Below are 60,948 nucleotides of genomic sequence, written 5' to 3' on the forward strand. Positions count from 1 at the left end.
TTAGCTCACCTTCTTTTTTTAGGAGCTGGTATAGTTCCTAGGATGTGTCACTAGATGTCAGACTGAAAAGCGTTAATACAGAAACCCATTAGGACAAAATATAACGCTCTAGGGAAGGCATGCAATGTAGAGCCATACGTTTTGTGCAGTAGTGCACGTAATTAAGGTGATCACCCGACTGGCAATTGACTTTCGTATTCAGAGTCCCGGTACAGAGGCAGACACCTGAAATCTTTGTTCAGGAATATGCCCCTGCAGTACTATTACTATAGTTTGTCTAGTGGGAAATCCTAACCATCTTTAGAGGGTTTTTAAACTGTGAGGGAAAAGTAGGATGCCCGAAGATGGTAGGACTGAAAAATCCACAGGACTTTTTGCCACTAAAAGAAATGAAGTTACAATACAATGTGGTTCTTCATCTTCCTGTTTGTAAATGTTGCCGTTCTGATTATAGCATTAAAAGTATTGCCTAAATCTTTCTTTTAATTTTCAGAGGACTTCACATCTACCAGCAACTCACTGTACATTACAGAATAGTCTGGAAAAATGACAATCTGTCAAAGCTTCTTCTACGAGGACATGATTTAGCAGAAATATTCTATAACAGCATGAGTTATGCTTTCCTCTACCACAGTAATTGGCTTTATGTTTCAAAATATGAACCATTACAAATGATGCTTCTCTCATGTATCCAGAGGTACCTCATATTTATATCCCAGGACGTTTATAATATTGAAGAAATATCTTGGGTTTCGTTTCTTTCATGACAGCTGTAGCTCTTTTAATCATTATTATTAAAGAATATTTGGACAAGTTACTACCTATGTCTTTTTAGAAATCTTTTTTTCTGATTTTGCCAAAAAAAAACCTGCCTCCCTTGATCTCTGTACACATTGTAAAGACTCTGCTTATTGATCTCAGCAAATGTCATTTGTTGAGTGCGTATTTTTTCTCAGTTCAGATACAAATTAGCCTAGAAGTTTCACAAAACAAGTCTGTTTTAAGGTAGTTAATTGTTGCTGTAGTTGATCTCGTACTTGCTTTTATTTCAGACAAACATACGTTATCTCAGTTTGTTGGAATCGATGAGTGAGGGTATATATTGGGAAGTGGTGTGGGTTTGAAGTGGGATTTGCTTTGATATTTCTGTGCAAATCCATGTGATAGCTCTCTGACTCATATAGCTGAAAATAGGTGGTGATATCAACCACAGAATTCTTTATAGTTTTTTTTTTCTTCTCCTTTTCTTGCTTAGCTAGCTGCTCCTCCAAAAATCCAGGTCATTATTCAAATCTGCACTTAGATTAAAACTCCAGATAGCATCATTCTTACTCATTGATGAATCACACTGGAACAAATTTTGGTCCCACAGAACAAACTATATGTTGGCTTAGTCATGTCTGTTCAGCGAATCACATGCCATGCTTAAATTAAGCACTTGCTTAAGGTGATTAATTTTTAATATATTCTAGAAATTTGCATATTAGAAGACTTAAGATGATTTATATATTTAACATTTATATTGAAAACTTCTCAAAGCAAAACCAGAGAACTGAAAATTCCACCCAAGGTGTTATCACAGTTGTTATCTCCAAAATACACCAGTTTAGCTTGTATGATTCAGACAGGAATAATACTTTTAGAATGCAATTAACTGCTGAAAAACACGAGTTGCTAGTAACATGGCCTATTCTGCTGTTTCAAACTTAGCAAATTTAAGTTTTTCTCTTTGCCATTTTTTTGCCATGTCATTCTACACATAACTACATCACCTGCCAGTGCGCCGAGGCGCCGGCTGTCGCGCTGAGCTGCAGCAGCAGAGTGAAGTCATCAGAGCCACAGCGAGACTGCGAAGCCCGGTGCTGGGGGAAGGTGAGAACAACGCTCAGACAAGTCCTCGCACATCCAACGAAAGCAAACTTCAGGAGCAAAACAGAGAGAGGTAATTTAGTGGAGTAAAATATGAGCAGATGTTGTTAGCAACATACCTAAACGGACTGCTGGACATTCCTGAAAGTAAACGTGTTTTGTCAAGTCTATTTCTAAATTACTTTTAAATATTGTTGTTTTGGAAGTGTTTGGTAACAAAAATCTGCACTGGGTGTGGTGATGCCAGCTTGGCTGCCTGCCACCAACCACACCTAAAGGGAGAGGAGCACTCTCAGTATCCCCACATCCTGTGCTTTGTTGCTGCTGATAGCAAATTGACCTTCCTTGAAGATTTTTTTTTAATGTTGCTTGCTCCTGTCTCTGTAAAAATATCTGAATCTTTTAAACTGTCACCAAATGACTCTTTATATTGACAGAGCCAGTCTGTCCAGGATAACAGGAATTTATCTGAAATTACCATTTCAAAAATAAGCACATCAAGTAGATAATGCAAACAAAAACATTTCTAAAAATACCTATCTCGGAAGAGAGCACTTGTGAAATTTTACTGCAAGGAAGTACAAGAACTGAGGTTGTGACGTTCGGATTGTAAATCATGCAGCAGGCAGAAAAAGGGCTTTGTTGCATCCACCCATGGCTGTGGCTCCTCCATGCATAGTGCATAAATGGCGAAGTGGAAATTCATTCTACAAGTTTATTTTCTAATGGATTAAGGGTATGTTTAAAAGAGTTTCAGAGAAAAATATTGGGAGGGCATTAAGTCAGGAAATGCCAGCTGTTTTGTACAACCATGGATCCGATATTTTCACTGGGTAGCTATATAGTAGCTATAAAGAATAGATTCTGTGATGCCCGGATCATGATTTGTGCAGTGTTTTAAAGTCCATGGGGACCACAATGCCTCAAAACACAGCATGATCCACTGGAAACAGTATCATCAAATCTGATGCTGTGGTAGACAACAGCTCCACTCTTCTTCTGAGCTGGAGAAGTACAAAAGCAGTGTCACAGTGCTAGTTAAGCATGACAGAGCCTTTGCCTGCAGTGGAATGAACACCTGAGGAGCTGTTCATCGAAAACTAGTAATCCCAACAATGCACAAAGAGCTAGGGTTTATTTCTGTGGTGTCTTGTCATATGTTGAGTCTACTCCCTTTCAAATTGGTAATCAGAGAAGCACAGAACATCTCATTAAACAGGTGCCATCAGGAAAAGAAAGCCGTGTACAATAGAAACATCACTTCACAGTTTAGGATGTTTTTAGAGCATGCTGCAGGTGACATGAGGGCACTGCTTTGTTAATGACCTTTTGAGTTGGTCATAGAGATAGCGGACGCTGGAGTAAAACTCAGGGATCTGGAACTCATCAGAACACAAAAAAATCAAGGCTAAACAAGTCAACTAATATAAATATGGCTGCGGGACAATGAAAGCCCCCTTCTCTCCAGGGAAAACTGTGTTCACAGAACCCCCTGGTGGCTAGAGCCTGGAGAGCGTAACGCTGCTTACTTAGCGGTGATTCAGCCGGGTTCTCGCCACACGTTAACCACAGATATAATTGAGGCAAAGTGAGACAGAAAACAAAAGGGAAAAGCTTAAAACAACGATAAGAACTCCCTTCATGGCTGTTTCTTCGAGGAGAAGGTGTTTGCTGGTTTTTTTTGTTTCGGCAGTACTGCACTTCTCACAGTAAGCCTACGCAAGTAGCGTGCAACCAGAGCGTAGGGTGATGGCCTGGTTTGGGGCAAACACAGCTGCATTTCTACCACCTTTTACAACAGATAAAATAGACCAGCATTCATGGACAGTGGAGGCTTTCCTGATCATTCCTACATTGTTTGTTTGTTTTAACATTACTTGCTTGTCTGGGTTCTTCTGTATATTTTCCGTTTAAATCTTGTTCTTATGCACAGCTTTTCTAAAACAATTCTGTCTATTAAAATCTAATAAGGCCTAGGGGAGCCTTTTGTTAAAAACAGATCGTAAAATTCTGTTCAAGCTTAGATAAGTTCCATATTATCAGCTCTTTGGGGAGGAAAACTAAGATTTTGTGCATCAGAAATATCAGAAAGTTTGATACCAAATCTGTGTGAAAAGATTTTGACTGTAATTTTCACTTTTGCCAAGTGATAAACCAGAAAACTCAGGGTCTATCTAATCATTAGCTAATTAGTGAATGGTTGGTTCCATGTTAATAGTTTCTGCTTTTAGAGCCTCTGAAAAATAAGTAAGTAAAGTCTTACTGATTGGGCATTAGTTGTGGCCCTGCTAACTGGAAGAACAAAAAGTAGCAAAATCATCACAGAGCCACACTGTACAACAAGCTGTTTTACACCTCGGAGCCTCAGTTCTCAATCCCTGAAGCTCAGCATGGCTGAGAATCCAACCTGAACCACTTTTGAAAAGTTTCTCATTTATTGCTCTAGGAAGATCGTAATTGTGAGGTGGCTGGGTTTGGTTTTGCAGGCAGTAGGGGGCTGGAGGAAAAGGGGAAGCTTCAGCCTTCAGTGTAATGCTAACGTATTGTGTCTCCAAGACAAGGAGTGGATCCCCATTTTTTCAAGTTTCATTTTTAGGCTCTTTTGATAGACATATCCCCTCTGTTCCCATGTGTCAGTGTAAAATACAGGTAATCTCTGAGAGCCTGGCTAGCTAATCTTTCTTGAGCATTGCAACACGGTCCCACGCAGTATTGGTAAGGAGCCCTAGAAACCATGTTCCCACTGCTTGTGCTTCACACGTTTGAGCCATGGAAGGGCGTGGAACTGCAGCGCCAGCATTGCTCAGCCTCCATCAGCCAGCTGACAGGAGAGCCCTTCAGAGTGAAGGATCAGCCTGGTACCTCCTTTTGAGGATCACAGGCTCGTTTGGGTTGGAAGTGATTTCTGGAGGTCATCTGCTGTGAACTCAAAGCAGAGCCACACTGGGAGTTGGGTTAAGTTGCTCAAAACTTAATCCAATGTGTTTTTAAGTATCTCCAGTGACAACGATTTCCCAGCTTCCCTGGGACACTTTGTCAGCTTTATCTAAAGTTCCTTCCATGGCGGACCTCTAACAATGATTTTGAACCAAAAGTGCAATTTTCTATGCCCGGTTTCTGTAAAAGAGAAGACACAGAGCTGGCATGGCTATCAGTGGGACCACGTAGATGCTCAGCAGCGGTTCCTGGCAGGGCACCAGGCGGCTCAGCGTAGCAGAAGGATTATGCCTTAAATACATTGCAGCTATTTGATTTCCTGAAACCTGGGCACCAGCTGCGTTTCATCCTGTCCCACTGTACCAGTGTCGCAGGCAACATCTCCCTCACCTGGAGCATACTTGTGACTTAGCTGACCTTATTTCTATATTTAGCTTTGTGACTAATAGGAAAAGGGGAATTACAGTATGAAGTCGGTGTCTAAGCCTTGCAGATGATTAGTTAACACTGATAGGCTGACTGGGATATTCGTGGAGGCACATTGCTCCTGGTTACACATTAAAAGATTTTTCCTAGGACATAACTTATGGCCCGAAGAGTTGAGCCATTTGGCACATTCATCCAGTCAATATTCTTTCTTATAAGGTTCATAAATACAAAGTTTCCTGCCACAGTCAATTTTGCTAGAAGTGGGACACCAGAAAACCCATTTTAGATCAATGGGAAGGGGCTTGCAGAGCTCCTGTAAAAGTGCTCCAGTGAAGGACAACTTTCCTGAAACATCCCAGAACTGTGGGTTCTTGAGGTCACAGGCACAATGCAGCTTAGATCAAATATGATGACAGATACAGGAATTTCAATAATGCCCCCCCCCCATTCTGAGAATAAATATTCTTACTCCTTCTCCTCAGTGATCCTCAGCGTCAAATTGTTGTTTCTGTATTATTCTTCCACTGACACGGTGCTGTGTCACTACTTCTTCGGCTAATAGCAATTCAGAATAACCATTTTCTTTCATTTTCCAGATTTTTTTTCTTGATTTTGCCACTAAAATGGTACTGTATTTTGCCGCAAAGTGGCAAAACCATATCGGAAAACCTTGCTAACGTCCTCATAACTTTAGAAGGCTACACATTCAATAAGCCCAAAGCTTCAGACAAAGAAATTGCTATTGGACTAAATCTGTGCATTTATTTTTCCTCTTTGACAGCAATACACTTTTTCCTGCTACAGCCACTACACAAAAGTTTTATTGGCTTAGTATTGAATATCACAAGAAATTGATTAGCAAGTTGTTGTTTTTTGTTTGTTTGTTTTTAATGGGCAGCTATGGGTAGACAATACTTTGTGTGCAGTTATTATTATTATTTAAATTTTGAGTACTCCCCGCTGTTCATCAAGCCCCCAAGTGGATAGCATCTCAGAAGAGTGGATACACTAACTAGAAAGAAATCTTTCTTTACATCTCCTATTGCAGTTATTGTAATCGAAAACTGTTCAGTAGTTAAGGCAAGAGGAGAAGGTATCATTATATTTTGCTTTTAGGTCTTAGGTCTGTTATTCTTTTTGATCAATTAAAGCGTAGTCCATGTTGCATTGTTAATTTCACTAAAATGAAGACTCTTGGTAGTTTGAAAGTGTACTTTGAATAATCTGTACAGGTTTGGATTACAACTCCTTGCAATTCCTATAGTTTATGGATTGTTTTCCTCTAACGGTTAACCTGTGACTTCAAGAAAAACTCACAAAAACATGTGTTTAAAATTAAGACACAACTGTGCAAGGAAATTCACAAGCAAACAACCACTGAATACTTGGGAAAAAAACCAGAATGGATTAATTTGGGCTCTTTAAAAATTAAACTACTGCACAGGCATTTTTTTTTCAACTGGAGATTTATACTAAAACTCCAGTATCTTTTTTTTATTATTATTTTTTTAGTGTAATGGCAGTAATTTCCATTTCTGTAATTCTCCTTTGTTTCTATGCATGATTAACTAGTGACAGTATTCATGTACGTACTGAAACAGTAACAGAACCAGTCATTGTTTCATCTTACAAGATTTTTGCTACACCTGGAGTAGCCAGAAACCCTTGGTGTCCTGGTTTTTGATTTCATGGGCATTATTCAGATGTCAGGCTTAGAAATTCCCATCATGCCTGCAACATCCCTTGATTTTCCTACAATCAAGTGTGTGGCGTATTGCACAAGTGTTACTGAAGGCTTTAAAGTTTCAGTAGCACAAAGCAAATCTTGCCAGAAGTTTGTCTTGCATTGCATCACTGTGCTTCACTGTCAGCTAACAGACAGAAAGTGAAACGGTTGCAACTGTTTTTCTAGTACTGTTGAATAATGCCTGTCTCTTCAGAGGTTGTTCCACATGACTTACCTCTTCTGTTCTTTTCTTGTTTTCAGCTATTTTCAGCTGCTCTCAGTCCTCTATATACTGACTTTCCTGGGCGGTTGGTTGCCATGCATGCATCGCTACCATTTCCCTTAAAACAAAAGAATTGTTTTATGAAAACAAATACCACTAGTTCCTACCAAACAATTTTCTACATACACTGAAAAGAGGTAATAAGAATGGTTTACTTAACAGACTAAGAAGAATAACCTGCAGACGGTGATAATCACCCCTGAAAATCCTCCCTCTACACCAGTGACCTGTGTGGGAAGCAAGCTACTTGCGCGCCCTCTTCCCTCTAGAAGCAGCAATTTGGTGGAAGCAGTGTCCTCTCCCACCTGAACTCAGGTAGCACTGACATGTCCAAAGTTACCGCGTGTCAGTCTGCAGTTATCTAACAGGAATAAAGGTACGGCTGCATTTACATCCCTGCCATAGGTCCCTGCTTGCTGTGGCCACTGCCTTACTGCTGCTCAGGCTCATCAGAGCGAATCCAGGCACTGGGCTGTGTCCTGCCCGTGAGCTACCTTAGGAGACCTGGGTAGTCCTGAGCCTCCTCGATGGGGTGAGACCGTCCTACTGCACCTCTCCAGAGAGACAAATTGATATTTAAAGTATTTATGACAAAACGATTTTTCCTCTTTATCTTAGTGAAGCTCAGGTACGTTTGGTGGACGGGTACGGTTTTGTCTGCACAAAGCCTGAGCTCAGGCACAAGAAGGAGGCTCTACCCATCCAGCTTCATGTTCAGTCTTAGAGGAACACGTGATTAGACTCAGCTGTATGAAAATACCCTCTAAAGCTTAATTCAACGTGAAACTAAAGCTCTCAGAGGTGTGACTGGCATTACTCGTACAGTGAGAGTGCTTCTGTAACATGCACCGAGCTTCCCCGTTCTTGATTACTCAGCGCTGTCCCAGCAGAGTTTGTGGATGCTCCAGACTGGCCTTCCTCAGCTTTTGACAAGCAAAACACGGTGTGCACTGCTCTCCCAAAGACAGCTGGACTGCGCTCCAGAAGAACAAATGGAAAGCAGGTGAATGTGCTAGTAGGCAAACTTCTCCCATCTTTTCAGGGAACAATGCCGAATCATTAGTCACTTAAACACAAATAAATTGCTCGGTTGAGTGCGGCTCGCGGCGTTGTTCCTGGGGAAGCGATAGCAGGTATAGATGTGTGACTTCCCTGGAAGCAAGTCTTCTGAAGTGGCTACGTATTTATCTAGATGTTATTGTACAGGTATCAAGATATTTCCAAAGCGGTCACAAACAGCGATCAGCAGTGACTTGGAGGAGGAAATACCGTATCAGGTTTACGATGACTTAGGTCTGCATAATAAAAGTGTGGTTTTTATGTTTAAAAATCTTTTTTGCAAGGACCTACAGAAATTTGGAGCTTGAACACTTTTAAATCTGTTTGTTCACTGCATATATTACAACAGAAGACTAAAACCGTTCAGTCATTATCGTGAATTTATGCGCAGAGTATACTACAAACAGAGCTGCCACTGCACTATTCATTGTCAATGTAACACTTTCATTTTCCTTTTCACTTTTCTTGGAATCAAGCTAATATTTTTGTCGCTTGGTGCATAGCAATGCTGTTGAGAGACGCTTGTTTTTCTCTGCTTGCTTTCAGTCCCATTTTCCAGAAAAGTGGGGGAGGTACAGAACACACAATGACACTACTCTGATACAAGTGATATTAAACTTCCCTCTGATGAGCGCTGCAGACAGATGAAACTGCCAGCTTTCCTCCGAGGGAAACACCTCCACACTACAATTGACAACAGAGATTTGGGACAGGGAAATTGCTGCGGAGCGGGAGACCGGGGTTATTTCTGCACAGTGCCTATCATACACGAAAGTAGAGGAAGAGGAAATCGTTCTCACAAAGTGGCCTTTTGAAAGCACTGGTTAAAGGATGTTGTGCCATCCTTTTATTGCTCAAGCCTGGCAAACCTCAATAGAGAGCACGAGCAGCCTGCACTGCTGGGGACAGCTGATGAGACCCAACTTGGTGCAACCTACAGGGCAACCTCCTTCCACCCCTCTCCTACCCTAGCTGTGGGGAAGCTGTAGAGTTTTCTTTTTGTGGGGTTAGGGAAGGACTCAAGAGTCTGAGAAGGAAAAGAAGACTGAGATCTGACGGCATACACACTCAAAAGCAAGTAGGCAGATAAAGGAAACCAAGCCAGAGTAGAGAAGGTACAGCTTTGCTCGCAGTTACGCGAGGGGCTTTCTGCCAGGGCACCTCAGTACCCACGCCTGCCCAGCCTGAAGGCGCCGTGTCTCCCTTCCACTGGGCTCCCGGTCGGGCTCTGCGGGAGGGCCTGCGTGCCGTGCCAGCAGGGCTGCCAGCCACCCCGTGCCTCCCGTCTTCACTGCGCTCAGCCCTCCAACATGCCTCTCTCTCCCAGAGCGGGCTGAACCAAAGCAGATCAGCCGCACAACTGGGCGGGCAGGAAAAATGCTGCCATTTTTATCAGCACGAAAAATTACGTTATCTAGGCCACTATTCCACAAGACAGCAATTACCGAGATTGTTTTGGGGAAGCACGTGGCTTTTGGAGTATTTATGCTTTGTATATTTCCTGGTTTCTTACTTTTACAGATGCTGGCAAATATATTTTTAGAAAGGAGACCCACTTCTGCCCTTATGCTAAAATTCAGCAGAATGATGAAGCTTCTAGGAGGAAAGGGAGCACCCTGTACCGCTGGGGCAGAGTTTTTCACAGGTTCCCCTTTAGGAAAGTTCCTTCAACTCCGGGTTCTGAAGTCAGAATAAAAATCTGAAGTTTTTAATGTTCCATTATTCTTAGATTTTTTGGCAAGCCTAACAAAATCATTGATGTACCAGGGAAGTGGCAGAATGGGTTTGATTTTTTAAAAAATTTTAACACAAGCTGGGGAACTCCTAGCTCCTCAAAACACGTTAGTTTAAAAAAAAAATCCCCCCAAATTCTTGTATTTGCCTACAAGCTGTGAGACATCGGGATAAATCTGTATATATCTGTAAGCTTGGTTTTCAAGTTTTTTTCTGCTAGATTCTTCTAGTTGACGGTTGAGTAACTGTCTCTCTTTTTAAGGCCTACTGTTATTCTCAAAAACTTAGTGGTGTAAATACGATACTTATTACACGCCAATTATAACAGCAATTTCCTAGTTCTTGTCATAACCATTGGCTTCCTCTTCCCTAGTCACTGCGTTGTAAAGTTGCCTTCTCCAGGTGGTAAAACCAATCGAAGTGCAGGGTGTACCTGAATCACACAACACGTGCCTCGGCAGCAAGGAAAGCTGCGCTGCCGTGCAGTGCCCAGGAAGAGAACAGCCGCGCCGCTCCGTCCATCATCTGGTTCTGTTTAGCGCAGAGGGGCTTCCTCGGTCTTGTTGTGCTGAGGGGGAAGGGGAGAGACTGGGAAAGAGCAGATGTTTGTCTTAAGGGAAGTAATAAAAATCTGTGCCGAGATTTTCTCACGTACGGGAGGGGTTTGGTACTTATGCTGTTTGGCATTGTCTCCTCCCGTTCGCTTTCACATACAGCACTTGGTGACGCAGCCGAAGCTGTCACTGCCAGGCCACGAGCCAGGCTGCCACGCTACCTGGGAGTGAGTGCGCCGGCTGACTTCAGTGATCGCTTTACACTTTCACTGCAATATCTGCACGATTACGCCCTGTGATGTCGGTGACGCTGCGCTGGAATCTCCTGTTCAGTCTTGTGCGTCAAACATTAAAAGAAGCTCGGATTCCCTCATCGTTGATCATTTTTCAACGTCAAATGATGTCAAATAGGTTGAAAATCTTTTGACAGTCTTTTTAGTGCTTACTATTTTCAGTGGGTTTATCTTAAGACCTGGTGATTTCTGTAATACGAATACATGTAGCATATTTGAGCTATGAATTTCCTTATTACATGCTCTTTGGCGATAAGAGTATAAGAGTAGAGCTGTTTCAGAACACCACTTTGTTTTCAATTGCACCAGTTTTGCTTCATATTCTATCCCTGCCTGTTTTAAAAACCAGTCTTAGATTGCTGTGTTTCTGAGCTGTGCTGTTAAAGGCGGCTAATGGCTTTACTGGACACTCTGCACATAGCGTAAATACTAACATGGTGTGACGGAGGTGAAGACAGACGTGTAAGCATGCAGAACAAACTTCAGCCTACGAGGTAAAACTTAACGTCATTATAAGCACCTAGGAAAGACCTTTCTTAAGCGAAAGCTTTTGCAACCTTAGAGATTGATATCTGTTGGGCAAACTAGCTCTTTTGTGTAGTCTGTCAGATATGAAAGCAGTGTGTCATATAAGTGTACAGGTTTATGGAGGATAATTCCAAGACAAATCCATCTGGTTTCATGATTGTGTTGTTGTTAACTTACTTGTCAAGTTGTGCCATAAAAGAGCACAATCAGAGTCAGGAGTAGATTCATCTGTTGACTAAGAATCCAAGACAGAATTACGATAGGAAATAACTGCACCAGGTTCCTTCAAAGAACTGGTGACCTTTCCCAATGCCTTTGTTAATCTTCAGACTTAGAGCATATTTTCCTTTTAAATGTATTTCTTGACATAGATATTTTTGGTATGGGACTCCTAAATCAGAAGCTTCCTGCCGCTTCCTAGCTCAAGAATCTTTCATCGTTTTACCTTCCTGCTATAATTTTGGGAATAAGCTATTTTCATAGCTGCCTTTTTATTTAGTTTTATGCAGTGCCCATTGCTGTTAACCTCAAGATTTTAACTTAATTTTCAACCTTTTAATTTTCATTCAGTGTTTTAAATCTCCCAAGAAGCTATTTCACACTGGATCTCAGGTTTTGGCTGATCGGTTTTGGTGACCTTAAAGAGCAAAATGTGCAGGGAGACAGTCCCTTAAACCCTTTGAATAATTTGAAATAGAAATGGTTTGGAACAGCTGATACATTTAACTCTGAACATTAGCCACTAAGAATGCTTAGTAGCTACTTTGATCAAGCTCTTTTTCCTGACAAAACCCCCTTTGAAATGAATAGGACAGAGGTTCCATTCACTTCAATAGGAGTTCTCAGACACAGGGAGAAAGAAGGACTTCATAACCTTTAAAAAGACTCCCCTAGTCCATTCATATATCTCCTGGAAAGCTCAGCACTTTTTCCTCGTGCTGAAGTTACTAAGCCAGCCTCCTGGCTACTTCACGGTTCCCTTCTAGTGAAGCTTTGCTTAAACATGGGATCAAAACACTCTACAATTAGGCTGCTGCTGCTGCTACCAAGGCAGGAATCCTGAGTGTGCAACAGATAAATCAGTGAGTTCCAAAACATTTGTTAACACAGAACCATCGACTCATCAGCATCACTTTCATAATCACGTCTTCAAATCCTCATACACCGTGTATCTGGAATGTTGCAGAAGACGACAACAATTCCCCTGTACACTTTGTATCTTGAGGGTTATTTTTGTGTATTTACAGCCAAATCTTCAGCACCCTGAAACTCTAGCTATATTTCAGCATTTCAGGCTGACCCATACCATGCCTTTTCATAGGCCATTAACCACTGCTGAAATCCATGTTCCTATACTGTTCATACTTTTTTTTTTATACTTCTTGTACTTATAGGGAAACAACACACAAAATAAATAACCATGACATGCTCACGACATCATATTGCAATAACGTACACTGAGAATTCTTGACGTGATCATCCCTAAATAATGTTTCTGCTCAGCGTAAGACTAATCATGTGAGATGTATATTACTAGCAAAGAAAAGAAACAGCAAAAACTTGCAAAAAGACGACCAGAAACAACCCAATCTTTAGGCAGCGACCCTGTGAACAAGCATTCCTTGTGCTAGGTGTCATTATGAAGAAACAGAAACAAAAGCAAGAGCACGCCGTGTTAGAGCTGATAAAGCTTGTATCTAAGTTACGATACATGCTCTTCCTTCCATCTCCTACCTGCATCCTGGACGTTCTGTGCCATTATAAACTATTGTCTGGTGCAATGTTAGCAGTGTTCTTGTAAGCAAATGGTATCTTCTATCATATAGACCACAAGTCTGGGAAATCTGAAATACAAGTGGTTAGAAAAAACGTTACGATATTTGCTCTGCGCCAGAGCATTCTTTTTCATCCTAACTGATTTATATTGATATATGTGTTCATGTGAAATTTGGGTATTTTTGGTCCATCCAGCATGCAAGTGTGCATACTCAATCACCAGAATTCAACTACTGAACAAATAATTTTGTTTGAAATGTTGTTTTCTTTATTTGTGCATCAAAAGTAAGTTATCTAGAGGTCAAGTACAGCTCACAACAGCTGAAATTCTTCTGAAAACCTGTAATATTTTACAGGATGTATGAACTGAGTATGTACTGAAAAGACGTATGGTTCTGGCTTAAAGCTAAGCTATATAAAGTATTAATATAAGTTGAAACTTTAGTTCTACTCATGTTCAGCTATGTGCAATGGCTTTTTGGACTACATAAAGAAACCCCTCAGCACACTACAGGCATAATTCTAAAAAAATTGCATTGCTTGTGGAAATAAAATAATGGGAAGAGTTTAGGACTAAGAGCCGCCTTGAGGGTAAATGTGCTGCATTTCTGTTCTTTTTTTGGTTTAAGCAGTGGAAAAGAACGAAACATGCACACAAAGAAAAAAGCTTGTTTGTGTCTATTGTTCAGTTGTGCTAACTGAAAAAGAAAAAAAAAATCTTATGGCAGTGTAAAATGCCTCCTTCTTGATAGGTGGGAAGCAGAAAGAGGAAAGCCCTTCTCGTCTTTTAGCTTCTAGAGGAACTACTTCAGGAGGAACTGCCTGTTCCATGCAGCTAACCTAACATTTCAAAATACTTTGTCTGTCCAGCAGGGCTGTAGGAGAATTTATACAATGGTATTTATACAGAAAAATCATGAACCATGAGCTGAAACTGCATTTTATTTCCTTAGTGTGGAATTTATGCCTCTTGTACGCTGTTTGTCAACTTCTGTAGGGGAAGCTCACAGTTGGGCACAATTTTAAATGCCTGAGCTAACTTGCGAAGATGGGTGTTGGCAGGTGAGGTTGAATTCAGTTTAGCACTTTCTCTAGGCACCCAGTTTAGCAGCTGATAATTAAGACAATTTCAGGCAGTTGCCTGGTGGGGGAACAGTCACGGAATTCACATCCTTTCACTAGATCACTCACCAAACTGCTAACCTAGCTCCTGGGCTTCCGAGAGCTGCAGCGCTCCCTTTGCCACCACCTTTGTCTAGATGAGACAGTTAACACGACTATCCTTACTTCAACTTTCAGTTTCTCAGACACAGCTTTTTGGGACCCGATTGCTCTGGAGGGCTGAGAGGATGCACTAGATGCACTGTTTCCAGCTCAGGAAGAGCCCACGGATTAATTTCATTTACAATCTCCAGACTGGCACTGCAGAGTAAGACTGAGAATCTAAAGCTCTTGCAGAAGTGCACTGCAATTACTCTTTGGAAAATGGCAATCATCTGCTGCTACCGATCACTGGCGAATCAGTTTGGGGAAGTCAACTTTGGGCGTCAGAAGTTTGGCCACTTCTAAAATGTTGCTGAGCTATAAATTCTAAGCTACAAACAATACAACTTTTAACTATCTGTGCAAAGAGAAACATTATCTAAAGCATCTCCTACACAGTTTGGGCAACTACGAGCAAGACTGGTACTTAGTTCTCTGAACTGGTTTATGGCATGCCTCTGCGTAAAAGGGTGTTGATTCTAGTCCAAGTCAAGAATTGTCAATCTTTAAGAACAATAAATATTTAAGGGAGTTATAAGTAAGTGCATCTCAGTCTAGTAGTGTCTCACAGCTTTGTTATGTGTTTCTTTTCTCATAATTTTAAAGCTTCATTTGTTCATATTTTCACTATATAACTGAATGTTAAACTGATGCTTTCACTGGAGTAGCTTATATAATTTCCAGATCTCTTTCCCACACTAATTTGGGTACATGGGACATGAACATAAACTTATTGTTGCTTCTTTTTTCCTCTTGTAAATTGTGCTCATCACAAACAGTAGTTGCATTTACTGTATAAAACTACACAAATAACAAATGCGTAAGGTAACTAAAAAATGAACTGCAATGTAGAGCTCTAAGGTGGAGATGAGAAAAAGCAGCTGACCTGAGCTTAAGATGTCAAGATAATCTGGAAGTGATGAGGTACATGAAGTACGAAGGGCTTTGCAGACTAAAGTCAATATACTGGGTAGATGTGGGAAGCTCTGGGATGCTAGAGGACTGTGGCTTTGTCCACACGGGGAGCTCTTCTTTCCAAGTTGAGGACGCTCTTCTGAAAGTTGGACGCCGTGCTTGTTTAGCTTAGTATGCTTTGAAAGTGGTCCAAACCAAACAGGAGAGCAAGGCTCTTTTACAGCAGAGGAGCATCACTGAACACAAAACATGGAGCTGTCCCTGAGTAACTCCAGATGTATAGAAAAGTCAAAGTACAAATGAAGCTCCTTACTTTGCATGAAGTGGAAATTCTGCCCCTCCTCAAGATTAAGTCCATGTAAAGTAATACAGGAAAACACTCTTGAAGAAAACAAAATAGAACGGGACAAGCATGAGTTTGTTTCTGAAATATCAGTTTGTAATATTACGTGGAGTCCATGGCGTTTACACAGCATGTGTCTGTAATTCACAGAGTGCTTTAACAGTGAGCGATGGTGCCTTACACCGCCGTGCTGGTGTTCATGAGGCTAGGCAGGGAGCTCCGAGCACCTCGGCCGCTGCCTCGCTGAGGTACCCCTCGGCTGCCAGCCTGCTAACCTGACAGAATTCCTCTGGCAGCTGCCTCTACTGCTGGAACACGTTTTAATCCCCAAATAACGAGTGAGCGGGAATAATTTCAGATGAAAATTTATAAACGAGCACACACCGCGGGGTCACGGCCAGGCAAACTCCGACAGGTGCCTCAGGGCTGGTGCTGAGGAGCCACACGCAGCCTGAGGCGGCCGATCGCTACTCTCAGGCACGCACTCCTCTTGAAGTTTAAAAAAATTAAAAATAAATAAAAAGCGCTCTACGCTGAGACGTAAAATCCTAGATGTGTGAAGCTCTGTGCGACCGGGGTGCCCCCTTCCCCGAGGAGAAGTGCGGCGGGAGCGGGACTGCCTCCTGAGGCGAGGACGTGAGGCGAGGAGCCGCAGCCCTGCGATACGGGCGGGGAAGGAGGGAAGGAGAGAGGGATGGAGGGAAGGCGCTCCCCGCTCCCGGCTCCCCTCAGGTCCCCTACGCTCCCCTCATGCCCCGTCCCGTCCCGTCCCGTCCCGTCCCGTCCCGTCCCGTCCCGTCCCGTCCCGTCAGCGCCGCCTCCCGCCGCCCCCGGCTGCGCGCGCACCGCGCCGGCCGCCATCTCCCTCCTCCTCCCTCCTCCTCTCTGCCCCCCCCCTCGGCTCTCGCGGTGGCTGCCGGGATCGCTGGCCGCTTTGGTTAATGTCCGCCATGTTTGCCATGGCGCAGGGAGCGGAGCGAGCGAGCCCGGCGCGGATCTAGGGCTGCGGGGCGTGCGCTGTGAGCTACGGGCGGCCCCGCGGAGAGCTGTTCCGGGGCGGCGGGACCCTCCATGGTGGTGCGGGCCGGGTGCGGGAGCGGCTGGGAGGCGGCGGCGAGGCCGCGCTGAGGGCCCCCCCCGCCCGCCCGGCCCCGGGGTGTTATTGTGAGGGGGAGACAATGAGCAAACTCTCCTTCCGAGCCCGGGCGCTAGACGCCGCCAAACCGCTGCCCATCTACCGCGGCAAGGACATGCCCGACCTCAACGACTGCGTCTCCATCAACCGGGCTGTGCCGCAGATGCCCACGGGGATGGAGAAGGAGGAGGAATCGGTAAGGGAGCCGCGCAGGGGGGGCACCATTGTTTATCAGACACCCCCCTCCCCTCACGGGAAATAGGCCATCGGCATTCACCAAGCGCACTACGCACGCTCCCCGCCGCGGCGCTGCACGGTTCCTACGGGGCGCTGCGCAAAGAGCGCAGCGTAAACTGCTGTCCGGCGCCGTAAGCGGGCCCTGCTCCGCCATCTTCTTTGCGTCCCGACTCGCGAGTGTTTTGATTAGCGGGGGGGAGGCCTTTACGCTAGCGTAGGAAGGAGGAAGGCGCAAGACGCGGCTCTGAATGAGCGGGCGGGCGCTGCGGGCGCACTTGGCGTAGCGTGCCGCCGCCGCCGCTGCTTCCCTCAGGGCCGGGCTGAGCCGAGCCGAACCGGGCCGGTGCTGCCCTCCTGCCCCCTGTCAGAGCACGGGCTGCATGTGTGAGAAGTAAAGCAGCGAGCGTGGCGCCTGTTCCGCAGCGTCCCAGCGGAGAACGCGCCCGTCCCGTGAAGGCAAGGCGGTGACAGGCGGCGGGAGGCCCGGCTCTGGTGCTGTGGGACCGCGCTGGGCTTCCACCGGCCCCGGGAGCCCCCGGCCGGGAGTAAGTGTGCCCGCAAGGATTTCTTCAATGAAGCCGTGTCTCCGCCTCAGGCAGAGCTCTGCGCGAGTGGATTGGCTTTTCCGAGGTTACAGCTGTCAAAGGAGGCTTCGTGCCTCCGCGATTGGTTTTCTCAATTGACTGCTGATGCTGAAAGGAATCCCCTGTCCTAGCATCCTGCTTGGTTTCCTGCTGTTCACCCGGTGCTGTTACAATGTGTAATGCATCGTGATCCGAGCTCCCGGTGCCTCCAGGAGTGTCAGCTTCTGCCGGGTTCTGGGAGCGTGTTTAAAAGGAACAACGCTGGTGCTAACGAAACGGTCTTGGAGGGTCATTTGGTTTTCTCAGTCTTTAAAGTACACCTTGCAGCCCCGTGTTTGCATTTAGTGTTAATAAAATAACGCTTTTTTAATAAATCATTGTGTTATTTTGATAGATCATGTTTTAGATAAAACCATTTCCATTAACAAGCTTAAGTGCAAGTAAGCTACTTTGTGGGCTGCTTGAATGATTGTGAAGTTTAGACTTACAGTTCAGTAAAACTGCTTTAGTGTTGTACTGAAATGTCTCTTTTCTGTAATAATGAGTTGTTTTTTTTTTTTTTTTACCACAGTGAAATGTAGCTATATTTGATATATTATGCAATAGTTTCAAAAATGAAATGGTCACTGAAGCAATGTGTAAGCATGGTGCTAGATACATTAGCCAAACAAGATTATAAATTGTGCTATTAACAGAGAGTTTAGATTACTCCAGTGTAGTGACAGCTTCAGTCATGGGGTTTCTATCTAGAGTCTATCTATAGGTTTCTATCCAGTGTCACACAAATAGGTAGGGATTCTTGGTTATTTTTTTTAAGGTAGATTTTTGTGGTAGTGGTATGTAAAGCCCTTCTCGGAAAGGCCATGGGAGATGGCAGTAGGTAAATATTGGAGAAGTTTACTTGCTGTCTACCTTTCACTTGATGTGTCCTGAAAGGGACTTTTGGGAGAGGGAGATGTTCGCATATCCATTTGTGTCATCTCAGTGACTTAGGTGTCCGACTTTTAGCTCAGACTTCTGCCGGGGGTGTCAGTTGTGAAAGGTGTTTGAAGCACTTAGGGTAGCTGCTGATTTACACTTGCTGCAGAAAGGTGCAAAGCTCCCAGCAGGCTGCTGTCCTTGTGTGCCTCTCTGCCAAGCAGTCCTGAAACCAGAAAGCTCGCGTGGTACGTAGGGCTTGACTCTGTGATACAGTGCAGCTTCCAGGACTGATTGTAACTGAGAATAACCAGGTATTTACAAATTCTTTAGGACTTAAAATGGGTTGAGCTTTCTGTCTGACTTGTATTTTTTCTTTTTTTTTTTTTTTTTTTACAACCCGGTTTTGCTAGTAGTGGTGTAGGGTTTGCTTTGTTGATATTTTGCATACCAAAAACACAGACTCTGGTTCATTTGTTTTTAAGGCTTTTTTTTTTTTTATACTGCTACTGTCATCTGGAATATAGAAAGGTTTAAAGCTTGGGAGGGATTAATCATTATCACTTGTTTTTAATACTGCTACTGAAGTTGTTTGGACTCTGTAGTCCAAGACAGCGCAACGATACACACTACTGGTCATCCTTCTGCAAAAAACGATGCTGCCCAGTGTGTGCCCAGACTTCTCTCTTGATTTGATCAAAACAAATACTCTGGAATTATTTCCATGTACGTATCGTAGAGATTTATGTCCACTCCCAGCATTTACAAATCAGCGGCTCATTTTGCTCACGTGGAGGCTCCAGCTGTGAAAGAATTACGCTTCTGGTATGTAGTATGTTTATGTTAGCAAGCGTTTGTAATTTATCCTAAATTAAACCTGCGTAAGAGAGCGTGTTTTGTTTTATCCCCTGTAAGAGGGAGATTGCAGCTAAGCAGAAGTAGGAAGGTGTCCTTTTGTGAGTTTCAGAAACTGAGCGTGAGCGTTCCATAGCGGTTTTCTTCTGATGAATAAGAATTGTGTGTCACGGTGCTAATGAACTGTTTTTACTAGAAGGGGGAGAAGTTGCAGAATAGATAAGCCTTTGTTTTGTTTCTTATCACACAACTATCTTTTAATTTGAATAGGTATTACCGGAGATTGCTGTTACCTCTTTTGGGCGAAGAATCATGCTTAATGAGATAAATTTACTTCTGAAAGACTTCAGGTTGAATTTAACTTCGTGTGAGTTGTTAGGAAGTGGTGGTAATTGCTGATGCTGATACTGGTGGGGGTCGCTTAGGATACCTAAGTCGCTAGTCAGATATATCTGAACGCTCACCTCAAAGTTCTTGCCTGAGCACTTCTGTTGGTCATGGCTGCGCATGAACTGGGTGACAGGGCTGAGGCTGGGGGGAAGGTGCGTGGATGGCAAGTTAAGGGCATGGTTTCGGGTTATCATGATGCTGACGGAGTGGGAACGGGAAGTGGATTTCATTCTCAGTCCCCGAGTGATCACCTCAGGATGATCTTCACTGGTCGTTATGTTTAATGTTCATTTTTGAGTATTTTGAAAGGCTGGAAATAGTTAACTCGAAGAAATTTCGTTTTGCTTTCTATTCTGTTCATACTCTTGCCGTCCCTGGGTAAGTTCAGTTTCCATTGTAACACTGCAAACTTGAGTTCATCATCTGGCTTTCAAGGCATTCTGGAGGTAGTGGTGCTTTCGAGCAGCATATTCCTTCTCTTTTCAAGGCAGGAAGCATTAATTTTCCCCAGGTCACGCTTTCTTGTTTGGCTCTTTTTGTTGATACAGAGTAACATGACGAATATTTTTGCTGATACAATGAACTGGAAGAGTTCAATCAGGAGGATTTGGAAACAGGTGCATGTACATGGAGAAGGTATCACTAATTTTACGGCAGGGCTTACCTGCTTTTTTTTCCTTCCTTTTTAAAAAGTTGTGCTCCTGTCTGGGAGATTCGCATCTCCTTGTGCGTTGACTTATGCCTAAAGAGTTCTGACTTGTTTCATAGATTATAGTCACTTACTAATCTTTCCTCGGTGGGCCTTCATGCTGTATGTGTTCATGTTGTTGAAATCTTACGTGTTTTATGGATTATGCTTTTTTTTCTTCGTAAATTTTCGTTATAAGATGGAGTTGTCGACACGCTGCAGCTAATTGTGTGCCTGGAAGTAAGTGGTCTTGTCTGATACCCGTTCTGCTCCTAGGAATTGTGTTAATAGCTTCCATGCTGCCACTTGCTTTCTGCAGTGAAATCGGAGTTTGGAGGTCCTTGTAACAGTTCTGCTTCTGCTTACGTTTTCCCTTCCACTCCAGGCCTGCTTTCACACCCGCCCTGGGAAGCATGCCTTTTTTACAGCCCATTTGTGTATGGAAGTGTTGCAGGTGGTTGCTTTTATAGTTAAAGCAGTTTATTCATGCTATTACTTCATATAAGTATCTTTTTTTTTTTTTGCTAAATTGTATATGTTAAGCGGTAGGTGCTTTAAAACACCCTTAAAAAGCTTCAGTTTCATGATGTTGATGGTGTTTTTCAGAGGGAGGTCAGGTCCTGTTGCTGGTTGTGATGTCAACATCCCTAAGTTCTAGGGCGGTGCTCAAAGAAGTGCAGCCAAGTCTTGGTTGAGATGCTGATCAGAAGCAGGTACCTCCCGAGGCACTCAGGTTTAGAAAGCACTTGAAGAAATTTAGGTGAATAGTGAACTTCAGGTGAGAAAAGTAGTAAACTTCTGGGAAATTACCAAGCGATACCCGAACTGCACTCTGTTTCTGTCTTCCCATCCCTGGGAGGGAGGAGAGCTTTGCAAAACCTGTTTGCTCTTCCACCTAAATGTTCGTTGTTTTTTTTTTTAATTCACATTTGAGTCAAAATCCTAGCTGCTGTTTTCAAGCTGCAGCTGCTATGCCTTCTACTACATGAAGTTATGGGCTGCTTTTTTTGTCCATTTCTCAGCTAGTGCGTGTGTGTACTCTGAAGCAGGCACCTTGTGTAGTAGCATTACGTAGCTGAAGATTGCAGTTGTCTGGTACCAAGTGCGCATCTCCCCTGGTGATGGATCCGGATGAACAAAAACCAGACCTGTGGCCTTCCCAGACAGGTATGCAACTTCAGGAACGAGAGCATTATAAGATCTTAACAGACAAGTTGGCATGGCTCTTCAGAAAGAACAGTCAGCGCCTCTTGATTTTATGAGCTTATGCAGAAGTTAAAGGATGAGTTACATTTTTGTATATAATGCTGAATTTCAAGCAGTTATGACTAGGCGGACAGAACCTTCTCTAACTTGAGATTTGGATGCTGGACGTGCGTTCACAGCCTGCAGTTGAACCCTGCAAGTTGCTTACAAGTGAGGGGCTGCGTGAAACAAAGATGACACCAGGATGCCGCTGGCTCAAGTAGAAGGTAAATAAAGGAGAGCTGAAGTTCAAACCAGGCAAATACTCTGTAAAACAAAAATCCCTCAAGATTTTACAAGAGTTGAAGTACAAGGAACTCAAGACTGTGTTTCCACACAAAGCAAAGACAGCAGGCTTGAGTTGGGGAAGAAATGGGGTTTGACTTGCATCGAGCACCTTGTGTGCGCGGGAAGTGTTATCCCAGTGGAAGCTTACTTCTCAGGGTGAGCTCAGCACCTTGGTGTATTTATTTACTTGGTTTTGTGTGTGTGTGGAGGCTGCTGGGAGTACCGAAGTATGTTTGGTAGTAGGTATCATAGTGCTGTGTTGCAGTCTTTATTTATGGACTTTATTTTTAAATTCAGTTCTTTGTAAGACTTCTTCCACTGTCTTCAGGTCCTAGGGTTTCCTCCCTCCCTCTGATGCCCCTGGCATCACGCAGTGACGTTCCTCACAAGTCCCTGTCCCAGCTCCATTTCCCAGCCATTATTTCCATTTTTAGCTGTCATCTTCCATCCCTCCTACGCTTTTTCCTGCGAAATACTCTTGTGGCTAGCAAAAACTTCCTTTTAGTCTGCTGCTTGTACTCTTCAACATCCCATTTGATGACGGTGCATCAGCTTTAACACTAAGGTTGGATTTTGTTAACTTTAGTTAACTGCAGTGGTTATTAAAATACTTGCTGACGAGTTTTGTCCCCCACCTGAGCTGCAGTGCAGCTGAGTGTAGGTAACTGGTGAGCTGTTAAACTGAGGAGCTTTTCTTTTAATTTACTCAGGGTGTAATTATGTGGCTGAATGTAAACAATACCAAGATTTTCTCTCAAAACTCAAACTCACGATCAGTTTATTAGGGCTTATCACGTTAACACCTATCAGCTAACCTGTGACAGCTGCTGCTTAGTACAAGCTTAGCCTGTGACAAATGTCAAGTAATTTATCTTGGAGGGAGGTTTCAAGATAGGGCCGAGCCAGCCAGCCTGTAGTCTGCAGCGAGCGGGGACGGTCTGCGCCTCCCTCCTGTCCTGTGTGGAAGGGGCATGAGAGCTGGATAGGGAAGAGGTGAGCGTTGTGTGCTTCTGTGGGAAATGGTAGGAGCAGGTGGGGATGGGAGGCTTGGGAACGGAGAGCGGAAACTCTCGGTGTCATCCAGAGGTTAAATGGGTTCAGCCATATCTTAAAACCACACTTAATTTAGATAAAGCTGCGTTTTTGCTGCAGGCTAGAGTCGGATGCATGGGGTCAGTTAACGCCAGGCCACGAAATCTGCCTTAACTCGTTCGGGCGCCTGAGTCCTGGTGGAGAACAATGGCACCTGCCCGAAGGAGGAGCGCTCACACCTCCGCTCGTTATGCAGGAACTTTCCCTTACAGGTAGGGCTCCTCAGGGTGAAGTGCAGCTCCCTTCTGAAAGCTCTGAGGTTTGCAGTCTGTGTCTCTGTGCTCTGGATCTCCTCCCGTGTAGGTAGCAATTTTCCCCTTTCCTTCAATTTAAGAAAACCTTGGAAAAGAAACACCCCGGGCAACCTCAGTGGTGTTTTGAATTGCGTGGTGCCAGGTTTCTTATTGCTCCTGCTTGGCAAAACGGAGCAGTAGTTAGCTTTGTACACTTCGTGTCGATTGAGATTAGTTGAAATGTTCCATATGAATAATTTAAATGAGCAAACAATACATCTGCTTGTATTAATCTTGGTTTTAGTTATTTGTCATAAGAAAAATCACCTTGACTGCAACTAAGCATTCAAAAGGTTTTCTAACTTATTTTTCCAACAAAGCTAATAATTATGCCTTGTTTTTACTTATGTGAAGTTATGTGCCCTTAGTACATTTGTCAGGTTCCAACCATTCAACTTTTTTAGAGCTAAATAACGCATTTAATATTTACATAAACAAATTTACAGTTAAGCTTCAGGTGTCATGAAAGTCATACCTGGTGAAAACTAATTGTAGAACCCAAATTTCTGTAACAAGTAGAGAAGAAGCGAATCAGAACTCAATTATTGCGCATAAAAGGGAGTAAGAAGTGGGGAGGGGAATTTATGAAAGTAAAGGTACTATGAATAGATGTGAAATTACGGCAATCTCACTTGGAACAACTCAACGTTATAATGAAGTATTTTGGAATGTACTATATTAACGTTTTCTTTTAAATTCATTTTGCAAATTCCTGTTTGTTAATATATGATGATTACCTTATAGTGTTACTGAAAATGTTAGTTTAAAATACTGTTCCTACCCTTAGCAGAACTCCCCTAAATGTAAGGGAAAAGGAATAAGTCTGCAGGAAAAAAAAAGCTTGTATTTTTCCTAGTTTACACTGATGCAGTTCTAATTGTGATTAATACATTCACGTCACTAAAGTGCCGTTGGTCTTCCAGTACTTGAAATGCTCACTTCGAGAGTGGAAAGAGCAGGCGAGGTGATGTCAGAGACTTGTTGTCTGAAAGGAGGTACTTGGCAAGGAAAATGCCGTTCCCACTGGTAAATGTGCGAGGACAGAACTGGGTTGCTTGCATCTAATAGACTTGCTTCTCTGGTGTGCTCCACACCTCGCGGTACGGCTGCTTCAGTAGAATTTTTCTCTGTAAGGTATTTTCTGGTAAGTGTGTCATCTTAAATTGCGAGAAGTTAGGGCTTACGCAGCCTGCCTTGCGAGGCTGCTCTCAGGTTTGTTAGATGTCACTTTCCTGACACTTTTCCACATCAGTAAACTTGTGCTCTCCTCGTTTTATCTGATGTCCCCTGTGGCACAAAATAATTCAGTTATTTATATATTTGTAACCAGCATATTTATAAATGCTTCCCACCCCCTTTTCCCTAGTTGTTTTGTTGTTTACATCTCAATTTATAATTTGGTTATCTTAACTTTCTGCCATTTGTCTTGCTGCAACTCGTGCTTTTTGTCTGACCAGTCTGAGTTGCATAACAAAAGCTGTTTGTACTTTGAAGCATCCTGGTAACGTCCAATTCCCCTGTGCTAAACTTAGGTACAAACAAAATACTGCATGTCTTGTGGTGGTATCCAACAACTAGGTAAGCAAGATAAAAGGAGAGGCGCTGTTGCAACAAAAAGTGGAGAGAGATTAATATATATTTAGAGAAGTTTGAGTTGAAATGGGATTTTATAGTTAATAATTTTAATTCCTACCAATTAATGCGTGTGCAATCCTGTTTTTAACTTTTTAACCTTTTTTCTCAGTTTACCTAGCTTTAGAACCAATCTCTGATATCTTTTCTGTTTCCTTATATGATGGATTTTGACTTTGTTCATCAGGTCTGTGGTGCTTTGGTGAAGAGGTTTGTTTATAAAACTCTGAAATACAAATTCCCAGGTGTCGGTGTTTGTCCTTCATTTAAATAAAATTTGTTTTTATTTATATATAATAGGAATGGATTCCTGGGAATAAAATGTTACACACAAATCGGAAGATTAATTACATAGCTTGGCGAGGAGAGAGGGACAGTAATCAACTTGTTCTTGAATGCGAAGGTTAGATCTGAAACTTCCCAGGAAACTGTATCCCTAAAGAAGATGGAATCAGTAGGGTCACCTGGTACCCAAACTCTTGTGTTATCTCTGCCCTTAGCTTCTTTGCTAGGACAGTAAGTTCTGTTTTGACCAGAGGAATTCGTTTTTTTATGCATGTCTGTTTAAGCAGCAGTACCTCTTCATACCTCTTGATCTTTGACTTGTAATCAGCCTTGTGACAGGTACAGCACAATGAGACCCCTTCTGGCCTGTGTGGCAGCTCTTGTTTTAAAGATGGGGGAGTTGCCATCCAGGTACCCCCAGCTGTCCGCTACCAGTAGCGATATTTGTTGATGAATATCGCAGAGCAGGAAGCCCTTCTGTGGGCTTCCCAACCTCTGATGCCTCACCCTGGGACATGAAACAACGCGGGCTGGCGTGGGGCTGTCGGGCCGCTCACAATTCCAGCCGCAAGGCGCGGCGGGGCCGCCACTGCTGCAGCTCAGCTCCCTGCAGCTCTGGGGTGTGGAGCTGGGAAGCAAAATGAGCCGGGGGGTCTGTGTATAACCTTGTGTTAAGTAAAGGGGAGAACTGGTTGTGAAATCTGGCTCTTAAAGTATTGCAGGCTCATGGCGCAGAAACACCAGAGAGTTTATATACAGGTGTCCACCTCTCCATCTCAGTTTGCCTGGCTCGGGACAGTCGAGTTACACTAATAGAAGCAGACTTTCAAGAAAATAAAACAAATTCCTTGGAAGCGATTTGTTAGCAGTCTTTTGTGTTTAAAACTGTACCTGTTACTTGCTGAGTGATGCAAATGGGTATTGCAAGGAGCTAAAAGAAAACTACCTTGGTTTTTGACTGAATGTTGCACTATCTGTAACAGTTTTCTCCTAATTGGGTACAAAGGCAACTTGGAACAAAATACTCTGTTTTTTCAGGAAAAAGATGCATTTTAGAAGTACCATATACAGTCGTTCTAAAAGGGATTTTTAATTCAAAATTCTTTGAAATTACCTTAACTAAAGGAACATGAAAATGGCTGTGACGTTCTCTGTTCATTTCCCCTCTGTACCTGTGTCAGCGTTTTGTGGGCCAGGTTCCACTCTTTTTGCCTGTCTTGCCTGCAGTCATTTTATGGTGCTTGAATTGGCTTCAGTCAGACTGCCAGAGAGGAAATAAAGCTTTTTGGGGGGCATTTAATCTCCTGTGGGTTTTCTTAATTGAAGTCCCCAGCTCCTGCGTAGACTGTGTGTCTAGAGACCAGGCATCATCCAAGGAAGTTGGGCGCACTTAGAGCAGGAGGGCCACGAAAAATCTTATCACCTATCTTACCAGCCTACATCAGCATTTCGGAGATAATAGGTGATTCGTCTATAACCAGACGATCTGTCTGTAAAGCATTCATACCAGAATGGCTTGGGCTTGGTTTTGGGTAGCACTCACGTTACTCTGTGACATTACAGTCGCTTGAGAGCTGGAGAAGGGAAGTCGGTGGCAGGAAAAGTGTCTTGGTCTCACTTTGGGGAAACAACCGGGTGACTTTGAGTAGCTAAATAATACAAACCTTACCAGTTCTAGACCTCTGTGAATTTTTGGGGTGGAGTAGAGCAGTTCAATTCACGTTGCTGCCTCCTTCTTTGAGTTGTCAGGAGCAGCAGCCTACTGTTAGTACTTCTTTTTTTTTCCCGTAGTTGTAATTTGGCAGTAAGGAAGACAAATTGGCACGGCGGGAAGTAGTTCTTGTGATTATTTAAAAAAAAAAAAGTGGGCGAGGTCATCCTGACAAACTGTGATAGGGCCAAAAGAGCTCGAGAAGCAGCTCGGTGGCCCTTCCCATGTGCCAAGTGGGAAGGGGGACCTGAGCTGTACCCTGGTGCTGCGGGCTGGCTGGCTGGAGCTGCGTCGCGGGCAGCCCGGGAGGAGTTCCTGTCCCGCAAGGCAGCTTCGCGTCGGGGCGCTGGCTTCAGAGCAGCGTGGAATTTTGGTTTGACCAGCTCTTGGCACTACTCTGTAAGAAATGCAGAAACGTGTAACAGGACACGAGCCATTGGCCGTGGTGTTCTCTCAGGCTGTCAGGGATTGAATGGGTTAACCACAAAGAAAACAAAAGGCGGCTCTTTTTTATGCTTCTCTCTTGGATTTTTTGTAAGCGGGGTGCTGAGGAGTGGATAGGTGAATGGCTTAAAAAGGGGGAAGGCTTTTGATTAAGGTAACTTCTAAGCTTCGTGACACTCCTGTGTCTTTCCCTGAAGTGTTGATGACAGATGTCACTTAAACTTCTTGTGGTGGCTGCGACGTCGCGAGATGAGTCTGCACGTTTCATATCAAAACCCTTCTGCTTCTGAATCTGTACGTGAACTATAAAAATGTCAACTGATGTATTTCCTAATTTGAGTGTATTGGTGGGCAAATAGCCTATCCAGGCTTTAGGAAGGTTTTCTCATGCTTTTTCTGCTTTAATTCTGTTTTTCATTGGAGGTAGGAGGGAAGGGGGCTTTAGGCTAGCTTAGGAGTAGGTTATTTGGAGGAGGTAAAGCTATTAATAAATTCACTTTTTTTTGCCGTCATATTTACAGTTATAATGGAAGGCTACAGAGTTAAAACTGTTTATCTTAAGAGAATCAATTTTAAGAGCTAGGCTGTGTTATGTTTTGTTTTATTTCTCTTACGTCTTGGTAACATCAGTCGAGATATTTCTTCCCTTGAAGGCCGCGATGTTCAGAATACCTGATGTAAATTGTGTGACCTGGAGCTCTGTTGCGAAAGGGCGGAGAGGAAGTTCTCCTCTTAAATAGGATCACAGTGAACTGCAACACGTTTGGTTGCTTTCTACCTCAGCATAGACCCAAATATTAGCAAGTGTAATTAACAAGTTACAGAAAATGTACAAACTACTAAAAAAATTGGAAAAATTGATCAAGAGTAGCAAAACAGCTTTACTAAATAGCTTTACATCGTTGTCTGTAAGGTATAATTTTAAGGGGTGGATAAGGGGACAGGTGTATTTACTTAAAGCCCTAAAGTTTCTTCTTCTAGGGTGTGTGCGTCTAATACAGAATTGCTTGTTGTGGTTTCATAATTAAGACAGAGATGAACTTTTCGGCGTGGGGATGGTATTTAACCACAGGGGTCCCCCAAACATGCTCCTTCAGAAAGGTAGCGCATTTACCTAAATATGATGAAACTGTATTTCAGGGAGAGGTCTGGGGAGGATAACTGTAGGGAACTTAAAGGCTAAGGGAGAGTAGCAAACAGCTGTTTAGCATCCAAGTGCTTTGGTTTTGGAGCAGCAGAGTAAAAGGGAGGGGTTGTGTTGGTGAATACGGTTCTGGAGGGTGCAAACAATGTCTGGTACTGGTCACTGTTTCCCTTCCCAGGTGGGCCAGTCTTGTGCTTGGAGAACAGCTGTGTTTCGGCTGTGTCCTAGGCACTGGGATGTTTCCGTTGTGTTGATAGCTACAGAAACGGGCCGAAGTTGTATGTGATGTTCTCAGTCCTATTAGAGAGGTTGGGATTTGCTTTTTCAGAAATCAGTGGTTAATGACTCCTTGACAGATGCTGCCTTGGGAATTAAAAGGAGTAGGTTCTGTCTGCTATCGTCACAGTTCTCTCTACTGTTCAGTTACGAGACCCTTTTATCTTGCCTGCTGCACAGTGAAGTACAAGTTAAAATATGTTGTGTGTCTCTCAAAACAATAAGAAAAATAGATGAAAGGATGTCTGGGTACACCGGTTGCTAAATCCATCATTAAACCTTTAAAAGGCTGTTTGCAGGTTGAACCAAGCCACTTAAATAGACTAACTTCTACATCAAAATCTTCAGAGTATGTTAAACGGAACGGTTTAGGAGTTGAGATTTGTTTTCCCTAACTTCATGCTTAACAGAAAGATTGATTTTTTTTTTTTCCCCTAACTGTGGAAGTGACATACTTATCTGCTGCTTCCGAAGTGCTGCTGACTGAGTGACAGTCGTGCTTGTAAGGCTCTTTGTGTGAAAGCTGCGTTCTGCTTGAAGCCGTTTTATAGTAGAGTGAGTACTAACACCTATTGTCAGCCTTGCCTTGGGAACTCTCCGTACACCTACTAGCAGTGTTACGAAAACTGAGAATAATCTGAATTACTCAGCGGTGCTGCTCAATGGGCTGTGGAGCCAAAGCGTGACTTGCGTGGTGGCTGCTGCGTGCCCTTCTTCGCTGCTTTCTGGGCAGGTGGGACCTGGTCCCTCCGTGCTGGCTGGAGGAATGAAGGGGGGAGCGTGGCCTTCCCGTAAGGCGTCCGGTCCCATTTTAGAAGTGCCAGAGCGTTTGGTGGAGGTGTGGGGGGAGCTGTACGTTGGCCAGCGTCGCCGTGCGGTGGTTGGCCTGCCCCACGGCGGAGCAGCCGGCGCTGTGGGTGCTGACAGACTTGAGGACTGGTCCAGCTGAAACCTGACGAGGCCGAGCTAGGGGCAGTGCACAGGTGGGCACCTGGGGCTGAATCCTGGCGCTGTGCATCCGTGCGGGCTGGGAGCTGCCGGGCTGAGACACAGCCCTGGCAGAAGGGCCGGGAGATGGGCGAGGGACGCACGCTGTGCTGGGAGCCTGGCCGCCACACCAGGCAGTTTGACACTCCTCAGTTTTTTAGGGCTGAGGTTGCTCTCGGAAGGATCTTTCACAGGGATGATCTTCCCCGTTACTCTGCTTTCCCCAGATGTCTCAGAGACGTTGAGAAACTGGAAGAGAGCCTGTCAGCGGGCTGCCAGAGCGGCAGTGGCTTGGACTGCGGTCCAGGGACATGGTGAGGGCGCTGCTCTTGCTCCCTGCGACCGAGGAGGGTTGGTATGGCCCTGGAGCAGGGCACTGGGTGCATCCGTGGAAACGAGAGGTCTTCAGCACCTGACAAAGTCCCGGCCTGCCTGGTGCTGGGGCTGTCTTCAGGGGGCACTCGGACGGAGCCTCCCCAGGTCCTTGTCCTGAGCGGCTGGCCGTGAGGAGGTGGCTCCAGGGACGCCCGTGGAAAACAGCGCAGTAATGAAACAAATTCTGGTGTGGTTGGATTACCTGCTCAGTGCTGCGAAGCTTTCCAGGGCGTACTTCAATGGTAGAATGACAGATTGATTCAGTACTTATTAACTCGGGCAAATCACACCAGATATTTGATTGCACTCTTGTCTTAATTCTAATAGCGTTCACTGGGGAGCCTGATAGTTTGATTTACTGTTGCTTCATCTGCTACGGGGAGATTCCCAAAGCTGCTCTTCCAGTCGCTGATTTGTTATATTCTAATTTTGCAGGAATTGCATTATTTTCATTTCTGCAAGATCTCAATATTTGAGTGTAATTTATTAAATACCGCTTACATACTTTTAAAGATTTTGCTTTCATTCAGGATGTTTTTGGTGAACAATTTCTGTAGAATTAAAGAGGAAGAACTCCTGTTCTTGAGAGCATTTACTGAACGCAAGCTGTCGAAGCGCTGGTTCTGCTGCTTGGGGTGCTGGTGCCGTGCTGGTGATTCAGGCTGGCTGTGGGGAGGGCACCCCAGGAAACCGAAGGAGGAAGAGCAGCAAAGGCTGCCTCGTCCTCCGGGATGTTTTCCAGCAGTCGGATGCGTGGGAATGGCTGGAGGATAGCCTGACGCCCCTGGAGTAGGCACAGCAGGGTTGTAAAGGTCAGCGAGAGCCGAGCTTTGGGGCAAGTCTCAAGTTGATACTCTGCTGTCATCTGCCCTGCCTTCAAATTTGGGAGCTGGAGATGAGAACGCCGCTCTATGGGAGGAGAAGGAAACGTCTCCTGGCTCCTCGAGAGCCTCGCAGCTCTCCCCTCGGAGCCTGCGGCTTGTTTTGTGTTTGGCTTGCGTGGATGGAGGAGAACTTGAGACTTAACCTTCCCTGAGCCAGTGGCTGTGGTGATTTAGGATCTTGTCCTGGTGAAGACTGCCACTGCTCCTCTTTATTGGGCTCACAGAAAGTTACGTGTGCCAGCTGAGCCATCCGGAGTCTTGGCACGAGACACTTTTGTGATGTTGAAATGCGTAGACTGCGCCGGGGGGTCTGAAGCGTGCGCACACGTGCCCTGTGCTGCTGCCAGCTGCTGGCTCGGCGGGCAGGTAGCCCCTCAGCTGACAGGGTGCTGGGGGGCTCCTGTGGCTGCTCTGCTCACCTTGGGTTTCTTCAGATGGCACTGAAATGGTACGTAGAGAGCAGCACAACTCATAACGCTGGAGTTGTACTGGTTTTCTTCCGCCGAAGTTTAACACAAGTACCGATGAAAAACCTTGGAGAGAAGAGTCGCAGGTCAGTGCTAACTCCCAGGAGTAGGTGGGTTGCACTGAGTTAACTAATAAAAACTACTCGTGTGAAAAAGTCTAAATTAATGCATTTACCCTGGTCTGCGTCTAACCTGAAATGATTCTGTAGCACTTCTGGCATCCGTCCAGTGAGAGTAAAATGAAGCGGTACTTGTTTGGGGAGTCCGTGCTTTGTCAGTGTTACACTGTGAGGACTCTGTCACTCTTAACTGGCTGAACTTCTAAAGAAAGCAAGCAGGTAAGAACTGCTGGGGAAACAGGAATGATTAAATTAGCTATTCTTTTGATTTGAATCTGTCGTTTATAACACTTTAAAGAACTTACTCGGTATGTGTTAACTGATTTTGCATAAGTTTTCCCTATGCCAGTTTTCAATGAGTTTGGTTTTTACCAGCCCTAATTTCCTACGAAGGGGGTTGTGTAGTTTGAATGACCTTTTCCTGGTCTGGGAAAAGGAACGTGCTGTTGTCTGAACAAAGGGTTCTTTTCATCTGCTCTGAGTCCTGCTTTATGTTCACGGGAGCTCTGAGGTTCCTGTCTGTTAGGAACCCCCCTGCCATGCGAAGTGATGGAGAACACGTCTTCTGTCACTAACCTGGAAGCGAGCATCCTGCTGTCCTCTAAAACGCAGGGAAGGCTGAACTCTTTTAGCTGGGTCTTGTGTAGACATCAGGAAAACAGTAGGAGAGTAGGATGTCTTTGTACGTGCTTCTAGATGCTGATTTTTTTCAAAATAAACTATTTTTATTTTGCAGGAACATCATTTGCAACGGGCTATCTCAGCACAACAAGTTTTCAGAGAAAAGAAAGAGAGCATGGTTATCCCAGTTCCTGAAGCAGAGAGCAATGTCAACTATTACAATCGTTTGTATAAAGGAGAGTTTAAGCAACCAAAGCAGTTCATTCACATTCAGCGTAAGTTAAAGAATGTGTTTTTTTTTGCCTTTAGTTACAATTAAGTAATCTACAAACAGTCTTGAGGATAACGTTGCTACCGTATTCAAAAACTCAAAAGTCCAAGGGGGATTTATATATGTAAATTCCAATTTCTTCTGTAAAGTTCTGGAGGAATTTAAGGGTAAAGATGTTTTTGTTGTTTTTTTTTTCCTGAAGGCATTTGTTTATGGGCTCTGTGCTGTTAGTGTATATTAGAGTAGCTGGCAAGCCTTGTCTTCTGTCAACTCAAAAGTTACTTCCAAGTCTCTTAATTCAAAAGTTCAGCATAAATGGGGATGAACTAAATAGAAGAGGTTTTGTAATGAAATCAGCCTTGGTTCTACTGATTATAACAAGGTTTTTGAAGGTTCAGTTTCAGCTGTGCCAACTGAAATCGGAGCTATTCGCTATAGCATGCCTGACTTTACTGGATGTGCTATGGGTAGCAGTGTTTTTTCTCGGTGTTTTGCTAAAACAGTGTGTTGCCTTTCTGTAGGGAACTCTGAGCTTACTTTATAGGTAGGAGGCTTTTTTTTTTTTTTGGAAGTATTTGGCTCCCTAGGTTTTAGATGATCTGAAGTCCTGGTTAAGTAACCCCAGTGGTCTCTGGAGGTTCAGCTGACAAGTGACACAGTATTTGTATTTCAGTAGCTCAGTTGTTGCTTGGCATGCAAACCATGTTTGTCCTCTGTGACATGTCGTTCTAGGGGCTTGTCTGGGGACTTGGACTTCCCCTAGAGTTCATCTCTGCAGCAAAACCTTCGGTGCAGTTATTGCAGTGGCTTGTTGGCCTTTATGGTGAAGCACAAGTTCGGTACTGAGTTTTTGAGAAGGTTTTCTTATCACTGACTCATGGTTTTGTTTCTTAGTCATATTGGAAAGGCTACTGACGGGTGTGCTAAAGCATCATGAACAGCAAGTGCACTCCTCTCGCTGCTTTGGGGTTTTGTGCAAGCAGTAGTGATGTTATCCAACTTCATCTTTCCAGACAGCAGTGAGCATCTGTTCGGCCCTTTTTTTTAGTTGCCTCAACAGCAGGCTGTTGATCTCCACGTAGATCTGAGCAGATAAAGCATTTTATGTTTGCATGCCGCCTTCGTTTTGGAGATGCAACTGAACTTGAAGTTAGGCAAAGATACTTAAACCCAAACCCTGCTGTGTATTGAAGGTCCTTGCATCATTTCTCAGTAGCGTGGTGAAGTCTCCTTTTTTTCCCCGTATGCTTACAAACTAAGGAGACTTTTAGAAATAACATGCTCAAGGTTCTCCCTGGTATACTAGAGATCATACCGGTAATGTGAGAAGCGAGCTAAAGGAATTTAAGTATTTCTCTTTTTAATAATAGAAGGAAAACCTGCAAAGCGAGGCAGGTTGACTAAACTGAAATAAAGCTGCTAAATAAGGGAAGTGTTTTATTGTTTGGGCGGTGCCAGAAGCACTGTAAATGCTGTTAACAAATCTGTTCAAAAGTGTTAAAGATACTGTGCCTAACTGTACTTTGTATTGTTAGGATTCACAGCCTTTCTGGACAAAATTACAGAAGGTATTTGAGCTGAAAATAAGCATCAGCTAGTGCTTGAGGATAACTTTTCCCACATAGTCTGGTTGTGGTAGGTGTGATACAAAGCTGCTTTTTGCTACGGTAACTGCTGCGAAATTCTGTTCTAATGCTAAAAGCACAAAGAGCAACAACACTTGCTGTTGTGGTGTGAGTTATATCAACTGCCAGACGCCAAGAGGCCGTACTGTATTCCATACTTGGGGTTATGACGAACAAATAACAAGGAAATCATTTTGCAGCCCATCCGGTAGCTGAAGATTTTAGTCTTCACTAGTATAATTCTGTCATGTCTACCGCTAGCTCGAAGCAGAGAAAAGTAAGGCATGAAATTCCTGAACTGGCCTGGATCCTAGGCGTTCGTGGAGCTGGGAGGCACTAGGGCGGGTGGCTTTGAGCTGAACATGAAACAAAACTCTTGAACTATTCTAATTATGCCAGTGTGATTGATAATCTTCCCTGGATGTTTGTAGTTTTAGTAGCATGGAGATGCATTTTAAATTGCTAATAAGCAACAGACAGAGTTGTATCTATCCTAGAATTAAAGCCGAGTATGTTTAAGAAATCTGGTGCTGCTAACGGCAATAGGAAGAGCAAAAAATATTTTGTTAACATATGTAAATGTGCTTGGTGTATGTGTGTATATGCACATGACTAGAAATGCTGTATGGAAAATACATCTGTCATAGTCCAACGGATCTGACTGGATATGGGTGTGCAAATTAATATCTTCATGAGCTGGAAGTCTTGTCAGTTTTCTAAACGAAATTCAATAGCGGGCAGGCTTCTGTGTCATGGAACTTGTGTTGCGTTTAGGGTTGGATTGGTTCAAACCCCAGTGTGACAGGAAGGCCCACGTGATCAGTTGAAGTGGTGTTAAATAGAAGAGAAGACATGCCGACCATTTTCAAGCTGGCGTGCAGTAACTTAACAGATGCATTTGCGGTGGCTGTGGTCAGTTCAGGATTTGAAGTTGGGGCTTGACCTCTGCGTGATCGTGAAAGTGATCCAAAAAATCCTGGCATAAAAGTATGTTTGGGCTTACTTTCTGATGGGTCAGGCTACTCAATCCGCATGTCCCTTCCCCAGATTTTCTCTATAAGTGTAAAACTAAAACCGATTGTAAGGGGGCGTGAGAAAACAGAACGGAGGGGGACCTTCGCATGTAAATTAATATTTTAATAATTTTAAAAAAGAAGTGGTGGGGGGGGGAGTAATACTACCTACGATAAAGAATTATTCCACGTTTTTAGAGGCTGCTGTAACAGGACCTGTTCAGACTGTGGCCATGTAAAGTGGGTATTTGCATGATAGCTACCTGGCAGAGGTGTTCTGGTGCAGGTGGGGAGTGTTAGAAGCCCTGGTCTGGTCAGGTGCCACAGCCTTGCCGTTGAGGAGGTGTTTTGCTGCTTTGTTAACTACTTTGGATATAATTACCATGACCTGTGCTAACCCACAGCAAATGATTTGATGCCGTCAGAATAAACACAGCCTGCTCTGTTCTTACTGCCAGCACCCTCCTGGTGGAAGTTGTGCTCTCAGCTGAGCCAGCTCGGGGAAGTGAGCTGGCAGAAAGCCTATCTGGTTTTTGGTGGCCGTCTGGATCTATCAGCTTGCTGTCTTGGCTCATCGTGGGACTGCTGGTGCCAGCACAAGGAAGGTGGAGCAATGTGTAGCTCGCTGGAGAGGGAAGGCTCGTGGAAGTGCTTGTTTGAGTGGTAACTCACCTAGGTCAGCTTAAAATGAGTGTTGAACCACAGCCTTAATTAAGTAAATTCAGTTAGATAATTTTGTTATGTTAAACCCTATTTCATGTAACTTAACTTTAAAGCAAATTCCATTTCCGTAGGTTAGTATAAACTCAGTACTTAGGGGAGCTCGTGTAAACAAAAGCAAATCCCTCTGCGAAAGGTGTAGCCGGCAAGAGTGGTTACAGTGGCAGAGGATGTAAGGTAGGATGGTAGTTTTGCAACAGCAATTAGCAAGCCAGCAAGTTTCGAACACTTACACGAGGTGAGGTTTAGCGATAGGATCACCGAAGCACCTTTTTTCAGCACCCTACAGAAACGTGCAGCGTGGAAAAGCACAGAAGCGTTAGAGCAGGAAAACTCGATCCATCCAGTCAGCCCCACGAACTACCAGGAGGAAGGGAGGTAGGAAGTCTGCTTTGAGCGCGTGAACCAGGAGGGAGCCTGCATTTCGTGAGACTTGCAGGCTTCCAGGAGGTAGCTGAGGTTTTGTGGCCTGCAGTGAACCAGGAGGTGGAATGCAAGTGGCGTTTCCATTGCTTCAGCACCGTTAACCTGCTGTTCTTGTGCTTGCAGTGCTTCTCATGCTACTCGCAAGCCAGAGAGCATTGCTAGGAGGTATAAAAAGCAGGACGTGTGTGTCGTGGGCTTACTAATGCTCTGACAGTACCTGGGTGCTTTTGTAGAGGAGAATGAGACTGGTTTTATTCGATGTAACTTGCTTCTGACAAGAGCATACTGGATACCTTTTATCTTCTGTGTCTTGTCACTTTGATTATGTCAAAATATTCTCGTGGAGTTGAAATTCAGGGCGTAGGGGTTTTGGTTTTTAAGGATTACAGTTTTTTTTCCTGTTTTTCAGCACTTTATTTTTTTTAATCCATAAAGTCTCAATAATGACTGCTAATATAGCTGAGGTTTTATCAGCAAATAACTTATTTAGGAAGTTAAGTTGATTTGATGTGTTATTTAGGCACGGGGTTCAGAGGTTTCTTAACGCGGCTTTACAGAGCTCTGCTTTTAAAGAATGAGTACTGTGGGTCAGTTCCGATTTCAAAGCTGTAGTTTTCTCCCACTGAAGCTACAGGACCCGAATGCCGTAAGCCGTAGTGCGAGTCTGATACACGGCTGCCGATGTTCAGAGGGAGAACTGGGTGTCACGTACCCGGGGGCAGTGGGACGTGTCTGAACAGAATCTGCACGGCAACTTTATCGAGTTATAGTATTAATGATTCCATGCGATACACAGTCAGACCGCGGTGGTAGTATTAGTTTCTTCTTGAAATCTATTTTTAGACCATGTTTACAGTGTGTGTTTAGCCGGTGAAGCCTTCTGAGTAAGTGTTGTTCTCAGAATTAGTACAGTGAAGCACCGCCTCTTCTGGGAGGTAGCAGTTGACAGCTGAAAATGGGAAGGGATCGTGTCCCAGCACTTCTCAGTTGTATCTGGCTCTGTGAGTGCCTCTCATCAGTTTCCATGCAAAGCCAAACAGATTGTTTTACACGCTGCCAGTGGTAAAAGCTACTACATTGCATTGGAATACAGGCAGAGTGGTCTTGGGCTGGCCTGGGGTGTGGGAGGAATGTGTTGCTTACTTCATTGTAACTGACTGTCCAGGCCAGGTGCTTTAAATGTTTGCTTTAAATGGTTTTTTAGCATCATTCTTTTGATTCTGGTGTTTCCTGGGTCCCCTCAAAGTGCACCAGGAAGCTTGGTAGCAGAGTTGTTCTCTAAGTTGACACTCGGATACAGCCATGACTTAAGGACATAGAGATAAGATAGTGCTTTGATTTGTGGTCCAGTACAAATAGAGTGTATTTCGACAAGCCTTCACTGCTGTTAGTGCAGTAATTATTTGAAGTGTTGGAGTTAGCGTTTCACCCTTTGTAGTTTTTTATGAAACATCAATTGCACCTAATAAGAGTTGTTGTTTATAGGATTTTCTCATACTTCGTGTAAACAAAATTTCTGCTATGTTATCTGAATGATGATTTCCTTCTGCTTTTCGTAGGACCAGAAACTTTGCCTAAGTATGGAGAATGACTAGGGCAATCTGTAATAAAGATAAGAGCTTTGCTGTAAAGTCAGGAACGTACTGTTTGAAGAGCGTGGAGAAAGATTCAGGTTCTACGTCTAGAGTTGAGTTGCTTTTGGAGAGAAAGTAACATGTCTTCCAACAGGATTGGTCTAGCATTATTACAGTTTGTTACACAAGTTGTATTTTTTTATTTTAGCCTACTAAATATTTTAATAATTTAGTTGAGTTACTTAAAAACGGGCAACTGAAATTGTATTGGAATTTCCATTTAAGTACCTTTCTCTGAGTATGGGATTTGACTGAAAATTGTCTTAATTGTTAAGAATCTTATTGTGATGTTATGGAGGAGCTGTATTGTAACAGCACAAAAAAGCACTTTTGCTTTTGTTGTGCAGGGAGATATTAAAATTTGTATGCCCCTTTGGTAATTTTTGGAAGTAAAGCTTTTTTCCTATCACCCCTTCAAGCTGCATTAAAAGAAAATGAGCTTTCATTGATTTCCCCTCGTATAGGAAGCCAAAGACAAGAAACTTCTAAACGCTGTCTTAGTTCTATATGGGGACACTTCTTAGTGTAAAGAGAAGTGTCATGGCAGAGGTCTGCTGATTTTATGGATGGCTTTTGATTTCTGGTTGTCAGATGAGTGCTTTTGTATTCACTTATTTTGTGTGTGTTTTTGTTTCAGCCTTTAATCTGGACAATGAACAGCCAGATTACGATATGGACTCTGAGGATGAAACCTTACTGAACAGACTAAATCGGAAGATGGAAATCAAGCCACTGCAGTTTGAAATAATGATCGACAGACTTGAAAAAGCCAGTTCTAGTCAGGTATCTGCTGTGTTAAGAAATGGCTCAGCTATTTCTCATTTCTGGTGGGGTGGTTCTGTTTTTCTGTTTGGTTGGTTTAGTTTGGTTTTTGTTTTTCAGTTCATTTTATTTCCTGCTAAGTTGGTAAGTATGTTTGTGCGAGTCTGCAGATGTACAGAAATTTCATTGCTGTCTCTTACTGCTAACTTAGGAAAATAAGTGGAGAGCAGGAGTATAGGTGAGTGGGTGCATGTGTGGTGGTGGGGGTTGGTATTAAACTTTAATTCCTAATCATAATACATTACAATAAGACAACTTAAAAACCGTCTACTTTTACCTGCTTCAGCATGAAAGAAGCTGGTAGTGGTTGGTGGGTGTGCAGATTTGTCTATAAATGCATATGAGAATCCAGAGTATTTTCCTTTCACTTGGTACAGTGGGCATTGACCTCAATTGAAGGTAAGAGACTTAGATGCGCAGACAGTGAAGCACAAGGTTTAAGACTGGGCCCTTGTGGTATAAACCGCAGCGATGCAAGAAAGGAAGTTGTTCTCCAGGTCAGACTCAGAGGCTGCTTTCCTTGCTTTCGGAGCAAGCACGTGTTGCCAGTTATTTTATCTGAAGGGTGCCAGTATTTTAGTCCTCAGTTCCTGAGCTGTTACAGGAGACCGTTGTGTGGAGAAGGGTCTTAAATCCAAAAAATTGCTCGGAAACTGCATCTGAAGGATCAGTTTCTGTCACGTAAGTTTGAAGTATGTGGAGTTATTTCTCAGGGAGTCGAAGAGCTCTTACACTAGAAAGTGTACGTTTAGGGGAACAAATAAAAGACCATATGTGTACATGAAGCATTATAATTGCTCCTTACAATATAGCCTCTCTTTTGAAGCTTTTGAAGGTGTGTAAGGAGAAATCCCTCTCTATATAAGAAATTTTCATGGGACTTCTGTAGTTTTTTCTACTTAACTTGAGGGATTGCAGCGTGTGGCTTCTTGTTCTGCTCTTGGGCTGCAGAAATTTTCAGCTGACTTTGACTAGGTCTTAGCTGAGCTCTGTGATAGAGGTAAGACAAAAAACGACTCCTCCAGGCTATTGGAGCTTGAGAAACAAATTAGTTTTTGTCAGTATGCCTGACATTCCTTCTAGACCTGTATGAAAGGTTTTGAGGGCTGACGATGCTGATCCAGAAAAGCTTGGGAACTAAGTTAGGAAGACCAACTGGTGGCTTAAGTACTTGGATTTAGATCAATGTTCTTTTCTCCTTTTCTCTCTTTTCCTGGAAAAGGGTCAAGTTTATTTAGAAAGTGTAGAAGACACGTGAAAGACTTTCTTCTTGCCCTGTCCCATCTCAATTGCACCTTCTGAATATTCTCTTCTAGCTTGTAACACTTCAGGAAGCTAAATTGCTGCTAAATGAGGATGACTACCTTATTAAGGCTGTATATGACTACTGGGTAAGAAAGCGTAAGAATTGCAGAGGACCATCTCTCATCCCTCAAATCAAACAAGAAAAGAGGGATGGCTCCACCAACAACGACCCTTACGTTGCCTTTCGGAGGAGAACTGAGAAGATGCAGACAAGAAAGGTAACGTCATTTCAAATCCTGCACTGGTAGGAACCATTTGATTCCTTGCTGGCGTATGGCAGGATCAGTCCTTCGCTATCCATGGTTAATTGACTTGATTGTTTGTCTGTATTAATAGTTGCAATACTCGATGGCCCACCTAAACTTCAAACCTGTTAAATGATGTAGTGAATTTCAGTCAATTTCTAATCTATCAGTTTTCTAGGTCAATTTACAATTTGTCCGTTTTCCAGAAAGCTGAAAATCAAAGGCTGATTGATAGGTTTGCAGACCTCTGTGGAAGAGAGGAAAACTCTTCCATTTACCACCTAGTAAACAATTCAGGTTTTGTATTTGTAGCACGTAGCATGAATTGATATGAATGGCAAAGACTGATTGGAAAATGTTGAGTAATTAAAAAATCTGTACGTAAGTGCACGCAACCTCACAGTGTATAGAATCAAAGTGGAAAAAGCTTTAGGCACCAAGTCCTGAATTCCCTGTTCTGACTACCTACCAAACCAGTGGTAGTTTTTCTGAGTGGAGAAGGCATGGGGAAAATGAGTGAAGAGTTCTTCTTCAACTTAATCCTAAAACTTGATTTTTCCTTTGCTTTTTGTGGCATCTACCAGCGAGGTTATGTGCTATGAAAAGTTTCTTCTGAATGTACTATTGATTCTCACTTGCAGCAGCAGTATGGTGGTTTTTTCAAAATTGTCGCTAGTTGTGCCTCACAGGTTTTTCTTTTGATGTGAAATTTCCTTAATCTTTCAATAGAATCGAAAGAATGATGAAGCATCTTATGAGAAGATGTTGAAATTGAGAAGAGAGTTTAGCAGAGCCATAACAATTCTGGAGATGATTAAGAGAAGAGAAAAAACAAAACGCGAGCTATTGCATTTAACATTAGAAGTTGTAGAGAAAAGGTAAACTTTGAAATTATCTGTATAAAGTCATCTATAATGCTAAGGCCTTAATTTTCATTAAATAAGTTTGAAGACACCTCCTGTAATTTCTTTCTGTATGGATGCCAGCCTTCAGCAAACGTGTGGCTGAAGGCTTACATTGCTCTGTAGAGTTCAGAAGCTAAAACAGAAGGGTTTTATGCAGCCTGTTACTTGGTCTTCAGACCTTTCTCAGTGGAAATGCACTACTATATTTTTAATCACGTTTTTTCTTTTTTTCTAATTGAAGGTACCATTTAGGTGATTATGGAGGTGAAATCCTCAATGAAGTGAAGCTTAACAGACCTGAAAAAGAGATGAGCACAACTCCATCCGCTCTTCATAATGGAAATCATCACAAAGTTCAAGAATGTAAAATTAAGGTAACCTTTCTCCTGCTGCAAGTCAGTTGTTACCTGTTATTCTGGACATACCCTGTAGATGTATGCATTGGAAGACTGTCTAGCAATCTGTAATGCTTGTTTAATGTTTGTCCTCTTCCTCACATAAGTTTTAAAATCGGCCTGCGTCACCAAACAGCAGCATTGTAGTAGTCACTTTGTTTTTCACGGTTCTGTCCGTTTCATTTTAAGATGATGTAAGCATGGATGCTTTACATGGGAATCAGGACCTCAAGACTGCGAGGGAGTTATTTTTCCTTTTCCCTCTGACAGGAGACTAGAGCACTGAATTTTTCTGGTAGTGTTGTCCATGAATACTGATTAGCAAAGAGTCTGCTGGCTTTACAGCAAGAATGCTCAAGGATCCCAGAAGCTATTCTGAACTGTTGAAGTGATTTTTGGTAACGTTTGCAGACAGAAGAAAATAACTGCTGTATCTTCTTGCAAGCGACAAAAAAAATGTTGCGAGCAACATTGGTTTTAAAACCATTTAATGGAATTTGTAATAGCAGTAGAGTTGTTCTGGAGGCACGTACATTTCTCATTAGGAAGGTATTTATGCCATGTGGTTTGAGGGTGTAGCAACGCAGGAGCTATTCTTCAGTATTTTGGTTGTGTATTTTTTCTTTAAATTCTCTTGTGGACTGTGAAACAATTACTTAGCAGTCACCTTTTTCCTGCTACAGTGTCATCTTACATTTTAAATATGTAAGAATGTAGTAGATTATATGGGGGTTATATATTGTTTAATGATGGTAGGGCTTTTTTTTAGCTTTCTTAGTTCACTGTAAGTAGAGAGCTTTATGTTTAGTAGGTACAGAATACGTGAGCACACTGGGAATGAAATGAAGTACAGGAAGAACCTGCATGGAGACATGCTATATCACGTGTCTGTAGCAAACTACTGGGTTCTTAGTGTTTCTGCTCACTTTTACGAGACTGTATTAGTTGTAAGCTTGTTTTCACTCGTGTCTGTGTGACTTGATGGCTGTTACTGTATAATCACACACATTTGGATCAAGATGTGTTTTTTGAGGGAGAATCTGGAACACAAGTTGTTATGAGTTGAGCACCTTTTGAAGTTTGTATTTAGCACCTGCGACACCCAGTGGTCACTGAATGTGATACAAGTCCCTCTCCTTGGTTCTCTTTTGTTCAGCCTTCTGTTTCTCATCTCCGGTTATGCGGCTGAGTTCCGTCACTGGAGTTAGTTTTAGTCAGCTATTGAAAAGTGGTAATTTGGGGAAAATTTAAACGCTTTAAAAACTTCAATGGCTTTTACTCTTTAATTGAAAATTTTGGAAGGAAAAGTAATCTTTCTAATTTGAGAGCTTTGAAGTTTAAAAGCATTTTTGTTCAAGCGAACAGTTTAATATTACTGGAGTTGCTTGCTTCAGAGGACTTATGTCAGCAAAACCTTAAAAAAATAAAGTGTAAAAACTAATAGCATTAAATCTTACAAAAGATGGGAACAATGCAAGAAACAGAAAACAAAACGTTTCTTGTGAATAGTTTTGAGCAGCTGAGAAAATTTTAAGTGATTGGTGTAGGAAACTGAGGCTTAAGAAAACAATTGGAATAAGGTTTCCAATTACAATATACTGAGTGTACTTAAAAAAAAAAGGCAAGGAATCTTTTAACTTAGTCATGTAGCTTGAAAGCTTTCAGTTTATTAAAGACAGAGGCAAGTTTTGGGGTTTTTCAGATCTTTTCAATAAATTTTGCATTGTGTGTCTGAAGTTGTCCGCAAATGCTGCGTGTTGAGAGGCTCTGCAAGATGAGCAGTAATGTTTTTCTAAAGCACAAGATGAAGAAACAAGATTAATTACTTCATTTGCTGAAATCTTGCGTGTGTTCTTCACAAACAGCATCCTCATCATTCATCTCTAAAGGAGGAGGTATCAGATGTTGTCCGTCAAAAGAAGAAGTATCTAAAGAAACCTAAAATAGAGTGTGTGGTAACTCCTCAACAGCCCTCTGCTGAGCCCTTGCCTGTTATCAACAAGAGTGATATTAAACAGTATGACTTCCACAGTTCAGACGAAGATGAGTTCCCGCAGGTAGTAATCTGTTATAAAACTTTAGCCTACAGAAAATGGAAAACTCAACTACCTGTAATTTGGACAGCGTAGTTTGAAATAGAAAATAACTGTTGGACGGCTGATTTATATGTAAGACAGTTGCATTTTGATCTTTCCCTTTATGTTCTAAGCTATGTTTCAGAGAAGATTGTATTTGTTATATAAATGTCAATTCATATTATATAAACTTGTATAGTATAAAACATATTTTTACTATATGAGCTAATTAGTTATATTAAATATTTTAATACATGCGTATTATTATATACGTATGGCAGTTGGAAGAATGACTTTATTTTCTGGTTTAGGTACCCTCACCAATATCAGAAGCAGAAGAGGAAAATGATCCTGATGGACCTTGTGCTTTCAGGAGAAGAGCAGGATGCCAGTATTATGCTGTAAGCTATCTGCTGTTGGATGTAATGTGGTTTTTTAGCTTTGTCATTTTTATTTTAGTGCTAATATAACAGTTCGTCTGTTTCCCACTTTCACTATCAAAGCCTTGATGATTTGGTGAAACCAAAGAAAATAAGTGAGTTTTTCACAAGAATATTTCTCCTTGCCTATTCCAATTACCTAAAGGTAATGTAATGCACTGCCAGCAGCCCCACTGAGCCATTGCCAAAAAGGAATGACTCCCCCCAGCTCCCTCACTTTTCCTAACACATCTTTTTTTCCAGCTCGTAAAGCTCATTAGCTGCTAGTTGTCTCAGTTCTCAGGCCTGCTGGGAGATTCTGCTGGGGCACCGGGTAAATTTTGATGTGAAAGTGGAGAGGTCTAACCTGTTAAGGGTTTTCTGTGGAGTTAGGTCAAAACTTTATTTTGAAATCATTGCAGGCTTCTCTCTTGTGTAGAATTAATGCTTCCTTTTCCTTGTCTTCTGAGTTAACTTTTCCAAAAGAAGTCAAGATGACTGAAATCTCACATTTTCGTTATTTTCTGTTACTTTTCTATTGCTCTTTAGAAACAGGTTATTTAAGAGGCTTAATGTTAGGCTGCGTTTTTAACTCCTGAAGCCATTTACATTTTGTTTATCTCTTTATGTAAATTGAACCTGTAGCACTTCTGTTGCTGTAGGTTTCACTTGATCATGAAAATTGATTATTTTAAAGAATATTTATGACTGTCACAAGTCATTTCAGACAGCACACAGCATTTTTGTTTGTAAAGATTATGCAGCTTTGAGTTTATAATAACGAAAGTTTTCATGGAGTAATGAAACTACTCTAAGGTAAGTAGATTCAGCAAATACACTGTCAGGGTGTCAGGGTCTGGTAATTGAATGTTGTGTATTGAACAAAGACCGTGCAGATCAGTGTCCATTACCCTTGGCAGTATGGGTTTCACAAGTAAGGCTAAACTGCAAATTTAGGATCCCCTTTTGAAAAATATCTACACATTTAAGTTCCACGTTGTCTGACTTGGGAATTGTTGTCACTGCTTTGTACAGCTGATTCAGGCCTGGGTATTTCTTTGGTCACAATAAGTACTAAAAGTATTCTTTTATAGGGTGATACTTAACGCTGGAGTTGTGCATATACTTTTAGGAGGTTTCTGTTGATAACTTTTTCATTTTATATATATATTTTACCCTACTGACCCCTTACTAACAGGCTTAGATCAATTTGTGAAGGTTAGGTCACCAGCTGATTATAAAACATAGTCAAGATGCAGCCTTTCACGCAGGTAATCCATGGGCTACTAAGAGCCTGAAGAGGCTCTTACAGAGCTGTAACAGAGGCTGTAACAATGAAAGAATTGCTCCCTGCCCTTTATACCTTCTGACAAAATGTCAGATGAGCCGTTAGCAGATGGAGGTAGTGGGCCAGATGAACCTGTCTGAGTAGGACGGAATCCAGTGGGAACTCTGTGGATGTCTTCAGTATTTTTAATACTGTGTTGCACATTCTAAAATAGTTCAGTAACCTAACCACTGAGTGCAAAATTGCCTTTTCTTTGTTCTTTACAGCCTCGTTTGGACCAAATTAATTCTTCATGTGAAAATTCAGAATTGGCAGAATTGGACAAACTGAGGTTCAGGCATTGCCTTACAACCCTTACAATTCCAAGAAGATGTATAGGATTTGCGAGAAGACGAGTTGGCAGGGGTGGAAGGTACCATTGCATTATTTTTACTTTGTTACCCTTCAAAGGATAAGAGTATTTAGAAAGAGAGAATTAAACTAACATCTTTTTTCCATTTTTTTTCATCAGGGTTATAATGGACCGAATATCTACAGAACATGATCCTGTCTTGAGGCAAATTGACCCGGAAATGCTGAACAGTTTTTCAAGCTCTTCCCAGACTTTAGACTTTTCTTCTAATTTTTCACGGACCAATGCTTCCAATAAACGTTGTGAAAACAGACTGTCCCTTTCTGAAATACTAAGCAATATCAGATCATGTCGACTGCAGTGTTTTCAGCCAAGGCTACTAAATCTCCAGGACAGTGATAGTGAAGAATGTACCTCAAGGAAACCAGGGCAGACTGTGAATAACAAAAGAGTTTCTGCAGCATCTGTAGCTTTATTGAACACCAGCAAGAATGGCATATCAGGTAGGCAAGGATTTGAATTCTTACGGGACTGAAACTATTAAATTCAGTGGGTTCTTTGTTTCTGTACTTGGGACTGGAGTGGTAACATCTTCTCTAGTGATATGTAACTAAACCAAAGATGCAAGGTAGCTATTTTATATTTCTTAGAACTTTTCTTCGAGCAGTCCTCTTCCTCCTGCTTTAATTGGAGTTTCAATAGAATCTTGATAAAGCGCTGGACTTAAACATGCAATATGCAAAGGAGGGATTCTGCTTGTATGTCAGGATTGCTTACATGTGATTGAGTCTTTAGACATTTATTGGCCTGAAATTCTTTAAGGACAGAATTATGCTCTTATGAATGCAAAAGAGAAGCAGTGATTTTTTTTTTTTGGGGGGGGGGGTAGGGTGGGAATACAGCAGCAGCAGGGTCATGTTGTTTTTTTAAATCTTGCTAAACATCTCAAGAAACCAGTAGTGAGTTAGTAAACTTACTGAGCAGGCAGCAAGAAGTTGCAAAACTGTGTTTTCTGTTGATACGTCATAGTAAAAAATTTGACAGTAGAAGCCTCCAGTGATGTAGACAGTCAGAGCACCCAGCATTCTCCACTATCAGAGAACCAACAAATTAAGAGCAATAGGGGATTTCCCTTAAAGGTGATCTCTCGCTCTCATAGCCGGTCTCTATTCAGCTTTATGACATTGTAACTCTAAATAAGCAAGACAGCAGTTCACATATAAACAGTTTTACATTTAAAGTAAATAAAATCTCTAGTAGTATCTTCACGAGAATATAAAATATATGCGATGTTATTCTGATCTTTGTTAGTTATCTCAATGTAGAAGCACTTACATTGGAATTAAAACTACCAGAAGCAAAAAATTGCTTTAAATTTACGTTATTGTTCTTATCATTTGCTTCATATACTAGGAGTTGTAATTACTTAAAATTGAGCATTGTCACTTCTACCCTAGTAAAAGTATGCATGATTCTTTAAAATGCCAAACAGTTGGAGATATGCCAAAAGATCTATTACCAAGCATCAGTAAGCATCTGAGTATTTTCCCGTCTATTTTGTACTTACAGAACTTGGTGTTGTAAAACAGGATAATTAGAGGATACAATAGGCTGATTCCGAATCCCATAATGAACTTCATGTGGATGTGGAATGGTCCATCTCTCTTAAAGTCAGTTGGAGGATTTGGAATTTAATCTTTAATAACATACCTTTAGAAATTCATGTGTAGAAATTAAATTTCCTGAAGACAAACAATTTTCTTTACGTTATGATTTTAAAAGATTGAATGTTAGCTTATTAAATAACATCGGTATAGTACTGACATAAGCACAGAATGCCTATTCCAGCCTAATACTTCTATACTTCATTTATTTTTCGATGTAGTCATTGCAACCTTTATGTTGTGTTCTCTCTCATGGAGAGATTTGCACAAGAATAATTTTCTGCTGTATGAAGAGAACGGATATAATGTGCTATGATCATATTTTGTATAATTTCTTTTTGTAAGGAACTTGAAGGGCTGGAGAGTTGCACCTGTAGCAGAAAGGGGCAGTTTTGTGTGATGGGATTATTGATAAGAATCGAGATGTGGTGTTAAAGCAAATGCAGAAAATAGAAGGGAATACTATTTGTCAGAGTTAAGGACGTGAAGCATGGACCATAAGCTGTAAGGAACAACGAAGAATTTGCTGATAGTTCTTTATGTAAGAGGAGCAAGTAATACTGCAAGATTTCTGTTTGAATGAAAAAAGTATGATGGCATCAAGGTAAGGAAAGTTGCTTAAAAAGATATAGGATAAGTTGATTTTTCTGTAGAATTTTTGATGATAGTATAATAAGTATCAATAGATTATCGAAGGACTAACTAGATGTAAACTTGTAAGGCTTTGAACGCTGCTGTGGACACCTCTCTTTCCTGAGGATGGAGTACACCTAAAAAACGTAGGGGGGGGGATATCTTGAGGTGGAAGCTGATGTATCTGAGTGAAAGAAAAAGGTTGAAGAGATTTGTTAAATATCCGGACCTGGCTTTAGTATGTAATAGCTAGAGGACGGATAGCACATAATAAAACAAAAATGAGAACAGCGTTTTAGCAGTGTGTTCAGCGAGGGCGGGCGGGTGGGAGGGAAGGGCTCCGTTTTGGTAGGGAACTGCAGGAACTGCGTATACATAGGGAAAAAGGCTCTTAATCAGGTAACAGTCTCATCAAGACTAAAGAAGAAAATCGTTGGTGCTACATGGTAAATTAATGACAGAGCTCATATAATTACTATGATTACTAGCACTCATACTTTAGGATTTGAGCTGTTAGGGAAAGATCTAAAATGAAAGAATAGGGCAATACATATTTTAATGATAGTAGAGGTAATAGAGGAATATGTTAAAATGCATAAAACAAAATCTGATGGTTCTAAGCCACTTCGTAGAGAAATGGTAACTTATTTACGTTGTATAGTCCTGACACGGTCTGTCTGAAGACTACATTCGGGTGAGAATAGTGATACCTCAGGAGTTGCAGTACGTTATGCAATTTACGGTTTTGGAAGACCTTTTCCTTTCCAGATTCAAATTCCAAAACAGGTCTGGTAATTCTATTAAAAGATCAGATGCCATAAGGTAACAAAATTCTTTACCAAGTAACTGAGCCACCAAGAGGAACTACAGTTTTAGATTTGCTCCTTAGTAAATAGCAAATAAATTTTAAAAGGGCTAATTGAAGTCTGGTTGTGTATTAAGTCAACACAGGTACCGCTACTGGGCTTACTAAAATAATTGTTTGAGAGATGATTGTTGAAATGAGTTCATTTTAGAAGAGCTTTACCTGCAAGCATAAAGCAATGTGTGGAGGAAACAATGACAGTACTAAAACTATTTGGTTTTAGTTTAGAGAAGACTTGGAGTTGCTTTGGTTTTCGGTGCACAACAATATTTAAAGTTAATTCTGCATCGTATTTTCACTTAATATTAAATAAAACAACTATTACAATGGAATTTCCCAAATGCTAGGCACTGTACAAGCAGCAAGAAAGACTTAGAGCCAGTAGTCTCTTCTTGAAAGTGCCTAATCAGTGCATGACTAAAGAGCCCCTGTTCCACGCTAATTTTTCTCTCTTGCTTGTGTTGTAACAACCCCAAATGGAAGAACTGAATTTGAGGAACTCTGAGACAAGGTCACTGAAACTATCTTTGATCAGTTGTGTAAACTTTCTGAAGTCTTACACACTATATCTGAAAAGCTAAGCTTGTCTCTTTGCCAAAGCCAATTTTGGAAGAATTCTGTTTAACCTAAAATGAGAGAGAGTGCTGACGGGATGCAGCTGGTAATTAGGATAGGTGGTGGAGGAAGAAAGTTAGGAGGAACTTACAGGAACTTGCAGATGGCGCTACTGCTATCGGCAAACGATTATTTAACTGGCTGTCTGAATTCCCAGAGTGCAACTCACCTCGTTTATGGAACTGAAGAAAGATGTAGACTTTAGGCAGAATTTTCAGCAGTTTGCAGGACACCGTGTTGTGTTTGGCTTCCAGTCTGCTTCAGCTGCCAGTCGCAGTGACCCACTCAAATGGTATCTGTTTAGTTACCATGGCCCTAGATGCAAAAGACAACTAGCATTCTCAGCTGAAGAATTTGGCTTATGGAACGAGCTTTTACCTTTTAGAGGTATTTTTTCCAGAATTAAATACCATGTAGAAGTAATTAGATTAATGAAGTATCACCTTTTCGGGCAGCCTGATAAATGATCTTTGATTAAAGCCTTCAAATCCTAAGAGAAATGACATACTAATCTAAGCCGAAGATGTGAAGGAGGAGGAGAGGAAACTAAAAGACTTAATTTCACATTGACTTTTTATGTTTTTCTGCTGTAGTACTTCACTACAGCCAGACTGATAAAATAACTAAAAAGAAAAATCCCATTAGCAGTGGACACAGAAATTCTGGTAAATAGAAGCTTTTATGAGAAGTGTAGAACACTTGTACTTACCTATGACCTTAAAGGCTACCTTGGGGTATTGTAGAAGTTGGTTTTTTAAAGACCCTTCATTTGTTTCCTTTTTTTTTTTGCAAAAGGAAATGATAGTAAATGTGCTAGTGAACATCTGCTGTTTTATAACAGCCGAGCTCAGTGTGACTGCATAAACATCCGGTGACAGGTACCGAACCGGGTGGAATTTAAACATGGAAATGCAGAGGAAGCAATCATGACATTACTACAGTGATCTTCCCTGTAACTGTGTTCCATGGCTTCGTGTCAAACTGAGAAGAGGAGGAGGTTGAAAACATACGATTGATACACAGGCTAGCCTTAAACTGGATGATGGTCTGCAGTGGAGACTGTTTTCTGTATTGTCTTTACAATTCATAGCAGAATGGGACTTCGAGTCTAGGTAAATGCCCCTTTACTGCAGACAAATAATAGCTAATTGTGGCTAAATGTATTTTAGACATCTCTTTGCGTGACATATAAGCTGGTTCTAAAATATTTTTAACAAAACAAAAGAGATGTTCTGGAATTTGTTACCTCAGAGCTTAAAAATAGAATTACATACATACGTAATGTTCCATAACGCTGTTCTTGGCTCTGTTGCCTTTAGTAACGAAACGCGTTTTGGGAGCCTGTTGTGAGGGAACCTAGCAGGTTTAGCTGACTGAACTGGGAGTTAAATGCTTGTGGTAATAGGTAAAAATCTTCGTGGGGAACAAACTCACACAACTAACGGGGGGAGGGATTTTTAGAATATGTTGGAATTGGTAGTAAAATCCCAATAATCTAATCGGGTTAACTGTATAAATCATGGGAGTAAGTGCCCTCCTTACATAGTTGAAGCTTGTTCTAATGATGTAGCAGTAGAGAAGAGGTTTCCCTAGTAATTTCTAAATAGCCAGTCTTCACTTTGGCACCTCCTCAGAAGAGAAATTCAGGACAGGAGTACTGCAGCTAGTAAGTGAAAAAGCCCAGACCCTGAAAGGTAGCTCACTTCGGATTTTGTTAGCTCCACGTCTATTGATGAGATAAATGATGTTCCTGCAGAATGCAGGTGTTGGAGATGAATGACAGCTTCACTCTTCGAAAAATACAGTTCAGAATGTTGAAGGATAGTTAACAGGAATCTTTGAAAAATGAATTCTCTTTTCTTTTTCCTAGCAAAACTTAGTTTTCAGGTTAGTACTGCCTGCACAAAACTCAGGTTTAACACTAAACACTCAGCAGTATTTTGAATTTATCGTATTTGCAATTCTTGGGTGGGTGGATGGGGAATATTGAAAACCGCTTCTCTTGACTGCACCATTCCCTTCCTTACTTGTTGGAAGTATGGTACCACAGGGGTAGCATTAACTTGCTTCTTGCAAATAAATTCAGTATGTCACTCAAACTTTTTCAATGGAGCAAGTTTAATAGGAAAGAAAATTCCGTTCACGTGAAGCTTCAGCATTTTCTTCAGCAAAAAGCAAAGTGTGAAATGGGAAGGTCAGACTGGATTTGCTAAGTAAACATTGCTCTGTGGTATTTGCAAACATTGTTTTAGACAGGGAGATTAGCTTTGTTGCTGTATATTAGTTTCCCATCCTTTCAAGTGAGGATCGATGTGTACTTAAATAGCTGGTATACAGCCATACAAGTGACCCACGCAAGCTAGCACCTACAGAACACGTTGCTCTTGAAGTAGGTGTTCTTGAACGTTAGGGCTGTGCTTCCTTCACCACCTAGTACCTTCTGGTATCAGAGGAGAGGGCAGCAGTTAAGGACTATAGGAAGAAAGGTTGTATTGGAATAAACTACAGATGTTTACTGCGAGAGCTGAGCTTAGTGTACTTCTTCCTCAGCGTGATTTTTAGGGCGTTCTCGTTCTCTGGAAACCAGGAAGAGAATTTCTCGAAGCTTTTGCTTCAAGCTGCTGGAGAGACAACTACCAAAGATCGAGGCTGCTTAAAAGCAGAGAAAGCTGTGAATCCTTTTGTTATAAATTGAATTGATGTTAAAAGAACACTATGAACAAGTTCAGCGTGGTCTGTCTTTTATGTAGGAATACATGAAAATCTTTGCAAGCATCTAACACAGTATAAGTTGCTCTCACCCGCTTGTTATCCAGCACTGGCCCATTCTTGCATCTTAGCTGTATTTGTTTTGTGCAGGCATATTTCACACCGGCTTCCCTTTCTTTTCCGTAGTAACAGGGGGTATCACAGAAGAACAGTTTCAGACACATCAACAGCAGTTAGTTCAAATGCAGAGGCAACAACTTGCTCAGCTTCAACAGAAACAGCAATCTCAGCATTCCTCGCAACAGACACATCCGAAAGCACAGGTAATGCACCTTAAAAATTGTCACATGCTTCCATCTTCCTTTTGCTTACTGTGGTTTTAATCTCTTATAAGCTAGATATAACAACACTTTTGTTATAACAAAATTAAAAATTTTGTTATAACTTGATATAACTTTAATAAATACATTACATTTCAGAAGGAATATAGAACAGGTTTTGATCAAAATGCTTTTCCAGTTTACTTTATAGTGCCTGGAAGATATTTGTGCCAGCGACAGCACAGACTACCTTTTATTTTCTCTATTTTGAATGAGAACTCTTTAAACTTCAACATCAAAACCTGTTGGGGGGGTTCTTTATCTGGATATATGACTGTGCTTTAAAAGTTGAGCAAGGGACTTTTTTGTTTGCTGCTAATTGTGTGTTACAACAATCCAAGTGTGGTAATCCAAATGTGGTATTTTTCTTTGTACTTGCATAATTATAAAGAAATAAAAATATGTATTTTTTCCTTTCCTGCAGGGCTCCAGCACCTCTGACTGTATGTCAAAAACACTTGATTCAGCCAGTGCCCACTTTGCTGCATCTGCAGTGGTTAGTGCACCTGCTCCGAGTCGCAGTGAGGTAACGAAGGAACAAAACACCAGCCACAACAATATTAATGGTGTTGTCCAGCCTTCAGGTGATGATTTCTTAAAACTTGTGATCTCCTGCAGGGTTGAGAATATGTCAAACTGGCTTATTTCGTATTTTCAAAATAACGTATTTGAGTTTGTTATAGCAGTAGTAGTAGCAGCTACAGTTTTAAATATTACTTTTAAATAATTTTGTGCAATGGCCTGCAGGTTAGTACGGTAATAACTGTGTTTTTTACCCTTGGTATTGTAAACATTATTTCTGTTCTCTTTTGTAGGCTTTATCTCTTAAAAATCTGTTACGATCAAAAACATGACTGATAGCACTTTAATTACACGTTGACGCTGTTTTAAAAAAAAATGCTTAAAAATAGTTAAATGCTTTTAAAAGAAAGTAAGAGAAGTCGCTGTGTTGTTTGGTCATTATTTCACTTCCATATTCAGATGAAATTCTACTAATCAACTACTACTAGCAATTCTTTTGACATTACTGTAGGTTTCAGATTTCATTGCATTTAGGATTCCGCCCAAATTTAGGCAGAAGTGTATAGAGTGGCATTCACTACCTTACTTCAACCCCCCACTTCTGGCCCTCTGTTATCAAAGGAGCAGTGCTGGTCATGCTGGTGCAGTTGCCATGTTACCAAGAGAAATGTTATTTGGAATTTGCCATAACAAATAAAAGACTTTCATAGTAATTTGTTCTAATAGCTAATGTCGTGATTAGTTTTATAGACCTTCTGCCAGGCTGGGTTAATGATGAAATGAAATGAATAGACAGGAGAAAAAACCACAGCTGAATAAAATCAATATATTAGAACAGTTCCAGGAAAGAAAAAGACAACTATGTATAACTTGCTGTAATATCCTATCTGAGAGGGCAGTGTTTTGAAGGGGATAAGATCAGGCACGTGGTAGTGTACCATGCTGATAGCAGCTTTGTGGCTGATGAAAAACATTGCAAATGTGCACATAAAATTAGATTTGTTGCTGTTCCAAAGCTGTAAATGGCAGTGATGTAAAATAGCTATTCCAGTTTCATATAGGAAGACTTAAATTAGGAAACGTTGGTTGAAGACAGCTTTTTGCAGGAATAGGGGAAAAAACGTGCCTCGTGCCACTGTTACCAAAAACAGATCAGTGAATACCAAGGATACCAAGAGGAAACTTGAGTACCTTTGGGTAGAATATAAGCTGTGCCTGATTTTAGCTGGAATTTGAACCCCAAGTTTCCCACCGCTCAGTAGTGCAGACAGCATTGCTGCATACTCTGGAAGGGGGCTTCTGTATTGCCTGGTCCTGTACCCCAAGCTCTGCTTCCTTGAGGGATGCTGGTCCCCAGAACATCTGTGTTGCCACTCAGACAAGGTGGGAAGTGAGGAGGTGCTTCAAAGCGTCAAAACTTGGCTTCTCTGTTGGTCTCTGTGTTGCCTAGCTGAGGTGCGAGCCATTTGATTTACTTTTCTGGGGAATGTTGCCCCTTAATTTGAGACACCTAAAATGAGGTACAGAAAGTTGAGCAATACAAAACCTCTTTGTGATACTGTCATCTCTTTTACGTTCTGATAGTTTTGTGAATGAAATTAAGATCGTTAGTGTAAACTGGGAACGTTTCTAAAATTTGTATTTTTTTTGAAATCTTGAAAACAACCTACATGCAGAATTCCAGTGACGTGTATGCTTAAAACATTACCGCTGGGGTTTAATCTTTGACTTTGAATCTAAGTAATGGCGTATTTTTAATTAATAACGTTTTCTTTGTAACAGGAACCTCTAGAACGTTGTACTCCACCAACATGGCTTTATCATCCAGCCCAGGGATTTCAACTGTACAGCTTGTAAGGACAGTTGGCCACACCACCACAAACCACTTAATTCCAGCATTGTGCACAAGCAGCCCTCAAACGCTTCCCATGAACAATTCTTGCCTGACTAACGCAGTGCACCTCAACAATGTCAGTGTTGTTTCTCCAGTCAATGTGCATATCAATACAAGGACTTCAGCACCATCGCCAACAGCCTTAAAACTTGCCACAGTTGCTGCCAGTATGGACAGAGTGCCAAAGGTAACTCCTAGCAGTGCCATCAGCAGTATAGCAAGGTAAGTGTGCAGCACGCTCGTGCACAATTCTGTCTTACACTTGTGCTACCCGAATGTCTCCTCAGATGTGCCCAGCTCCCCACAAGAGCACTAAATAGAATCATTTCCCCCTCTGAGATTCCTCGGGGTAGCTTCAGCCTCACAAAAACATCCAGCTGCTGGCATCTTCAGCAGGACTGTGACAAACGATAAGAGCCGATGCAATACTGTCTTTTTGCAGATTAATGCCCGGATAGCTTCTGCTGGTTTTTGGCACACTGGTTTTGGTAAACTTCAGTGTGTTTAAATGGCTTCATTATAACCGTTTTCGTTTGTCCCTTCTCATTGCAGACTTCCAAACTCTACGTGTTCTTTCTACAGCTCTATGTAGCCATATTGTAAGATGCAGACTGGCATCTATTTTATACATACATATGTGTATACACATATTTATATGCAAAATAGAAAATAGATATGAGTCAGCCTGCATCTTATATGTATAAAATACTTTATATAAGAATATATAAAATTATTCATATAAGAATATACAAAATTCATATTGACTAGCAGCATTATCATTTTGGGATACTTAGCTAGATATTTGACAAGAGTGGCAGGAGCTTGCAGTTGGCTAAATTTACTAAAAAGGGCAGTATTTGGACTTTGTTTTGAATGCCTCTGCTGGATTGCATGATGCTCAAAAAAGTTAAGTCTGTTCGTAGATTAAGAAATCAGATAAAGGGCATTAGCAAATGTGGCTTTTGGATTATTTCTCGATGCTTCTGGAGATCTTTAAAAAGAGCTTCTGAGATGCAAAATCACATGTATAATGTAGTCACTGCATAGGGTGAGGAAAAGCTGTTCTTAAATTAGTAGTTGTGCTTTAAAGCATACCTCTATAGCATTAGTGTGTTCAGCTCTTATTTCCATAAAGTCAGAGGGATATTTCAAGTAGTGTCAGCAAGTGCCTGAAAAAGTACCACCTTGGCTGAATAGGCCTTAGGCTTCTCTACAGGGAACGGTAATACATTCAGAAAGAAATTAAGATTTCTTGTGCTAGTGCTGAAACTGAACAGGAAAAAAAAACAGGTTAGAACAATGCCTTGCTCACTAATAGAATAATTGGTAGTTGATACTGAGTCATATTGCCCTATCTCGATTTTGTTCCTTCAGGAGACTTTTTATTACTCTTACCCATAATTTAGGATGGTAATTTGCAGTTAAATGCAATGAAGTTGGATCGTCTTTGTTCATCTTGTAGAAGGGACTGCAGTGTTAATGGAGCAAAAGCAGTTCTTAAATGCCAGTATTTAGTTTTGTACGATCTGTTTCTATTGTACGTGTTAAAGTTTGTCCCTGATCCAAGTAACAGCTGTGTAAAAACGCATAGAGCCTGTAAGAAATCATTGAAATTGCCTAAGGAAGTATGTTCGTTCTTCCTGTAATTATTGAATATCTCTTCTGTTGCAGAGAGAACCATGAACCAGAACGACTGGGTTTAAATGGCATAGCAGAGACAACAGTAGCAATGGAAGTGACATAACCCCAAACCAGTGTCTCGACCTGTGCTAATGGTGTAGTCATTTATATTCCAACTGAATGCAAAATACAGCACTCTGTGGATCACAGAGAACTAAAATGGACCTAAATGGACTATCGTTATATCGTGTATTAAGTCGATATATAATGTAAATTTTGTAAAATTGGGAAAATCACTACCTTGTAAAATAGTTTATTTGTATCATCAATATTATTTCTGTTACTTGAATAGTAGATATTCATCATCATGCTTTTGCACTTGAATTTGCAACTGAATGGATTAAAAAAATAATTCTTTAATGGGATCATGAGCATGAAATGGGATCCTGCATCACTTGTTTTAACTATTTATTTTGCCATGTTTACATTTTGTATCTTGTACAAATAAATCCAACTTTGTGTCTAAAAAAAAAAGTTAAAGATTCATAGCTAGGAGACAAAATTCTTGTAATTTTTTTCTAAAGGAAATGTAAAGTTTTCACTTGGTTCATTTTGTTTCACAATTTGACTAGATGGACTTTTTGGTAAATACTTTAGTGGCATTTCACTGTCAAATATGAAGTTCAAGGCAAAATAGTATTTTCTATTACTGTGCAGGGGAAAGGGATGGATCGATACATGCAAATTTAATGTAGTAACTCACTTTTCCATATATTTTGAATGTATATTTCTATTTATAATACCAGTTTATAAAAAATAATTACACAGGAAAAAAAACTGACTAGGAAAATTATGCATCTAGCACACATGAAATTGTGCAGATACGAGAAAATTTTCAACTGATTACATTTTATCTGAAGACTGCATATTTTAACCGGCTTTAAAACTGTAACACACCACATAAAGGATATTTTACCAGGTATGTATTGCATTATATATCATTGCAATAATTATTGGATGTCTAGATATCGAGCCATCCCAGGTGGTGGGGGGGAGGGAGGGTTGTGGCAAGATTGTCTTTTCAATTTTGGAGAGTTTTCCTGTGGCTACAAGGCAAGTAACGGGTTGGAAAAAGTCTGACTGTAAGCGTTGGACACCTTCGTAGTGTAGTGTTTTAGTGACTTTTTTTATACGGTTCTTGTAAATTAGATACGTGTAGTGGTGTTTCAGAATGTTTGTTTATGCACTAGTTCAGACAACTTTCCCTGTTACTTGTTCTTGATAAGTGAAAACTGCAGGGAAATAAAAATACATATCAAAACATGGACACGTTGCATATGTGTTTATTTCACAATGTGCAAGCAATGCTAGCGCAAGTCTTAGACGATGTGAGAGGTCTCTTGATGACTTTGACTGGAGCATGTGCACTTAATTCTCCAAAAGGTTTCAGTTTGATTTATTTACTGGCCCTTAAAGTATACCGTAGGGGAGGGATGGTCCAGTAGACTTGGAAATGATTAGGACAAGGGACAATTTCTTGTTCTGCCAGATATTATAACCTCAGGAATTTTCTTGATCAAATCATTTGAATTTTCTACTGTTTGGTCCTCCACCTGTAATTTGGGTAATGTTCCACATTTCTTATAGATCGCAGAATCTTGGAGGTTGGAGGGAGCCTCAGGACATTGTCTAGCCAGCCCCAAGGTTGGATTACCTTCACAGGGCTTCGCCAGATAATGGTTGCCAGGTGTCAGATTATTACATTAAGTACTTTTGCTTCTGAAAGAAATCACTTGGAGCTGGAAGATTTCTTTCCTGTAAGACATACTTTGGCAGAAACAAGCATGTTACTGATCAGTTGCAGGGGACCATGCAAAGTAAAGCTCACAGATAAATTACAAAAACTAGCAGAAAATTTATATTCCTGAAGTTTGGAATGAATTATTACCCCTGTGAAGAGGTGATGTAGGCGTAGATATGTGCTCTTTTGAGAGCCAATTCTAGTCGGACTGCAGTTAGCATTGCAGTTCGGTGTTTAGATTTTTCTTTAAAGTATCTAAAAGAATAACTTGTGCACCTTTATTTTAAAAAAGTAAAAGTGTGATTTTACCCTGTGTGTCGTGAAGTCGATATATTTTTCTCTTAAATGTTTATATAGAGAGCTTCTCTTGATCTCAGTTGTGTTTAAATGTGTTTTGTCTTAGGTTCTGTGAGTTAAAAATGGGCAGTTAAACACTGAGAGCTTGTTGGAAACTCGGATGTCTAAAATCAATCAGTTTTTGCATAACAGGTGCTTTATTTTCTATTCACTGTCAAGTCCACAAGGAGAGAGAATATTGGATTGTATCTTTGGAGAATACTCGGAGGGACGTGTGACACTTCAGTGTTACTGCCTCGATCGGGCAAAACATAGCGGCAGGACTGGGGTTTTCAGCATGAGGGAGAGGCCTGCGTGCAAGTGCATGTTTATCCATCCCTTTCTGCATCATACCTTGATTGGAACTGCCATTTTCTGACCAGGTGCTCCCTGTACATGATCCTTTCATGTCTGTCTGAAGCTTTCTGTAGAACGAGATTCACTTCTGGGAACAACGATTATGTAGTCTGAAGCAGGAATTAAATTTTTGGAAGCAGAATTGTTGCAAGTGTGAGTCAGAAACGAGTTATTCTCCTTGATACCTAAAAACAACCTTATTCTGTAATTTAGCCCCAAAACCTTTTTGTGGTTTAATAAAAATGTAAAGTCACTTTCTTCTGCGGATTGAAAGCTGTATGCTTGGCAAATTAGAGCTCCTGTGCTCTGTAGTAGATGCTCTTCTACTACAAATGTAGATCACTTTTGTGGTAAATTGGACTGACAGTGTCTCTAAGGTTGCTATGTATCTATGACTTGATATAGTCTAATCCTCATCTAATTACTTGAGAAACCTTTAGCTGCTGCTTCTAGCTTTTAATAAGCTGCTGCTTCTAGCTTTTAATAGATTCTGGAAAAGTATGAGGTGGAGAAAAGGATTTCCTGAACTCCAAAGGTAAGTGTGCAGTATGGTGAATGAGTTTCATTTAAAGTATTAGGACTGATGTAGCTTTACAGTGAAGTAGAACTATAATAGTCTTAAGAATTTCTAGTAATTAATTGTGGGCCTGAAGTGCCAGAAAAGGAGAATGATGAACGATATTGTAGTCCGTAGAAATATTTCTTTAGAAGGGAAAAAAAAAGTGAGTCTTCTACGTTCTCCTGACACAGAATACAGCGGGGAATACCAATAACTGAGCTGTTGGTGTGCACTGTATTAAAAGTGTGTGGTGAAAGTATGCCATTCTCTTTGAATTCCCTTATTTGAACATAATGCGTAGCTGCAATCTGATCGGAATAGTGGTTTCTGTTTTTATGTATTCAGGAACATTGTTTGGGTAAGATTTTCTGAATTTAGTTTATCTACAGCACTTTATATTGGACTTCAAGTGTAATATGTGGAGCCGTACTTGAAATTTCAGATTCTGTAGAAAACTGATTCTTTTTCTAGTTGTGTTTATCTAATGCATTTAATCTATAGATGAACTGTTGAGTTTTGATATGTGCTTAACTGCAGGCATTGTGACTTTCGAATGTTAACTTTCACTGTATGAAGCCAAGTACTGATTGTTCCGATGGGGGGGAGGAAGATGAGCTCAGGTGGGGTTGAACCAGATTTTAATTTGTTAATATTCGGCCTCACTGCTTAGCATTTAAATGCTAAAGCTGAGAACTTCCAGAAGTTCTGTTTTGTCTCCTGAGCTGTACTTGTGAGAGCTCCGCAGGTGCTGGATGCACCTCCTGAAGCAAGAAAACTGTTACAAACCGACTCCAGGAAAATCAGAGTTTTCTGCAGTTCTTCTCCTTCTTTCCCACTGTACCACAGAAGATGTTACAGCATGGTAGTGTTAAAAGTCTGAAAAACTATTACCCCATTTCGTTTCTAATTCTGCTGCGGTACTTTTCTTCCCCTTTCCAAACATGATCTAAACAATATGCTATTCTATTTTCAGAGCCATCTCTTTTCTTTAATCCTCTACAATAGGAGATTGTAGGTTGTTGGTTTTTCCCCTGACAAACAAGATGCTTATTGCAGCCCTCTGGTGTTGTCCTGAGGCTCTGACTTTGAGACTTCTTCTCTTCCTTCCCTGATAGTCCA

At 41.6% G+C, this 60,948-nt stretch overlaps 1 protein-coding gene across 1 annotated transcript; it reads left to right on the top strand.

The window, feature by feature from the left end:
- Positions 1 to 16,868: 16,868 nt before the first annotated feature.
- On the top strand, positions 16,869 to 57,587 carry EPC2 (enhancer of polycomb homolog 2). Its single transcript, XM_035566114.1, has 14 exons — positions 16,869 to 17,040; positions 32,495 to 32,654; positions 38,706 to 38,851; positions 40,207 to 40,413; positions 41,170 to 41,318; positions 41,587 to 41,719; positions 43,606 to 43,797; positions 44,127 to 44,216; positions 45,789 to 45,934; positions 46,034 to 46,377; positions 52,547 to 52,683; positions 53,165 to 53,324; positions 55,045 to 55,378; positions 56,828 to 57,587. The coding sequence occupies exons 1-14, from the start codon at positions 16,888 to 16,890 to the stop codon at positions 56,898 to 56,900; spliced, it is 2,424 nt and encodes an 807-aa protein (XP_035422007.1). The 5' UTR covers positions 16,869 to 16,887; the 3' UTR covers positions 56,901 to 57,587.
- The last annotated feature ends 3,361 nt before the right edge of the window (positions 57,588 to 60,948 follow it).

This window comes from Cygnus atratus, chromosome 6, assembly GCF_013377495.2.
Source record: "Cygnus atratus isolate AKBS03 ecotype Queensland, Australia chromosome 6, CAtr_DNAZoo_HiC_assembly, whole genome shotgun sequence".
Classification (NCBI taxonomy): Eukaryota; Metazoa; Chordata; class Aves; order Anseriformes; family Anatidae; genus Cygnus; species Cygnus atratus.

Excerpts from the sequence above, each read along its gene's own strand:
- EPC2 (XM_035566114.1), top strand. The coding sequence starts at position 16,888 with ATGAGCAAACTCTCCTTCCGAGCCCGGGCGCTAGACGCCGCCAAACCG. Across the intron at positions 43,798-44,126 it reads ACGAAGATGAGTTCCCGCAG|GTACCCTCACCAATATCAGA; the intron begins GTAGTAATCTGT and ends TTTCTGGTTTAG. Across the intron at positions 53,325-55,044 it reads TGGTGTTGTCCAGCCTTCAG|GAACCTCTAGAACGTTGTAC; the intron begins GTGATGATTTCT and ends TCTTTGTAACAG.